This window comes from Mytilus edulis, chromosome 4 (genome assembly GCF_963676685.1).
Source record: "Mytilus edulis chromosome 4, xbMytEdul2.2, whole genome shotgun sequence".
Taxonomy (NCBI): domain Eukaryota; kingdom Metazoa; phylum Mollusca; class Bivalvia; order Mytilida; family Mytilidae; genus Mytilus; species Mytilus edulis.
The window spans coordinates 38,058,998-38,111,230 of NC_092347.1; the positions used below are offsets into that span (position 1 = coordinate 38,058,998).

Sequence of the window (52,233 nt, forward strand, 5' to 3'; positions counted from 1 at the left end):
TTCTACGGGCGCTGCTAGGAGTTTTTGGTTTCACTTCGGCTTCGACTACTGGCTTATCTACACCTGGAAGCCCATACTCTGCTAAGCTCTTATAGTTATGTCCCGCTCCCTCTCTTCTAGGGCGATCGGCCATTGTGTTCAAAAACTATTAATCTAACTCAAAATTACGAATTTTTCTAACTGAACATTTTACGTCTAATTCGAACAATCTAAATCAAATAAATCAGATTTTTTTTACGTCTAATTCGCACAATCTATCCGTTATACATCCGATAAAAGTCCGTTTCATATTCGTTCAATATCCGTTTTATCCGTTAGACGTCCGTTGGAATTAATCTGCCAAACCTCCAACGGATGTATAACGGACACGTAACGGATAGGAATCCGTTCGAGCTATCCGTTTAGCCTCGGTCACACCTTACCGGATAGCTCGAACGGACGCCTAACGGATAACTTTTTTTCCAATCCGTTCATGTCCGTTAGTCTTAGACGTCCGTTCTCATCCGTTAGACGTCCGTCCATATCTGTTGCATGTCCGTTAAGGATGTTTGCTCCTCCATTTTTTTATTTTTTTGTCAGATTTTTGGAATCCTCTGGTTTTATCCATGCATTGTCATTAAAAAATAAATTCCCACGAACCCCTACTTTTCTTTTCATAATTTCATTGCATAAAGTTTAAAAAGCCATATTTCAAAATTTTATAAAATTCTTGTAATTTTTTCATGGGTTTTGAAGCAAATAAGGTGCCGATGTAAAATATATGAAAAATATAGAGAGAATTATTTCCCGCAAAATTTTCAATGGCTTATATCTCGAATACGAGCACACGGACCCACCATTTTTTTCTACTTTTTTAGTTTCTTTATAAATATACTGTCATTTCATAATAGTGTTTTAAAAAGCTTGTTATTTTTTAACAGAGTAGCGAACATCCTTAAGCGTACGTTTTATCCGTCGACGTCCGTTCTGTCCGATGGAAAATTTTGAGCATGTTCAAAACTTTGAACGGATGTCCAACGGATAAAATGTCCGTCGAACGTCCGTTAGGCGTCCGTTTTGTACGGTACTCGTCCGTTTCGTTTCCGTTTTGTATCCGTTACTTGTCCGTTATACATCCGTTGGAGTTCTGGAAGATAAATTCACCAACGGACTTCTACCGGACGTTTAACGGATAAAACGGATGTTGAACGGATGAAAAACGGACTTCTACCAGACGTATAACGGATAAAACGGATGATGAACGGAACTGAAAAGGACAAATGCCAATTAAAAATTTCGCGTCAGAAATGCCAATTATTGGTATGTCAGATTTCTTAAGGTTCATGAATTCTTATTATTCACAATCGATCTTTGAGTATAGGCACGTCTTCACAATCAAGCAGTTCTTATTCGGACCAGACACTGCCCTTCGGCGGAATCTTGAAGAACAAACCAAAAACCAGTTACACAGAAACATTTTGAATATTTATGCGATTAACATGTATTATTATTGTCGCCTTTGATTTTTCCGTATATCTTGTTCATCCGTTTTATCCAGTACGCTTCCGTTAGGTGTCCGTTTTATGCGTTACTCGTCCGTTGGATGTACGTTCGACAACCGTTCTGTCTGGTACGTGTCCGTTTCTCGTACGTTGCATATCCGGTGTGTGTCCGTTATGCATCCGTTACACGTCCGTTTTATTCGGTCAGTACATCAACGGACTCCCAACGGATAACAATTTTGTCAAGGACAACTTTTATTTTCATCCGTTAGGCGTCTGTTCATACTATCCGGTAAGGTGTGACCGAGACTTTAAGGTGTGACCGAGGCTTTAGCAAAAACACATTTTAAAAACGCACATTTCAAAACATACAATGCAAAACGCTTGCTGTGTACACATAAAAACAGTCATGTGTTTAAACAAAAACATGTTTCATTTATAAACACTTTAAAGTGTGTCTGCTTCATAAACACTTAAAAGTCTTTAATATTAAACACTGAAGTGTCTTAGGTAAAACATCATAGTGTTATTAACAAAACATGTGTGTTTTGAAGAAAAACATTAGTGATCAGTTTAAAGGGGGTACCCAACACTATACCCCAAAAAATTCCTGTCGTTTAATTTTTCTTAATTTTTTTTCATTGATAAACTAGGCCAACCTAAACATCTTGTAAAAATTTTAAAAGATTTGAACCATAGGTTTAAAATATTTGATAACTCAAATATAGCATCTTTTACATACTAGAATCGGCCAAAATTGGAAGTTTCTGAAATATGGGTATGGGGTTAAATATGTTATAGTTTTTAAAACTTAATCCTATATTGACAATAGCATAGCTAATAATGATAGCTGAGGTAAATATTAGGTAACTGATACCCTTTTCTTGTAAGTTTTTTATTCTAGATTAAAGATTTTGTCCGAAATTTAATAGGGGGTGTCAGAATCAGCCCCGAAAAGTGTGAATGCTGTGCTTCTAGTATTTGAAGAAGAATTTTGTTTTGGAAAAAAAATGTGTCGTTTAATTTTTTTTAAAAACTAAACATTTGGAGTGCTATACTTGCAAATTTTTTTTTTAATTTAACCGTTAGATTTTTTGGTATTTATGTTTAAAGTACCCCCTACTCTCAAATTGGTTCATTAAATAAGGGCAAAATCTATTCAAAAAGTACATAATGGCCATATTTTTTTTCGTCTTTTGAACTAGGCCTTAGATATTTGGCATGTGGATGTATCATCACGGGGTTAAGTGTCTTGCATCATGATGACCTTATTGTGACCTTCAAATGTGACCTCAAGGTCAACTTTATGCTGGTTTTTTTCATGATACTTTTAAATAGATCTTTAAGGATAATGTACCCTTATGTTGGTCCCATGCTTAAACATAACAAAAATCTCTGTACAAAGGTTATCTCGTCTTCATTCTCTGACATATTCTAGTCGTCCTTTCATAAAATAGTGATTTTTTTAGTGTTATATCGAAAAATACCTAATAACCGTTCAGACCGTTCAAAATTATGTTGAAAAAGTCTTACAGATACAGCAAGTGATTCTTTATAAGATACATTTTTCTTTTCAAATACAACTTTTAAATCTTACGGGAAACTATTCCAAGCTTAAAACTTTCACTGTAACCTCGCTCTAACGTATCCCCCCCACCCCCCCCCCCCCCAAAAAAAACCAAACAAACAAACCCGCAATACTATTGTCATTCTTATAGTCAGCACTAAATTGTTCCCAAACAAATGTGTTTTAAGGTAGATACATGGTTTACCGCCATCTTGGATTGTACAATCACAGTAAAAAATCGGTCTAGTTATTTCCCTAAATCTGCAAATTTGGAAACAGATTTGCAATTTAAAGGTTAGACTGTTTAATAATATAAAGAAAACTTGGTAATTTATTGTATCATTCAAAATGTTTAAACAAATATCATTTTTTTTTTTTTGCTTTTAGAATCATTTTTTTTCAAATGGGCCATTTAAGGGAAGATAACTCTTTTAGTAAAAAAATTATACTGGACTGATAGGGAAATTTTTTCTTTTTACTTGTAGCAAGAAAACAAGTTCGGTGACACCATTTTTTCTTTTTATTTTCTAAAAATATATTACAAAAACTATCTTTTCACAATTTATTTCAAAATTCTATCTCATAGATTTTTTTTTATGCACACAAATGTGTTTTTCCATGAACAATCTAACCAAATTTAGGCAATTGTCAACGACTCATAGCTTGAAAAATAGCACGGTGACCCATACTTTTTATTATATTTTTGAAAAGAGCATAGTAAAATCTTCATTTTGGCTAAGTATAAGAAAATTCTGTCTCAAAAAATATTTACTTATGATCTACCTTAAGCTGATAAAGACATATGATTCAAACGCTCAGAAAGTCCTCTGTTCTATATTTTTGCTCTCCATTTTTATGCGAAACCTTTTACATTTTTATTTTATGGGTTACTGTTGAAGGTCGTACGATGACGTATGATTGTTAACACATACTTCCTTTGGTTTCTTATGGAAATTTGTCCATTGACAACAAACATACCACATCATCTACTTTATATAAGTATTGTATAAATTACAACGTATTTTGGTGATCTTGCAAAATGATCGTAATCCCGAAAATCGTAAACATATTTTCGTATCTTAAAAGGGGGCAAGAAGAGATATTAACAGGCCAATAATTAAGATTACAGTTAATTTAAAAAAAAAATAAAAAAAATAGGGGATTTTTTTCTCTCATAATAACAGTAAACAGATTCACAACAATGTCAATTTCAAGAAAGCAGACAACAGTTAATTAGTCAATAACAGTACAGCATCAGTGATCTTGAATATATGCCACTTTTAACTAAAATATAAAGACACAGAACCAGGACATAGGAGCACAGAACCAGGACCGTTTTTCTTATCACCAGCACAGCGTCTATATATTTTGCAATATAATATTGTTGTAATATACTTTGCATGGTACTTATGACGCATTAGAGAAAAATTAAGCAACAAAACAGTCCTTTTAATACCGTTCTGATACAATGTAAACAAACCCACCAGCACAGAATCAGGACCCACCAGCACCTGACAGGACCAAATCACCAGTACAGAACGTTCTCTCGCATGACAACCATACCCACCGTGTACATGATCTATTAAATATAAAAGATTGTAATTTAATTATTCTTTCAGATATAATAATTACTGGATATAATACATGTGAAAACTACACAGTTTGGTTAGAAAAGTTTTAAATTTGCAGCTGCTACTCAGTGGAACCGGGAGCAGCCTACCTGACCATTTCAGGACTGAAAACAGTTTGTTCTCAATTTAAGAGCCTTATAAAAGTCTTGGAATGGTTCAAAATGCTGTTGTTCTGCAAACTAGAAAACTAATTGATATTGATGAAAAAAAAATTCCTTATTTTCTAGTGTCTTTGCACCTAAAAATCACCAAAAAAATTCCTAACAGAAGTTGGCGTATCTTTTTGATACGGCTTTAGAAAGTAAACTTGTGTTTTTAACTTGAACAGATTTCACAATACTGTATTTAGGCTTCATGGTTCATTAGACAAAATGCCTCACGGCTATGTTTTTGGGCACTATATGATTTGGCGGAATAGTTCTTTTGTTCTAATTTGTGAACACTTTATCATGGAATTCATTTTGAATTACTAGTAACACGAAACAGGCTGTTTACTTAGGATAAATATCACTTTGGTTGGAAAGTCTCTTGCATAAGGTAGATTTTATTCTTTCTTTAATGATAACATGTTAACAAATTAATGGAAAAGTAATAGACGTGTTGCACAAAATGAATTGTCAAGTTTATTTTGGTGGCTGTCGAAAACGAGTTTATAGAAGACAATTCGATCAGATAGAAGATTCAAATTTCATAATTCAGTAATCTGCTTTGAATATGTTACACTACTATATTTTCCCTGGTGGGTCTACTCGACCCGCACGGCCTGCGTGTTTTGTTGTTGTTGTGTAAATCGAGTTGAAATAACATGCCATAGAAATAAAAAGAAATAAAAAAAAACAGGTCTATAAAGTATTATGTAGTATAAACCATATTTAATGCTTTACAGGATTGTAGTTGAGTCTATCATTTTTAGTAGTACTGACAACTATATTAATCATTTCAGGTTGGCAACAGGTAATGACAGTGGCGGATCCAAGGGGGGGGGTTCCGGGGGTTGGAACCCCCCTTTTTTTTGGCCGATCAATGCATTTGAATGGGAGCATATAGTTGAAACCCCCCCTTTACTCTGGGTTGGGACCCCCCTTTTTTTAAATGGCTGGATCCGCCACTGAATGACTATCCCTATTATGAGGGGTACACTTCAAGTGATATAAAATATATTTTTTTTGTAAAAATCACTTAGTACAAATGAGCACATATTTATATTATTTGAAGAAACTTTACCCAAAGAACCAGAGTTGGGTCCAAGGGGGGTGGGGCCTTTCTTTGGAAAAATTTGGTTGATTATATATAGGGATTCACTGAAGCAAGACTGGAGCGGGGCCTCCTTAGGACAGTCAGCAGCAGCCCCTCTTATGATAAGTTCTGGATCCGCCACTGAGAACTTTACATCTATCTGGTATTATATGGTCAAAACATGTCCAAAAATTTTCCCCCTTTTATGTTAAAAGAGTAAAAGAATCAAAGTTTTTCTTTAACAGCTAGTAAAATGTCACCCCATTGACTGATGGACAGTCCCAAATTTAAGGGTTATCTCCACCTGGGGGTGGCAACCTGTATATTAATTTGTGTAGGTCCTGCCAAAAACATGAGTGATACAACAAAATCATATTTCATGGTCCCTATGGAAATGTGCAACATGCACAATATGTGAGGTATAAAGCTAAGCATTATTTTGAATTAATTAACTTGGCATGTTTTTTTTCCCATATGATTTCTCTTTTCTAAAAATGCCAAGCAAGCTATAGTTATGAAATTATAAATTTAACCTAATGAAAAGGAACAATTTTTATTACTAAAATGTCAAGACACAGGTCATCAACAAAAATAACTTTTCAGGAGAACTAGATAAGTTTATTTTACATGACTTCATGACAGAAAGTTTAAATGGAAAATAAAAAAAGAATGAAATTTCTGCATGAAAATTTCAAAGAATTAAGTTTATCAATAAACCAATAAATTAAAAGTCCTTGCCTTATGAAAACTCAAATTATTTTATGTTTCACAAAAGTAAACACTTTCCCAAAAGAAATTCCTCTTGTCTGATAATATAAACCACCTGAATTTCAATAATAGTCAACATATTTATACAGCTGAAGTTTCTGTTCAGAAAAAAGACTTTTTTTTATAAAAGAAACCTGTGTCTTCAAATTTATAAAACCAAAATTTTAATCAGACTGATAATTTGCAATATGTTTAAAGTGCTTAGTGGAAGACCACAATTTGGCACTATATTAAACACTGACGCCTCTGAATAATTTGGAAGATTTTTCAATGTCTTGATGACAATATAAAATGGATGAAGAGATAATCCCAATGATGGCAGTGCAATGCATTGGAGTGGTACCACAATGATACTATTATAATTTGTTCACTTTTTTTATGCACCACCTACAATAGTGGAGGGCATTATGTTTCCTGGTCTGTGCGTCCGTTTTCGTCGTCCTTCTTTTCGTTCGTCTGTCCGTTCATCTATCCATCTGTCCAGCTTCAGGTTAAAGTTTTTGGTCAAGGTAGTTTTTGATGAAGCTGAATTCCAATCAACTTGAAACTTAGTACACATGTTCCCTTTGATATTATATTTAATGCCAAATTAAAAGTTTTACCCAAATTTCACGGTCCACTGAACACGGAAAATGATAGTACAAATGCATGTACTTTGGACACATTCTTGTTTTTGTCAAGCATGCAACTTTTGTTTTGGGGGGGGGGGGGGGGGGGGTAGGATGAAATTTGAAAAAAATAGACAGGACAGGATTTTGAATTAAAAAAAAAAGGCAGGATGAGACACTTGCAAAAAAAAAAGTCAGGATAAACTAAAAAAAAAGAAGGCAGGACCGAATAGAGTGAAAAATAAAAAGGCAGGACAGAGATTACAACTAAAAAAAAAATGCAGGACAAAATTTTTCATCCTAGCCCCCCCATAAAAATCAAATGGTAGCTCCCTAATGTTAAATTATCTCTTATTATAAGTAATAGGATAACTATATTTGGTATGTGAGTACCTTGCAAGATCCTCATGCCCGTCAGACAGTTTTCACTTGACCTTGACCTCATTTCATGGATCAGTGAACAAGGTGAAGTTTTGATGGTTAAGTCCACATTTCAGATACTATAAGCAAAAGGTGTTGCATATTTAATGTATGAAAGGACTGTAAGGTGTACAACTGTACATGTCCAACTCAGGCAGGTAACATCTGACCTTGACCTCATTTTCATGGTTCAGTTTCTTATACTGTTTGCAATAGGTCTACTTCATTTGGTGTATGGAATAATTGTAAGGTGTACATGTTTAGCTGGCAGGTGTCATGACCTTGACCTCATTTTCATGGTTCAGTGGTCAAAGTTAAGTTTTCGAGTTTTGGTCTTTTTTTTCTAATACTATATGCAATTGGTCAACTATTTTTGGTGTATGGAAATATTTTATGATCTTTATGTCAGTCGCACATTTTTTCTTTGACCTTGACCTCATGTTCACAGTCATTGCTCATTGTTAAGTTTTTGTGTTTTTAACTTTTTTTCTTAAACTATAAGCAATAGGTCAATTATATTTGTTGAATGGAAGAATTGTTAGCTGTACATGCCTGCCTGGCATGGTTCATCTGACCTTGACCTCTTTTTCATGGTTTATTGCTCATTGTTTTTAAAGTTTTTGTGTTTTGGTCTGTTTTTCATGAACTTCATGAATGAGCAATAGGTCGATTAACTATATTTGTATGGAAGAATTGTCAGCTGTACATGTCTGTCTGGCATGGTTAATCTGATTTTTTCAAAAAATTAAGTAAAAAGTATTTTACAATGCGCAGCAACATGGACATTGAAAAAATGTTACACTGTAAATTTTTCATTACCATTTTTTCAATTTTACATCCTGGTTTCAAAATGAGTAAAGGAAATGTTCATAAGAAATAAATTCGTTATCTTGGTGTAATCAGGGGTGTACGGAATTTTACACTGTTGTTGAAAATTCATACAGACCCATTCGGCTAGCCTCAGGGTGTATGAATTTTCAACAACGGTGTAAAATTCTGTACACCCCTGATTACACCAAGATAACTAATAGTAGTTCAAAACTCTGTGGATTAAAAACCCTTGCTTAAACGTTATCTCTTTGAGAGGTTAGCAGGTGGCATAAAATGTTTTTCATCATTTCATAGATTTTATTTTTTTGATATTTCAAAAATAATATTGGTCGCTAGTAAAAATTCTTTAGCCTGCCAAGTAATGAAATTTGAAGAAAAAGAAACCAACAAACTTTCGCTCTCTTGCTACCTTTTTTTTTTTTTGATAAGTGTAAGAAGAACTAGAAATTAATTTGTTGTGGCCTTCAGCATATCATGTTTTCTAAAAGTTTGTTACCTGAGTGATATTAAGGTCATCTTTCATTGTAATATCACTTCCTGAAAATTGTGAATTATGGGGCATGCATGAATGCATGCATGAATGTCAAAACTTTTATTTTAGATCATTTGAATTCTGGTTGGACTGTTTACTCGTCTTTATTTTTATGTCTTAGCTGCATGCAGGGTCTGAACACTTTTCATTGGCTTGTGATGATCAGAAGGTTTATTGAAATACCACATCCTCCAGACATATTGTCATTACGCAGGCTGTCTTATAGTTGTTAATTTCTGTGGCATTTGGTTCTCTTGTGGAAAGTTGTCTCATCATACCCCATCTTTTTATTTTTATACGGCCATTTAAGGGACGTAATTTATGGTATACCTTGTCCAACAATAACTCCAAAATGCTTTAACCAATTTGCATTAAAACTTTGATAATTATTTTTAAAATGTTTTGACATAAGCTCCCTTTCAATCTTTATCAATTTTAAATTTTGTGTTTTATAAGTCATGAGATTTTGATTTATAAAAAATTGGGAATTTTCCCGTTTTTCAGACAATAACTCAAGTGCTTTGAGCAGTTTACATGAAAATTGGAGACGGGTTTCTACCTATTAAATTAAACCTCCTTTAATTCTTTTTTTTTTTATAAATTTATAACATTGAGGACTTATGGAACTTTATACTTTAAAAAGCGTCCAGCGTATCATGCGCTCTTGGCATTCAACTCTGAATTATCTAACCATTGACAGTTGGAAATCTTTTCTCTAATTTAGTCTAACAGAACTTTGTCAATTTGGATATCTTCATATTACTTTGATTTAAGTATATTTTTATTTCAATTACTAACTGTTGTCTCATAAATACAAGAATAATTTTATTTTGTATTACAGATGGATGAGCCCAGATGAAAGTTCAGTCCTGACACCTACAGGTAGACGATTTCATTTTAGTTGCCAGATAATGATGATGTAAGTATTTGCTCATTACAATTGTATTTGAAACTATGTTAAAATTTGTTAGATATTAAAAAATAGTTTTCAAATTAGTTGGAGAAACAGCTTGAAAATTAGTTTTCAAATTAGTTGGAGAAACAGCTTGAAAAATCATTACAAATTAGTCCAAAATTTCTTTTTCAAATTTATACTCAAATGAAATGTATTTTATAATTTATATAAAATATATACAGTAATACAATTCTTTATAGTTACTTAATGTCTATGATATATGTTCTAATAACTTGAAATCTCATAGTTCAAAAATATTAACATTTTACAACTCATTTTACCCCCTCCCCCCTTTTGAAAAAGGGGGGAGGTGGGGGTAGGTAATACTGTTTTACCTCTGTCTGTAGATCCAGCCCATCAGTTCATCAGTCCGTCCGTCCCATGAATATTTTTCGTCTCATTTTTCTCAGGAACTACAATACAATGATTTCTGAAATTTGGTTTCGGGGTTTATATATATCAGCTATACCAATTAAGTGATGCGTTTTCAGATTCATCACTAAGCAACTTCTTGTTTACTGAACACATGTATCATTTTACACCTAATAGCCAAGTTGAAAATTTTCGCCACTTTTTTCCCAGGAACTACAATACAAGAATTTCTGAAATTTGGTTTTAGGGTTTATATACATTAGTCAGCCTGCAACATAGGGATAGTGATCAGTGAGGTGGCTGTGGAGGCGGTGAAGATAACTTCTTAAAAGTTTTGTATTTTAGAATGGGGAAGACCTGGATGCTTCATACTTTGTATATGGATGCCTCATGTTACAGAGTTTCCGTCAGTCACATGTCCAATGTCCTTGACCTCATTTTCATGGTTCAGTAACTACTTTTTTGTAATGTTGAATTCTCCCTTATTATAAGTAATGAGAGAACTATATTTGGTTTGTGCGTACCTTGCAAAGTCCTCGTGCCAGTCAGACAGTTTTCACTTGACCTTGACCTCATTTCATGGATCAGTGAACAAGGCTAAGCTTTGGTGGTCAAGTCCATATCTCAGATACTATAAGCAATTAAAGGTCTAGTATATTCAGTGTATGGAAGGACTGTAAGGTGTACATGTCCAACTGGCAGGTGTCATCTGACCTTAACCTCATTTTAATGGTTCAGTGGTTATAGTTAAGTTTTTGTGTTTTAGTCTGTTTTTTTTTTATACTGTATGCAATAGTTCTACTATATTTAGTGTATGGAATTATTGTAAGGTGTACATGTCTAGCTGGCAGGTGTCATCTCACCTTGACCTCAAACTTACATGGTTCATTGGTCACAGTTACGTTTTTGTCGAGCCTGCAACTTTTGTTGCAGAAAGCTCGACATAGGGATAGTGATCCGGCTACGGCGGCGGCAACGGCGGTGGCTACGGCGGCGGCGTTAGCTCACTTCTTAAAAGCTTTATATTTTAGAAGGTGGAAGACCTGGATGCTTCATACTTTGTATATAGATGCTTCATGTTACGAAGTTTCCGTCAGTCACATGTCCAATGTCCTTGACCTCATTTTCATGGTTCAGTGACCACTTGAAAAAAAAGTTCAAATTTTTTGTAATGTTGAATTCTCTCTTATTATAAGTAATAGGATAACTATATTTGATGTGTGCGTACTTTGCAAGGTCCTCATGCCCGTCAGACAGTTTTCACTTGACCTCGACCTCATTTCATGGATCAGTGAACAAGGTTAAGTTTTGGTGGTCAAGTCCATATCTCAGATACTATAAGCAATAGGGCTAGTATATTCGGTGTATGGAAGGACTGTAAGGTGTACATGTCCAACTGGCAGGTGTCATCTGACCTTGACCTCATTTTCATGGTTCAGTGGTTATAGTTAAATTTTTGTGTTTTGGTCTGTTTTTCTCATTCCATATGCAATAGGTCTACTATATTTGTTGTATGGAATGATTGTTAAGTGTACATGTCTAGCGGGCAGATGTCATGTGACCTTGACCTCATTTTCATGGTTCAGTGGTCAAAGTTAAGTTTTTGAGTTTTGGTCTTTTTATCTAATGCTATATGCCATAGGTCAACTATATTTGGTGTATGGAAATATTTTATGATCTTTATGTCAGTCGAGCAGGTTTTATTTAACCGTGACCTCATTTTCACGGTTCATTGCACAGTGTTAAGTTTTTGTGTTTTGGTCTATTTTTCTTAAACTATAAGTAATGTGTCAACTATATATGTTGTATAGAAGCATTGTTAGCTGTACCTGTCTGCCTGGCATGGTTCATCTGACCTGGACCTCTTTTTCAAGGTTCATTGGTCTTTGTTTAGTTATCTTGCAATTGGTTAATGTAAAGTTTATGTGACAGTTGAAATAAAGCTTAGATTTATACTTAAGACTATCAACATAATATCAATGATTAGTATAGAAGGCGAGACATTTCAGCGTGTGCACTCTTGTTGAGTTTGGTCTTTTTTTCTAATACTATATGCAATAGGTCAACTATATTTGGTGTATGGAAATATTGTATGATCTTTATGTCAGTCACACAGGTTTTATTTGACTTTGACCTCATTTTCACAGTTCATTGCTCAGTGTTCAGTTTTTGTGTTTTGGTCTGTTTTTCTTAAACAATAAGTAATAGCTAGGTCAACTATATTTGTTGTATGGAAGAATTGTTAGCTGTACATGCCTGCCTGGCATGGTTCATCTGACCTTGACCTCATTTTCATGGTTCGTTGGTCAATGTTTAGTTTTCTTGGTTAAGTTTATGTGACAGTTGTAATAAAGCTTTATATTCAGGACTATCACCAATGATTAGTAAAGAAGGCGAGACATTTCAGCGTGTGCACTCTTGTCCTGGATAAAGTTAAGTTTATGTGACAGTTGTACTAAAGCTTTATACTTAGGAATGTCAGATTAGTAAAGAAGGCGAGACATTTCAGGGTGTGCACTCTTGTTGAAATTTTAAAAACTTTCTAAAACTATCCTAGATTTCTACCAAACTTTGACAGAAGCTTGTTTGTGATCATGATAGTATCCAGAAATAAATTTTGTTAAAAAAAAATCCTGTTTTTCCCCATTTACCTATAAATTGTCTTAAGTTTTTCTGTCAGGAAACATTACATTCACTCTGTGGTAAAAGTTTTTATATGACTGCAAAAATTTTTGTGGTCGTATATTGGTATCACGTCTTCGTCGTCAGCGGCGTCCAAAGATGGATGGTTTCCTGATAATAACTTTAGTATAAGTAAATGGAAATCAATAAAATGTCATTTTTATAAATTTTCTGTTTACAAAACTTACAATTTTTCGAAAAACTAAGGATTTTCTTACCCCAGGAGTAGATTACCTTAGCCGTATTCGGCACAACTTTTTGGAATTTGGGTCCTCAATGCTCTTCAACTTTGTATTTATTTGGCTTTTTTAACTATTTTGATCTGAGCGTCACTGATGAGTGTTATGTAGACGAAACGCGCGTCTGGCATATAGAATTATAATCCTGGTACTTTTGATAACTATTAACACAATATTTCTAACCACAAAAGGAAGGTTGGGATTGATTTTGGAGGCCCAAAACATACATTTATCTTGTTTCAGGACAATAAGTTGTGTATAAGTATTTCAATTACTCTGAAATTGTATCATAATGTTCATACTATTTAGTAGAAGGTTGGGATTTCTTGTAAGGGTTATGGGGCAAACAGGCAAGGAATTAAGGGCCTAAAAGGGGCCAAAACAAGCATTTTTGAAGTTTCGGGACAATAACTTATGTTTAATTGTATGGATCTCTCTGACATTGTATATAATGAAGGGAATCTTTGTTGTCAGTCTGGGGTTAATATCCCTAAACATTTAGGAATAAGAGGCTAAAAAAGGGCCAAAAAGAAGCATTTTTCTAGTTAATAGACAATAAGTTGTGTTTAAGTGTATGGATCTCTCTGAAATTATACTACAAGGTTTCTAACTACAAAGGAAAGGCTGGAATTGAGTTTTTGGGTTCTTGCTCGAAGGGTTTTAATAAGTTAGGGGCCAAAAAGGGGCCCAAATAAGTATTTTTAGCTCACCTGGCCGAAGGTCAAGTGAGCTTTTCTCATCACTTGGCGTCCAGCGTCGTCCAGCGTCGTTAGCTTTCACAAAAATCTTCTCCTCTTAAACTACTGGGCCAAATTTAACCAAACTTGGCCACAATCATCATTAGGGTATCTAGTTTAAAAAAAGTGTCTGGGGACCCAGCCAACCAATAACTCTGAAAACAAAGCATTTAGTGCAATCTGACATGGATTAAAATTGTTTATCAGGTCAAGATCTATCTGCCCTGTAATTTTCAGTTTAATTGGACAATGGCTTGTTGAGTTTAACTGCCCCTGAATTGGTAATTTTACGAAAATTTTGCCGTCTTTGATTATTATCTTGAATATTATTATAGATAGATATAAACTACAAACAACAATAATGTTCAGAAAAGTAAGATCTACAAATAAGTCAACATGGCTAAAATGGTCAGTTAACCACTTCAGGAGTTATTGCCCTTTATAGTTATTTTTTACCAATTTTTCGTAAATTTTTGTAATCTTTGATAAAAATTCCTCTGAAACTACTGGGCCAATTTTAACCAATCTTAGCCACAATCATAATTAGGGTATCTAGTTTAAAAAATGTGTGCGGTGACCCGGCCAGCTAACCAAGATGGCTGCCATGGCTAAAAATAGAACATAGGGGTAAAATGTAGATTTTGGCTTATAACTCTGAAACCAAAGCATTTAGAGCAAATTTGACAGGGAATTAAATTGTTAAAAAATATCTATGTTTAATAATAATTAATAATATAATAGTGTTCAGCAAAGTAAGATGTAGAAATAAGTCAACATGACCAAAATAGTCAGATGACCCCTTAAGGAGTTATTGCCCTTTATAGTCAATTTTCAACAATTTTCATTAATTTTGTTAATTTTTACAAAATATTTTCCTCTGTTACTAAAGGGCCAATTTTATTATAGATAAAGAAAATTGTAAGTGGCAAGAATATTCAGTAAAGTAAGATCTACAAACACATCACCATCACCAAAACACAATTTTGTCATGAATCCATCTGTGTCCTTTGTTTGATATGCACATAGATCCAAGGTGTCAGCGACACCGGCTCTTAAGAGCCTTTAGTGGTAGTTTTCAGTCAATAACTTGTCTTTTTAAAAGTGTATAAATCTCTCTGAAATGATACCACAAGTTTCCATACTACAAAGGATTGTTATAGGGGGTAATGGAACAAATCATTAAGCAATAAGGGGCAAAAAAGGGGGGACAAAAAGGGGACAATGGTTTTTTCTGGTTAAAAGAAAACTTAAACAATTTAAAAGCTGTGTAAGTAGCATATTAATCTATTGTAATAAAAATTCATAATATCTAATAAAATTTGTAGATTTAGCTAACCAAGTCCTTATATTAAATGTATAAAGTTACATTTGTTTATAGTTGATTGATAGTCTTTTTAAAAAATGATGAATGGTTCTTTATATTGGTATGTTATCATTTTAAACGTTTCAAATTTATGAAATGATATTCGTACACCAATGTTTTTGATACACCAATAACTAAAGCTGAAATATATTGAATTGATACATTCTGTAATTATTCAAAATTATATCAGAAACATATATTATAAAATAAGGAACCTGTTAAAGGGAGACAATACTTGCATAACTTTTTCGAATGGGCACATAATACAACGGAATGTCACTCTTGCATACAAATGGCACATCAATATAATTAATTAACTCTACAATCGTGCTCCACCTTCAATGATGATTCTAAATTAATTATAAATATAACCAAAATTTGTTAATCTATAGATAGTGAAGACTAATGAAAGCTAACCCACTTAAAATATTTCTTTGCAATTTTTTAAAACTTCCTCAGAAAAATGCTCGAGCCACTTGACTTTCATAGCTCATAATTAACATTTTTACACAATATTTAAATACAGTAGCTAAAGTTTATTCACTTCTCAAAGTGTAAGAAGCAATAAAAATTGTATGCTTGCACCATCTTACCCAAATACAGATTTAATTAAGTTCTGAACATTTCGACATTTCTTCGTTTATTTTTATGAAAAACTGGTTTTAAACAAATCACAAGTATGTGTTAAGATCCGACTAAATACCTATATCCCGATATCGTCAGGTAAATTTGCTAGTGTATGGGAGGTAATCCAATTAAAATTTTAAGAATACTATTAAAATTATCCTTACTTGTGGAAAGACCTGTAATTGTTCTCTGAACAATTGGATTTTAAGTTTTTTTTATATTTTTAATAGCCTATATAGAAAATATATAGCATAGGTAACTTCAAAGAATCCAAAGTGATGTATGCTTATCTATACTGAGCTAAAAAAGTTTAGCAACAAAAATATGAAATTTTATTACAAAATGATAATTAAAAAATGGAATTATGACATGTCAGAAGCAACATGAATGTTTAACACTCATATTCATTAGGATATTTTTTGTATAGAGCACGGGAGGGTCAAAATGCGTAAATAAGTATAGTGTTATTCAAAATCAATTTCTCTGCCATGTTCTAAGTGCATCAATGAAGGATTGGCAGGAACACCAGCAGCTACCCTTAGTCAATGCACTACTCTTGTGGCCAGAAAAAACTTACCACATGTTGACGATTGTTGTTTTTGGTCTACAGCATATCGACCTATCCTGTGTTGTTGCAATTTGTTGAATTCTGTTTGCCAGTCCCTAAACTTTTGACTTATGCACTTAAAATCGAGCCACGACGTCAGCAACACTCATGCCGGCATCAACCATTCCAAGTGCCATCTGACCGTCATTTTCCGAGAGGCATGGTTGATGCTTCATGCAATTTTTTCAAACTTTTATGTGTTTTTCTTACCAATGGTGTGTTTCTGAACGTGTGTGCAAAAAAAAAAAAATTTTTGTTTTAGAAGTACAGGTACAGAAAGTGAAACATCAATTACACGTGCAAAGCTGAAATGGCACGAAATCAATTACCTGGCAAAAAGTACAACTGTTTAAAATTTCAGGTAAAACTAAGGATTATATCAATGATGTTTAATAAAAAAAACACCAGAAACAACAAATAACAATGAAAAAAAAAGTGTTGCTAAACTTATTTGGCTCAGTATATTTCATTTTTATACGACCGCAAATTTTGAAAAAATTTTCGTCGTATATTGCTATCACGTTGGCGTCGTCGTCGTCCGGCGTCCGAATACTTTTAGTTTTCGCACTCTAACTTTAGTAAAAGTGAATGGAAATCTATGAAATTTTAACACAAGGTTTATGACCACAAAAGGAAGGTTGGTATTGATTTTGGGAGTTTTGGTCCCAACATTTTAGGAATTAGGGGCCAAAAAGGGCCCAAATAAGCATTTTCTTGGTTTTCGCACTATAACTTTAGTTTAAGTTAATAGAAATCTATGAAATTTTGACACAAGGTTTATGACCACAAAAGAACGGTTGGGATTGATTTTGGGAGTTTTGGTCTCAACAGTTTAGGAATTAGGGGCCACAAAAGGGCCCAAATAAGCATTATTCTTGGTTTTCGCACAATAACATTAGTTTAAGTAAATAGAAATCAATGAAATTTAAACACAATGTTAATGACCATAAAAGAAAGGTTGGGTTTGATTTTGGGAGTTTTGGTCCCAACATAATAAGGGGCCCAAAGGGTCCAAAATTAAACTTTTGTTTGATTTCATCAAAATTGAATAATTGGGGTTCTTTGATATGCTGAATCTAACTGTCATGACTGTGTATGTAGATTCTTAACTTTTGGTCCCGTTTTCAAATTGGTCTACATTAAGGTCCAAAGGGTCCAAAATTAAACTTAGTTTGATTTTGACAAAAAATGAATCAGTTAGGTTCTTTGATATGCTGAATCTAAAAATGTACTTAGATTCTTGATTATTGGCCCAGTTTTCAAGTTGGTCCAAATCGGGGTCCAAAATTAAACTTTGTTTGATTTCATCAAAAATTGAATAAATGGGGTTCTTTGATATACCAAATCTAACTGTGTATGTAGATTCTTCATTTTTGGTCCTGTTTTCAAATTGGTCTACACTAAAGTCCAAAGGGTCCAAAATTAAACTTAGTCTGATTTTAACAAAAATTGAAATCTTGAAGTTCTTTGATATGCTGAATCCAAAAATGTACTTAGATTTTTTTATTATGGGCCCAGTTTTCAAGTTGGTCCAAATCAGGATCTAAAATTATTATATTAAGTATTGTGCAATAGCAAGTCTTTTCAATTGCACAGTATTGCGCAATGGCAAGAAATATCTAATTGCACAATATTGTGAAATATCAAATTTTTTTTTAATTAGAGTTATCTTTCTTTGTCCAGAATAGTAAGCAAGAAATATCTAATTGCAAAATATTGTGCAATAGCAAGATTTTTTTTTAATTGGAGTTATCTTTCTTTGTCCAGAATCAACTTAAATCTTTGTTATATACAATATACAATGTATATTCACTTTTTACTACCAACTGATAAATTAAAATAATCTTTACCATTCAGTGATAACAAGCAGTTTTTTTTACATCTTAATATTTTATGATGTATTTAAATGAGTAGTTATTGTTGCAAACTCCATTAGAAATTTTAATTGAGATTAGTTTTGGAATAAGGGAAAGGGGGATGTGATTAAAAAAATTGGGTTCAATTTTTCTCATTTGAAATTTCATAAATAAAAAAGAAAATTTCTTCAAACATTTTTTTGAGAGGATTAATATTCAACAGCATAGTGACCCTTATGAAATTTAAAATGTTGTTGCAGCATTGCCGCAGCGTTGCGGCTTTAAAGCTGCAACATAATCAGGTTGCCAGAGGATTGTTGCCGGAGTAGTGCCGGATGATGCTGCTAGCGGCATTGTTCTGGCATCATTGCGACACTAATTCCTTTCAAAATTAATGAGCACCACAAAATAGCCAGAAAATTTGATGATGTCATTTCCTGCGTTTTCAGCTATTCCCTGTACTAGTGTGTTAGAAATCTACCATGTTGCTTGTGATTATAATTGATATTGAAGAATTTGGTGTCCTAGCTGGGTTTTTTTGAAGATTTGAAGACTTGTAAGTAAACTCATATCAAGTAATTGCATGTATAGAAAAGATCAATCTTGCATTGTGTATTTCAATAACATGGCCTCATCTGAGTTCACTATACATGTATCGGTGAAGTTTGTGTTGTTTTTTGTTTTTTGTTTTTGCAGCAGTTTAATTGCATATATATATATACTTGTAGTTTGGTAAATAACACAATATTATTTGCTAAACTTATAAGGGCACATTAAAAATTTTCATTTTTTTTTATGCAGATACATTTATTTTTATATGTGCCTGTGCATACAAATTTATAATGCATGAATGCATGTCATATATATGCATTGACAACTTGTTTTTGCCGGCACAATACATTTTATACAAAACACGGCCTATTCGCATGTTTTGTCACTAAAATGATGCAAGAATATAGCCGTATTAGCGCCGCAACAGCGCCACAATTATAATACCAGAAATCTAATTTGCATACGAATTACGCTATAGCCGCATCAGTGCCGCAACATGATGCCAGAGTATTGCCGCAATGGTGCTAGAATATAGCCGCAATTATGGTGCCAGAAAACTAATTTGCATACGAAATATGCTATCGCTGCATCGAAGCCGCAACAGTTTGCAGCAACAAAGCCGCAGCATAGCCATACTGCTGCCGCAACTATGTGCCAGAGGGCTTATATTTCCATAAGGGGAATTGCTCTAAGAGAAACAAAAATTTTAAGTTCATTAGAACACATTCATTCTGTGTCAGAAACCTATGCTGTGTCAACTATTTAATCACAATCCAAATTTAGAGCTGAATCCAGCTTGAATGTTGTGTCCATACTTGCCCTAATCGTTCAGGGTTCAACCTCTGCGGTCGTATAAAGCTACGCCCTGCGGAGCATCTGGTTATGTTTTCATATGTATGGTGTTTTTTTCTTTCTGTTTTCTATAGGTGTATTTCTTTCTTCTTTTTTTTTTTTTTCTTTTTTATCTATTTCCATTTTCTATAGGTCACTTTAAAGAATTATAAGTGAGGTATGGTTATCTATTTCATTTTATGTTTTAGGTGGCGTCCAGGATCAGGCAGCAGGTAAGTTTTGATAGGATTGTGTGCATGTTTGTATGCCTTTTTGTCCAAGTTTCCTCTAGGTGGCGTCAAAGGATTCAAAGGAAAGGTATGTTAAGATAAGATTGTGTGTTTGTATGTCTTTTTGTCCAAGTTTCCTCTAGATGCCGTCAAAGGATCCAACGGAAAGGTATGTTAAGATAAGATTGTGTGTTTGTATGTTTTTTTGTCCAAATTTCTTCTAGGTGCCATCAAAGGATCCAACGGAAAGGTATGTTAAGATAAGATTGTGTGTTTGTATGTATTTTTGTCCAAGTTTCTTCTAGGTGCCGTCAAAGGATCCAACGGAAAGGTATGTTAAGATAAGACTGTATGTTTGTATGCATTTTTGTTCAAATTTCTTTAAGGTGCCGTCAAAGGATCCAACGGAAAGGTATGTTAAGATAAGATTGTGTGTTTGTATGCCTTTTTGTCCAAGTTTCCTTTAGGTGGCGTCAAAGGATCCAAAGGAAAGGTATGTTAAGATAAGATTGTGTGTTTGTATACCTTTTTGTCAAAGTTTCCTCTAGGTGCTGTCAAGGATCCAACGGAAAGGTATGTTAAGATAAGATTGTGTGTTTGTATGCCTTTTTGTCCAAGTTTCCTCTAGGTGCTGTCAAGGATCCAACGGAAAGGTATGTTTAGATAAGATTGTGTGTTTGTATTCATTTTTCTCCAAATTTCCTCTAGGTGCCGTCAAAGAATCCAAAGGAAAGGTATTTTAAGATAAGATTGTGTGTTTGTATGCCTTTTTGTCCAAGTTTCTTCTAGGTGCCGTCAAAGGATCCAACAGAAAGGTATGTTAAGATAAGATTGTGTGTTTGTATGTATTTTTCTCCAAATTTCCTCTAGGTGCCGTCAAAGGATCCAAAGGAAAGGTATGTTAAGATAAGATTGTGTGTTTGTATGCCTTTTTGTCCAAGTTTCCTCTAGGTGGCGTCAAAGGATCCAAAGGCAAGGTATGTTAAGATAAGATTGTGTGTTTGTATGCCTTTTTGTCCAAGTTTCCTCTAGATGCCGTCAAAGGATCCAACGGAAAGGTATGTTAAGATAAGATTGTGTGTTTGTATGCCATTTTGTCCAAGTTTCCTCTAGGTGCTGTCAAGGATCCAATGGAAAGGTATGTTAAGATAAGATTGTGTGTTTGTATGCCTTTTTGTCCAAGTTTCCTCTAGGTGGCGTCAAAGGATCAGACAGCAGGTATGTTAAGATAAGATTGTGTGTTTGTATGCATTTTTGTCCAAGTTTCCTCTAGGTGGCGTCAAAGGATCCAAAGGAAAGGTATGTTAAGATAAGATTGTGTGTTTGTATGCCTTTTTGTCCAAGTTTCCTCTAGATGCTGTCAAGGATCCAAAGGATAGGTATGTTAAGATAAGATTGTGTGTTTGTATGCCTTTTTGTCCAAGTTTCCTCTAGGTGCTGTCAAGGATCCAATGGAAAGGTATGTTAAGATAAGATTGTGTGTTTGTATGCCTTTTTGTCCAAGTTTCCTCTAGGTGGCGTCAAAGGATCAGACAGCAGGTATGTTAAGATAAGATTGTGTGTTTGTATGCCTTTTTGTCCAAGTTTCCTCTAGGTGGCGTCAAAGGATGCAAAGGAAAGGTATGTTAAGATAAGATTGTGTGTGTGTATGCCTTTTTGTCCAAGTTTCCTCTAGATGCTGTCAAGGATCCAAAGGATAGGTATGTTAAGATAAGATTGTGTGTTTGTATGCCTTTTTGGTCCAAGTTTCCTCTAGGTGCTGTCAAGGATCCAACGGAAAGGTATGTTAAGATAAGATTGTGTGTGTGTATGCATTTTTCTACAAATTTCCTCTAGGTGCCGTCAGCCGTCAAAGATTCCAAAGGAAAGGTATGTTAAGATAAGATTGTGTGTTTGTATGCATTTTTGTCCAAGTTTCCTCTAGGTGGCGTCAAAGGATACAAAGGAAAGGTATGTTAAGATAAGATTGTGTGTTTGTATGCCTTTTTGTCCAAGTTTCTTTTAGGTGGCGTCAAAGGATCAGACAGCAGGTATGTTAAGATAAGATTGTGTGTTTGTATGCCTTTTTGTCCAAGTTTCCTCTAGATGCCGTCAAAGGATCCAATGGAAAGGTATGTTAAGATAAGATTGTGTGTTTGTATGCCTTTTTGTACAAGTTTCCTCTAGGTGCTGTCAAGGATCCAAAGGAAAGGTATGTTAAGATAAGATTGTGTGTTTGTATGTCTTTTTGTCCAAGTTTCCTCTAGGTGGCGTCAAAGGATCCAAAGGAAAGGTATGTTAAGATAAGATTGTGTGTTTGTATGCCTTTTTGTCCAAGTTTCCTCTAGGTGGCGTCAAAGGATCCAAAGGAAAGGTATGTTAAGATAAGATTGTGTGTTTGTATGCCTTTTTGTCCAAGTTTCCTCTAGGTGGCGTCAAAGGATCCAAAGGAAAGGTATGTTAAGATAAGATTGTGTGTTTGTATGCCTTTTTGTCCAAGTTTCCTCTAGGTGGCGTCAAAGGTTACAAAGGAAAGGTATGTTAAGATAAGATTGTGTGTTTGTATGCCTTTTTGTCCAAATTTTCTCTAGGTGGCGTCAAAGGATCCAAAGGAAAGGTATGTTAAGATAAGATTGTGTGTTTGTATGCATTTTTGTCCAAATTTCCTCTAGGTGGCATCAAAGGATCCAACGAAAAGGTATGTTAAGATAAGATTGTGTGTTTGTATGCATTTTTGTCCAAATTTCCTCTAGGTGGCGTCAAAGGATCCAACGGAAAGGTATGTTAAGATAAGATTGTGTGTTTGTATGCCTTTTTGTCCAAGTTTCCTCTTGGTGGCGTCAAAGGATCCAAAGGAAAGGTATGTTAAGATAAGATTGTGTGTTTGTATGCCTTTTTGTCCAAGTTTCCTCTAGGTGGCGTCAAAGGATCAGACAGCAGGTATGTTAAGATAAGATTGTGTGTTTGTATGCATTTTTGTCCAAGTTTCCTCTAGGTGGCGTCAAAGGATCCAAAGGAAAGGTATGTTAAGATAAGATTGTGTGTTTGTATGCCTTTTTGTCCAAGTTTCCTCTAGGTGGCGTCAAAGGATCCAAAGGAAAGGTATGTTAAGATAAGATTGTGTGTTTGTATGCCTTTTTGTCCAAGTTTCCTCTAGATGCCGTCAAAGGATCCAACGGAAAGGTATGTTAAGATAAGATTGTGTGTTTGTATGCCTTTTTGTCCAAGTTTCCTCTAGGTGCTGTCAAGGATCCAATGGAAAGGTATGTTAAGATAAGATTGTGTGTTTGTATGCCTTTTTGTCCAAGTTTCCTCTAGGTGGCGTCAAAGGATCAGACAGCTGGTATGTTAAGATAAGATTGTGTGTTTGTATGCATTTTTGTCCAAGTTTCCTCTAGGTGGCGTCAAAGGATCCAAAGGAAAGGTATGTTAAGATAAGATTGTGTGTTTGTATGCCTTTTTGTCCAAGTTTCCTCTAGATGCTGTCAAGGATCCAAAGGATAGGTATGTTAAGATAAGATTGTGTGTTTGTATGCCTTTTTGTCCAAGTTTCCTCTAGGTGCTGTCAAGGATCCAATGGAAAGGTATGTTAAGATAAGATTGTGTGTTTGTATGCCTTTTTGTCCAAGTTTCCTCTAGGTGGCGTCAAAGGATCAGACAGCAGGTATGTTAAGATAAGATTGTGTGTTTGTATGCCTTTTTGTCCAAGTTTCCTCTAGGTGGCGTCAAAGGATCCAAAGGAAAGGTATGTTAAGATAAGATTGTGTGTGTGTATGCCTTTTTGTCCAAGTTTCCTCTAGATGCTGTCAAGGATCCAAAGGATAGGTATGTTAAGATAAGATTGTGTGTTTGTATGCCTTTTTGGTCCAAGTTTCCTCTAGGTGCTGTCAAGGATCCAACGGAAAGGTATGTTAAGATAAGATTGTGTGTGTGTATGCATTTTTCTACAAATTTCCTCTAGGTGCCTTCAGCCGTCAAAGATTCCAAAGGAAAGGTATGTTAAGATAAGATTGTGTGTTTGTATGCATTTTTGTCCAAGTTTCCTCTAGGTGGCGTCAAAGGATACAAAGGAAAGGTATGTTAAGATAAGATTGTGTGTTTGTATGCCTTTTTGTCCAAGTTTCTTTTAGGTGGCGTCAAAGGATCAGACAGCAGGTATGTTAAGATAAGATTGTGTGTTTGTATGCCTTTTTGTCCAAGTTTCCTCTAGATGCCGTCAAAGGATCCAATGGAAAGGTATGTTAAGATAAGATTGTGTGCTTGTATGCCTTTTTGTCCAAGTTTCCTCTAGGTGCTGTCAAGGATCCAAAGGAAAGGTATGTTAAGATAAGATTGTGTATTTGTATGTCTTTTTGTCCAAGTTTCCTCTAGGTGGCGTCAAAGGATCCAAAGGAAAGGTATGTTAAGATAAGATTGTGTGTTTGTATGCCTTTTTGTCCAAGTTTCCTCTAGGTGGCGTCAAAGGATCCAAAGGAAAGGTATGTTAAGATAAGATTGTGTGTTTGTATGCCTTTTTGTCCAAGTTTTCCTCTAGGTGGCGTCAAAGGATCCAAAGGAAAGGTATGTTAAGATAAGATTGTGTGTTTGTATGCCTTTTTGTCCAAGTTTCCTCTAGGTGGCGTCAAAGGATCCAAAGGAAAGGTATGTTAAGATAAGATTGTGTGTTTGTATGCCTTTTTGTCCAAGTTTCCTCTAGGTGGCGTCAAAGGTTACAAAGGAAAGGTATGTTAAGATAAGATTGTGTGTTTGTATGCCTTTTTGTCCAAATTTTCTCTAGGTGGCGTCAAAGGATCCAAAGGAAAGGTATGTTAAGATAAGATTGTGTGTTTGTATGCATTTTTGTCCAAATTTCCTCTAGGTGGCATCAAAGGATCCAACAAAAAGGTATGTTAAGATAAGATTGTGTGTTTGTATGCATTTTTGTCCAAGTTTCCTCTAGGTGCCGTCAAAGGATCCAACGGAAAGGTACGTTAAGATAAGATTGTGTGTTTGTATGCATTTTTGTCCAAGTTTCCTCTAGGTGGCGTCAAAGGATACAAAGGAAAGGTATGTTAAGATAAGAATGTGTGTTTGTATGCCTTTTTGTCCAAGTTTCTTTTAGGTGGCGTCAAAGGATCAGACAGCAGGTATGTTAAGATAAGATTGTGTGTTTGTATGCATTTTTGTCCAAGTTTCCTCTAGGTGGCGTCAAAGGATCCAAAGGAAAGGTATGTTAAGATAAGATTGTGTGTTTGTATGCCTTTTTGTCCAAGTTTCCTCTAGGTGGCGTCAAAGGATCAAACAACAGGTATGTTAAGATAAGATTGTGTGTTTGTATGCCTTTTTGTCCAAGTTTCCTCTAGATGCCGTCAAAGGATCCAACGGAAAGGTATGTTAAGATAAGATTGTGTGTTTGTATGCCTTTTTGTCCAAGTTTGCTCTAGGTGCTGTCAAGGATCCAACGGAAAGGTATGTTAAGATAAGATTGTGTGTTTGTATGCATTTTTGTCCAAGTTTCCTCTAGGTTGCGTCAAAGGATCAAAAGGAAAGGTATGTTAAGATAAGATTGTGTGTTTGTATGCCTTTTTGTCCAAGTTTCCTCTAGGTGGCATCAAAGGATCCAACGGAAAGGTATGTTAAGATAAGATTGTGTGTTTGTATGCCTTTTTGTCCAAGTTTCCTCTAGGTGCCGTCAAAGGATCCAAGGGAAAGGTATGTTAAGATAAAATTGTGTGTTTGTATGCCTTTTTGTCCAAGTTTCTTCTAGGTGGCGTCAAAGGATCCAACGGAAAGGTATGTTAAGATAAGATTTTGTGTTTGTATGTATTTTTGTCCAAATTTCTTCTAGGTGGCGTCAAAGGATCCAACGGAAAGGTATGTTAAGATAAGATTGTGTTTTTGTATGTATTTTTGTCCAAGTTTCCTCTAGGTGCCGTCAAAGTATCCAAGGGAAAGGTATGTTAAGATAAGATTGTGTGTTTGTATGCCTTTTTGTCCAAGTTTCCTCTAGGTGCCGTCAAAGGATCCAACGGAAAGGTATGTTAAGATAAGATTGTGTGTTTGTATGCCTTTTTGTCCAAGTTTCCTCTAGGTGCCGTCAAAGGATCCAAGGGAAAGGTATGTTAAGATAAGATTGTGTGTTTGTATGTATTTTTGTCCAAGTTTCTTCTAGGTGCCATCAAAGGATCCAACGGAAAGGTATGTTAAGATAAGATTGTGTGTTTGTATGTATTTTTGTCCAAGTTTCCTCTAGGTGCCATCAAAGGATTGGACGGAAAGGTATGTAAAGATAAGATTGTGTGTTTGTATGTATTTTTGTCCAAGTTTCCTCTAGGTGCCGTCAAAGGATCCAACGAAAAGGTATGTTAAGATAAGATTGTGTGTTTGTATGCATTTTTGTCCAAATTTCCTCTAGGTGCCGTCAAAGGATCCAACGGAAAGGTATGTTAAGATAAGATTGTGTGTTTGTATGCCTTTTTCTCTAAATTTCCTCTAGGTGACGTCAAAGGATCAGACAGCAGGTATGTTAAGATAAGATTGTGTGTTTGTATGCCTTTTTCTCCAAATTTCCTTTAGGTGGCGTCAAAGGATCAGACAACAGGTATGTTAAGATAAGATTGTGTGTGTGTTTGTATGCCTTTTTGTCCAAGTTTCTTCTAGGTGGCGTCAAAGGATCCAACGGACAGGCATGTTAAGATGGATGAGCACAGATGAAAGTTCAGTCCTACACCTGGAGAAAGATGGTTTCATTTTAGTTACCAGATAATGATGTAAGTATTTTGTCATAACAATTGTATTTAAACTGTTTTAAAAAAAAATTTAGGTAATAAAAATCAGTTTTTCAAGTCTACTTGAAATTTTATTACAAAATTGTCATTAATTTCTTGTTCAAATTTATTCTCTAATGAAATATAATTCTAAAAGAATTATTGTATTTGTAAATAGACTGATCCCCCCAATTTAGGATTTGAAATAAAACAGGCATCACATTAATTTCTAATTTAATTATTACAACAAATAGACTTAATATTGACAATTTGGATATTTATTTACATATTTATTTACATTTTAATTGGGAAAATATGACTTTGTTTAGATTGTTTGTTCAAAATGTATTCATCAGATTGTTTTGGTTAGCCACCACATTCTGATAATTATCTGCATACATGTGATCATAATATTTCAGAATTAATGATGTGATCATAATATTTCAGAATTAATGATGTGATCATAATAAACAGTCTTCATAATACTGATTAAAAGATAAAATGAAAATGGTTAATGAATTACAGGCAAAAAGAGCAAAGACACAGAAAATTGCGCCATTGACACAGATCTGGATAAGAAGCTTAAAGGAATGTCCAAGTTTCAGTCGAGATGGCAGATGAGTAGCAACTCCATGGAAGATGTTTACTTAGATCTTCAACCAAGTCCGAGGCTTTGCCATGTAAGCAATCAAGCAGCAAGGATAGCAGCTGGAATGAAGATTAATTATTACATTGATCTTCAAACAAGTCTGAGGCTTTGTCATGAAAGAAATAATGCAAGTATATTCAAGCCAATTAATTCTGTACATTATCAGGGAAAATGTGATAAAATCTATATTAGGATTACATATAAGGCAACACACATTTTTGTTAATTTGCACATTTAAAACAAACAAAAATAGATGTTTATTAGTTTGATAAATGTTTTTCCGGTAGACGAATAAAATTTTATATCATTAAAAGTAAATCCTGATAGAACTTTTCACTTCAAGGGAGACTAGTACAATAAACAGCAAGAATGTTTCTTTCAGTGGGAGATAACTCACTATTACGCAATCAGAATACAGAATAGATTAATAAAAATTTAGGCTGGCATTTTAACAAATTTGTAAAATATATAATTTGTGTCAATTTTAATTCCTTTTTAGGTTATAAAACAGTGCCAATGTTTTCATGAAGGGGAGTAAGACTTGTGGTATAAGATATCTTAAATACAAGTAAGTATATAATTCCTCTATTTAAACAAATTTTATCATCATAAAACAAGTTTAAAGGATAAAAACGTGCACTAGGCTTAAAGTTGAAAGAGGTCAAATGGTTTTTGGTTGTTGACTAAAGGTTCTAAAATTTAAAATTGATCACACTGAATTCATTGTAAAGATTTGTATGCAGGCTTTGGCTAAACCACAAAATGAAGTACCAACAAAATAACAATTGTTCACCAAATGAGACGCTGAAAATGGCTCCGTTGATGTAGGTCAAGATATGAAGCTTGAAGGATCATTTATATTAACCAACAGAAGTCTTATAAATATAATTTAATTGATAATTTTAGTTTTTGCTCAAGAAGCCGGCCAGTCCAAGTTTCAGTCCAGATGGCAGATTAGTAGCAACTCCATGGAAGATGTTTACTTAAATCTTCAACCAAGTCGGAGGCTTTGCCATGTAAGCAATCAAGCAGCAAGGATAGCAGCTGGAATGAAGATTAATAAATACATTAATCTTCAAACAAGTCTGAGGCTTTGTCATGAAAGAAATAATGCAAGTATATTTAAGCCAATTAATTCTGTACATTATCAGGAAAAATGTGATAAAGTCTATAAGGATTATCTGTAAGGCAGCACATATTTTTGTTATTTTGCACGTTTACAACACACAAAAATAGATATTTATCAGTTTGATAAATGTTTTTCTGGTACAGGAATAAAATTTTATACCATGAAAAGTAAATCCTAATAGAATTTTTACTTCAAGGGAGACTAGTACAATAAACAGCAAGAATGTTTCTTTCATGTGGAGATAACTCACCTCACTATTACACAATCAGAATACAGAATAGATTAATAAAAATTTAGGCTGGTAATTTAACAAATTTGTAAAATATATAATTTGTGTCAATTTTAATTCCTTTTTAGGTTATAAAACAGTGCCAATGTTTTCATGAAGGGGAGTAAGACTTGTGGTATAAGATATCTTAAATACAAGTACGTATATAATTCCTCTATTTAAACAAATTTTATCATCATAAAACAAGTTTACAGGATAAAAACGTGCACTAGGCTTAAAGTTGAAAGAGGTCATATGGTTTTTTGTTGTTGACTAAAGGTTCTAAAATTTTAAATTGATCACACTGATGTTATCAAATTGTTAAGACTTGTATGCAGGCTTTAACTAAACCACGGAATGAAGTACCAACAAAATTACAATTGTTCACCAAATAAGACGCTGAAAATGGCCCCGTTGATGTAAGTCAGGATATAAAGCTTGAAGGAATATATGTCTTTTTCATTTATATTAACCAACAGAAGTCTTATAAATATAATTTAATTGATAATTTTAGTTTTTGTTCAAGAAGCCGGCCTGTCCAAGTTTCAGTCCAGATGGCAGATGAGTAGCAACTCCATGGAAGATGTTTACTTAAATCTTCAACCAAGTCTGAGGCTTTGCCATGTAAGCAATCAAGCAGCAAGGATAGCAGCTGGAATGAAGATTAATAATTACATTGATCTTCAAACAAGTCTGAGGCTTTGTCATGAAAGAAATGATGCAAGTATATTTAAACCAATTAATTCTGTACATTATCAGGAAAAATGTGATAAAGTCTATAAGGAATATCTGTAAGGCAACACACAATTTTGTTATTTTGCACATTTACAACACACAAAAATAGATATTTATCAGTTTGATAAATGTTTTTCTGGTACAGGAATAAAATTTTATACCATGAAAAGTAAATCCAAATAGAATTTTTACTTCAAGGGAGACTAGTACAATAAACAGCAAGAATGTTTCTTTCATGTGGAGATAACTCACCTCACTATTACACAATCAGAATACAGAATAGATTAATAAAAATTTAGGCTGGCAGTTTAACAAATTTGTAAAATATATAATTTGTGTCAATTTTAATTCCTTTTTAGGTTATAAAACAGTGCCAATGTTTTCATGAAGGGGAGTAAGACTTGTGGTATAAGATATCTTAAATACAAGTACGTATATAATTCCTCTATTTAAACAAATTTTATCATCATAAAACAAGTTTACAGGATAAAAACGTGCACTAGGCTTAAAGTTGAAAGAGGTCATATGGTTTTTTGTTGTTGACTAAAGGTTCTAAAATTTTAAATTGATCACACTGATGTTATTGTAAAGACTTGTATGCAGGCTTAAACTAAACCACGGAATGAAGTTCCAACAAAATTACAATTGTTCACCAAATAAGACGCTGAAAATGGCCCCGTTGATGTAGGTCAAGAATTTATGAAGCTTGAAGGAATATATGTCTATTTCATTTATATTAACCAACAGAAGTCTTATAAATATAATTTAATTGATAATTTTAGTTTTTGTTCAAGAAGCCGGCCAGTCCAAGTTTCAGTCCAGATGGCAGATGAGTAGCAACTCCATGGAAGATGTTTACTTAAATCTTCAACCAAGTCTGAGGCTTTGCCATGTAAGCAATCAAGCAGCAAGGATAGCAGCTGGAATGAAGATTAATAATTACATTGATCTTCAAACAAGTCTGAGGCTTTGTCATGAAAGAAATAATGCAAGTATATTTAAGCCAATTAATTCTGTACATTATCAGGGAAAATGTGAAAAGTCTATAAGGAATATCTGTAAGGCAACACATATTTTTGTTATTTTGCACATTTACAACACACAAAAATAGATATTTATCAGTTTGATAAATGTTTTTCTGGTACAGGAATAAAATTTTATACCATGAAAAGTAAATCCAAACAGAATTTTTACTTCAAGGAGACTAGTACAATAAACAGCAAGAATGTTTCTTTCATCGGGAGATAACTCATTATTACACAATCAGAATACAGAATAGATTAATAAAAATTTAGGCTGGCAATTTAACAAGTTTGTAAAATATATAATTTGTGTTAATTTTAATTCCTTTTTAGGTTATAAAACAGTGCCAATGTTTTCATGAAGGGTAGTAAGACTTGTGGTATAAGATATCTTAAATACAAGTAAGTATATAATTCCTCTATTTAAACAAATTTTATCATACTGTCAATAAAAAGAAACCGTCAGCTATCACTGGGCTTGAAAACTTTTGGTCAGTAGCTTTAATGTTTAATTTATTAGTACCAGTAATTGCAAATCATTTTTGCTATGTCAACTCCAACTAGATAGAGATCTTTGTCTGGTTTTATTGGTATTTTCATAGGCGGATCCAAAGGGAATCACTGAAGCTTGACTGGAACGCCCCCCCTTTAGGTCAGTCAGCGGGGCCCCCTTCCCCCTTTATGAAAAGTTCTGGATCCGCCACTGGTTTTGTAGATAAGTTAGTGTACAGGTCAGATATTTAACTTCAAAATGTCATTCACGCAAAATCTCCCCCTAAGGTGTCAAGGCTGACAGGGATTCTCACTCTTTGAGGTTTCAGATGTTGGAAAGTATTTCATATTTGTTGGTGTTGTTGGGATGTTGTCACATTGTGTTCTTTGCATCTTCTTTTACCTTAAGGAAGCTTGCTTGTCATTTTTTGGAATTTTGGTCAGATTTTCAGAATCCTCTAGTTTTATCCATTTGAGGATGCATTAACAAATTAAGCCTGGTGACCCCCATTTTTCTTTTTATAATTCATTTACATGTATGATAAGCTGTCTGTTAAAATCTTATAAAATTTTAATTACTTTTAAATAGTTTTTGAGGACTTGTAAATGATAAAAAGTCAAGAGAGAACATTTTCCCGCCAAAATTTCAATGGCTAATATCTCGAAAACAAGCAAGATGACCTATATATTTTTTTGCTCTTTTGATTCCTTTATTAATCCCCTATCAATATATATGCTAGTGTTTTGAAAAGTTAATTATTTTGAAACTGAGAAGCCAACTCCCTTAAAATGTTGTATATCTATTTTTATATATAATGTACATATAAATTAGTATACCAACAGTGATTCATTTTTTACTATTTTCAATGACTAAGCATTTTATTTTTCAGTTTAGCATTCCATCTTGTACTAACAGATTGATGTTGGAAATGGCTATTAGAGTTGACTTTAAAAAGTAAGAAAGAACTATTTTATAGATTTATAAAATTTTCTATTTAAGATCTTGTAAATTCCCATGTGATTTGTATAATCTTTTTACAATTTAATATTTTCTGGAATGACCTGTCAAGTTTTAGGAAGGGAAAAATTATTATTATGAAAAAGTCTCTGCTTTAATTGTTATTCCCAGTTTGCTATTTTTTGCCTATTTCAGTTTCTTAAAATACAGAAAATTGAAAAGTGTATTTCTTTTTCAGATAACTATTACTGTGGCTGAAGGATATAATTGTGTGATTAATTCTCCATACTCCTTAGAGATGTTGTGAAGGTTCTTAACATGTTGACAGCTGAGGACTCTCTTCACAAGACATCAGTTTTAACATCCCCATTCTGACACTGGACATGGCTTCCAATTTGTACTACCAAACAGATGCCTTACTTTTGCAAGGATTTTACTGCCAGTCTGAAGAAGACCAAGAGTGACCATATTTCCCTTAAGGGTCTTTCTAACTCTACTGAACAGTTTCCAATATGAACGGTTCATATAAATCTTGCATAAACAAGAGAAAGAATGTAGTTGATAAATTCTAAAATAATAAATGTAAAGATTCTCCATTTTCAACAACGGTGGAAGTTTTAATTAAGGTTAATGTATTGTGTTTTGAATTTTCACTCAACTTTCTTTTTCTCTCTACCATTAAATGCAATCGATTTTTATTATTGTGGCTCAACAGATAAAATGTTTCTTAAGTTAATATTTACATTGGTTAAGAATGGAGAATCTAAAAATAACAAAAATATTGAAAATAATTTAAGTATGGCAATGGTTTTATATGGAAATCAAAAATATTATTGTCAAAATTGGTTTAATGATACCATATAAGAGATTACATGTATCAATATGTAAGTTATCCTTATTTACTACCAGTCAGACATTTCTTGACTAAATATCAAGCCTATTGCTACAGGTACTCGACTCTATTGTAATTGATCATAAGTTTAACATTTTCAAGGGGAGGTAATGCACCTGTTTAATGCCTCATACTAGAAGTTTCTTTAGTGCACAGTTTACCAATATAACTAAGACATTCTCTTCTGTGATTTGAGCAGTACCAGAGTACTGGAACTGTTTTACAAAGCAACGGCCATTAAACTTTTCATGCATTGAGTTATGCTAAGCATCTTTGGCCGAATTTTTGACAAATCAAAAAAACAGGAGAATATTGATGAAACACCTTACTTTCAGGGAATGTAAAATAATATAGTTTCTGTAAAACAATAATTTGTGTACTATATGTACTTAAAGCTAGGTTCACACTGCTGATCAGATCAACTCGATCAAGCCCGATCAAGACAAATTACGTGATCGAGAGACTGGTCTGACTCCATCGACAAGAATGTTCGGGATAGTCTACCCTACTCGTCATTTATCTGACCATCTACCCGAGAGTTTTTGACATGTCAAAAACACTCAAGTAAGGAACGAGAAGCAAGTCCCTCGAGAAGAGATCGAGAATTCGTCGAGTAGTGGTCCAATTGAAAGGATCGTGTAGAGATAGAGATTGGTCGGAATACAACAAGATTTCTGATCAGTACTCGATTAGTCAAGCAAAGGTCGAAAAGGTCGAGTACTGATCGGAAATTTTGTTGTATTCCGACCAATCTCGATCTCTAAACAATCCTTTCCCAATCAATTCGACCACTACTCGACGAATTCTCAATCTCTTCTCGAGTGACTTGCTTCTCGGTCCTTACTCGATTGTTTTTGACATGTCAAAAACTCTCGGGTAGATGGTCAGATCGATGATGAGTAGGGTAGACTATCCCAAACATCCTTGTAGATGGAGTCAGACCAGTCTCCTGATCACGTAATTTGTCTTGATCGGGCTTGATTGAGTTGATCTGGTAGGCAGTGTGAACCTAGCTAAATGTAATGTAAAATTTTGTATATTATTGAATTACAAACCACCTTAACTTATTATTGTCCATATTTTGAGTTAGAGCCGATAGACTTTTCTATAATTTTGATATAATTTGTCCCATAAGTAGTGCACTACACCTTAAAAAATATCAAAACAAGTGTTATTTTTTTTTTATTTGTGTTTATTGTCTAAAAGAAATGCACTTTGAAATAACTGTTGGGCTTAAGAGAAGAGTTCAGTAAATGTAGATTCTACAATTTCCCTGATTAAGAGCTATGTACATAAAAGTTGAATTGGTTGAATTCCATTTTAAAGAGTTCACTTAGTCTGTAAAATATTCACTTTTATATGTAAATATGTGTTAGTCTAAATTGACCCCAACTTATTTTTAGTCTTTCATGCCCTAGGACCATGTTATAACTGTGTGGTGTGCTATTTGTAACTTTTCATTCCAGTTAAAGCGCATTAAATATTTAAGAAAGAATTATTTAGGCAAAATTGCTTCACAAATTTTAATTCGGTTGAAGAAAATCACAATTTTTTTATAAGCAACCCACCCCCCATCCCCAATTTTCATAAGTAATTTAGTTGCTGTTTTCCAGATTCCCTACAACATTATATATTTCACTTTCTATTCTTTGACTAATATTATATCATAACACATTATTGTCATATTCTCTGACTCTCCTCCCTTTCTTGAAGACAAAACTGAACAGAGTATTTGATTTCTATTTTGTTGACCATCAGAACTTTTCTTTTTATTATCCTTGCAAAAATACGATGCTTTTCAATTAAAGATGACGTAAATTTGCACTTTTATTGACGATTATCCAGTGACTGGAATTCACATGAACTAATTTTAGCAAATGCAAACACTGATTTATGATTTTTTGCATCTTGTTTACATGTTTGTACTAGAATTATAGTATGCAGCTTAGATATATCTGTAAACTTTTTAATTGAGAACAATTTTCACAAAACAAAAGCGAATTGTTTTACACCATGTACACTTTTTATTTGCTCATTGTTAAAGGCTGAACATTGACCTATAGTTGTTAATTTCTGTGTCATTTGGTCTCTTGTGGAGTGATGTCTCAAAATCATAGATCATCATAGCACATCGTCTTTTATTATATATTAAGTGAAAATACTTCTGGATCTTGAAGGTGCCTATAGCATAAAATCCACTAAAAAATATCCGCAAAAAGATAAGATTGATCTTTTAAAAGCACAATTATGCCATGTGAATAAATTTATCAGTTTTCACGAGCAAACTTGACAACATGTCATCCTTATATGTTAAAAGCAAGTAATTTAGAATGACTGGTGCCACATATTTTTAAATCCAAGATAATAGGTAGAAATAAATTTATTTTCTGCTGCCCTGTAAGTCAGAAATAGCGAGAACACTGGAAGAAACTCTCGGTGATGAGCAAAATTATTCTGTGTTCTAAATGTGTTTTGCAGTTTTATTTACACCCACAAGTTTTAAAAATTAAGAATTTGACAGATATTTCAAGAAATTTTTTATAGTGAAAACGCAGAACCCAAAAAGGCTATCATTGTTGCCTATGTAAATAATTACTTCATTTAAACCTAAAGCGAAATAACATCACTATATTTTTCGAGATATATTAGAATTAGGATAGGTAAATTAAAAAGCTACTAGGTAGTAAGCTGCATCAGAAGAAAATTGCTGATCATCATGAACAAATACCGGTGGTCTATATCAAATTTTTACTGTTTTTTGTCGAGCCTTTTAATTGAGAACGGCAGCGGCGGCAGCGTCCACAAATATTCACTCTGTGGTTAAAGTTTTTGAAATTTTAATAACTTTCTTAAACTATACTGAATTTCTACCAAACTTAGACAGAAGCTTGTTTATGATCATAAGAAAGTATCCAGAAGTAAATTTTGTAAAAATAAAATGCCATTTTTTCCGTATTTTACTTATAAATGGACTTAGTTTTTCTGCGAGGAAACATTACATTCACTCTGTGGTTAAATTTTTAAAAATTTTAATAACTTTCATAAACTATCCTTTATTTGTACCAAACTTGAACAGAAGCTTGTTTATGATCATAAGATAGTATCAAGAAGAAAATTTTGTAAAAATAAATTTCCACTTTTCCGTATTTTACTTATAAATGGACTTAGTTTTTTTGCCAGAAACAAAACATTCACTCTGTGGTTTAAGTTTTTAAAATTTTTATAATGTTCTTAAACTACCCTGGATTTCTACCAAACTAAGACAAAAGCTTGTTTCTGATCATAAGATATTATTCAGAAGTAAATTTTGTAAAAAAAAATCACTTTTTCTGTATTTTACTTATAAATGGACTTAGTTTTTCTTCCAGTTAACATTACATACAGTCTGCAGTTAAAGTTTATAAAACATTTATTAGATTCATAAACTATCCTGGATTTTTTACCAAACTTGGAAGCTTCTGTCAATCAAAAAACAGTATCGAGAGGGCAAATTTTATTGATGTTTTTCCTCATTTTTGTTGAGTCTGCGATTAACAACAAAAGTAGGCGAGACACTGGGTTCCGTGGAACCCTTACAAATTTTTTATTCTTATTTTCAAGGGGTAGGATTCTCTGTAAGAATCAGTATTCTGTCAAGGACCTTGTCTTTAGGCATTTCTCTTTGCATGCATTAAGGCATAAAAAAGGGGGGATTATTTCTAATTAAGTGACATTTGTGTATTTCTTATTGCATTATGTTGGCAAAATCTCCATAAAATTTTTAAATTAGGTAAAAATTAAGAGGCTATAAATTTTCTTAGTAACGTCAAATTAAATTTTCTGTACACTGTTCACATAAAACACATAACAGCTATGATAAAATCTTAATTTCAGCTTTTTCATATTTCATATAATTTTTATTTCCTCATACATCGGTGACAAACATATATAAATGAGACTTATCAAATCATCAGCTTCAGTCTTTAAATAGACCTAAATCAAACTTGATTTATCAAACACCTTGTTTTAAACTAAGCAGAACAGTTGAAATATGCTGGTCAATGCCCCATGTCCTCTGCAAATGGGATAACTGTTAAGAAAGTAATTAAATGATGAAGAATTATTCTTTGATCCAAAGAATTGAATATAAAAAGTAGGGGTATACAGTAATCAACTAATGCAAAGGTTATCTGATTTTATTTCAGAAAAAGTTTTTCATTTTATGATTGAAAAAATAAGGGGGTATAAAGGGGAGATAATTTTGACATAGAAGAAATTAGAATCCTGACTGTAAAAGTAGTTTGATATGAAAATTTCCATATTATTTTCCAAAACAGCATATGCTAGGGTTCTTTTGAATGGAAAATTTACAAAATAGGGTAAATTTCGAAAGTTATTGTTAATTGAAGAATAAATGAGAGGTTTCCTGATGTTGATGTTAACTTGATCTTTTGAGGAATATTTTTTATGCATTTGGTTCTTGCATAACCTCAATAAGTAAATTCATAGTTTCAAATTTCTGTTGAAATTGATAGCATATAAGATGGACAAGTTTTGGTTCCTACGGCACCCTCATCAGTATTAAAACTACAGAAGAGTACACAATTCCCAAATGGTAATGTGCACTTCACAATTTGTCACCATAAGAAGAAATTATAAATAGAGAGTGAAAGTAGGTATGAAAGTAAACTGGATCAAGAATGTTAAATAAAATATGTTTTTGCAAATTTGGACGACAATTAATTGCAATTATGTACCATTTCAACAATAGAAGTAGTATAGACTTGCAAATCCGTACCATTACATCACAGGAAGTAGTATGTTTGTCTGAGCGAAGCCAATTGGAAGTATGTACCTCTTAGTGAAGCTAATTGGGAGCATACCCTCTGTCTTGTTGCGAAGCCGATTGGAAGCAGTACATATATACCTCTGTCTGCAAAAGCTAATTAGAAGCAGTACCCCTGGCAGAGCGGTCCCAATTAGAGGCATGTAACTCTGAGGGAAGCCAATTGGAAGCATGTACCTCTGCAAAATTTGATTAAGCATTATTCAACAAATTTTATTTAACATTCTTTTTAAAGTTTGATTTCATACCAACTCTCATTTTCTATTTATAATTACTCCACTTGTTGACATTGTGACGTGCAAATTATCACTTCACCATTTTGTACTCGCCTGTGGTTTTTTATCCTGATGAAGATGCACTAGAAACAGAAACACGTAGATCTTTTTAAATTGCTACCGCACACCCGCAAGTATTGTTATAATTAAGGGCCAAATTTTTTAAAGTCAAAGGTGCATAATTTTAGTTTATGCACCTTTAAATGATAACTTAACTTACTGTAACTTTTTGACAGCCAAGGTTCCTCAAGATCTATAGGGAGGCTGATGTCAAGGGCATATGATACAGTAACAGGGGAGGTAATGACGTCGCTAATGTCAAATGTTACTTTTAACCATGTCAAATAGTTATACATTCAGACTGATTTAACTTGAAAATGAGTTCATGCACCCCTCTTTTTTAAAATGACATTAGGCTTGAAAATGTATCAAAATGATTTGTGCCAATTTGAAGAAATCACCAATGAAATTTTTTTAAATAAGATAAATATACAGCCAAAAATGATGTGGTTTATTTTTGTTTTTTTTTTACTAAAATCCGGTATAAAGATCATTTGTGCCAATTTGAAGAAATCACCAATGATATATTTAAATTAGATAATATAAACATCCAAAAATGACGTTTTTATTTTACTAAAATAATGAAATAGCTTGTAAGCACAGTAATATAAAACTTGGTTTTTTTTATTATCATTTTTTTTTTATTTAAATGTAAAATACAATAAATTAATTTAAAACCCCCACCTACGTAGTAGAGGGGCATTATGTTTTCTGGTCTGTGCGTCCGTTAACCTGTTTGTATGTTTTTTCGTTCGTCTGTTCGTCTGTCTGTCCCGCTTTAGGTTTAAGTTTTTGGTCAAGGTAGTTTTTGATGAAGTTGAAGTCCAATAAACTTAAAACTTAGTATCCCTAGTCCCAAATGATATGATCTTTCTAATTTTAATGCCAAATTAAAGTTTTGACCCCAATTTCACCCCCTACTGAACATAGAAAATGAAAGTGTAAAGTTCAGGTTAAAGTTTTTGGTCAAGGTAGTTTTTGATGAAGTTAAAGTCCATTCAACTTGAAACTTAGTACACATGCTCCCCATGATATGATCTTTCTAATTTTAATGCCAAATTAAACTTTTGATCCTAATTTCACGGTCCACTGAACATGGAAAATTATATTGTGAGTATTGATCCGTGTACTATGGACACATTCTTGTTTTAGTTAAATTGTCAGAGGATGGGGTAGAATCATTGGTTCTTAAGTTAATGAATTCATAAGAACTGACTTTGTAATCATATCAGTTTGTTAATTAATATTTGTGGTCTTGAAAAATAATGATATCTTTGAAATAAAATAATTACTTGTGGCACCAAATAGATTTTACTAGAAATTATTTTGTTATGAAGTAGTTTAAGTGAAAAAGGAAACCCTTTTTATTTCTTTGAACAGTTTTGAATTATGAACCTCATATATACTTTAAACATTTGATTTTAATAAATGAAGAAAAAAGTTGTGATAATTTTCAGTTTAAATTCAAATTGTAGATTTGAGATGATCAATTACGAAATTTGTTATTTTTCTCCCTAGTAAGCTTTAGATTAGAAAATCTTGAAAAAGAAAAAGAAAATAAAGTGTACTGGCAGTGAAAGGATTAATCATTTTAGAATGAATTCAAAAGTTTTCCAATGTTTATAGCTGCATACTAGGAATTGGTATTTGTTTACTTGACAAAAAGAGGATTTTTATTTTCAGTCTTCGGGTCATGTATTAAAAAATCGATTTCCAGAAAGTTGGCTTTTGAGGCTTGAACTTCTTTTCTTCACACTATTGAACACCAACCAAAAAGATAAACTAGTTTTCTCTGCCAATTAAAAGTGGTATGTTTACAAACAACTCGAAAAGATTTGCTATTTCAGTTATTGTTTGGAAATAGAATACTCTTTTACTTTGATAGAAACAGAAATCATCACTAATTCAATATCTCAAAACGGACATCATAAGGACTCCCCTGTGAGAATGTGGGAGCCTTATAGCTACAGTTTTCACTTTGTTGGCCGATCTACAATTTTTGTAAATGCAAAATCTCCAAAAATATCAATAGGTATATTTTTCACAGTTATTTTAATGTACATCATATGTCAATGTGCATATTATTTTTTGGTGGGAAAAAAAATCACACATTTTGAGAAACATTTTTTTTAAAATAAATTGCCAGTGTGAAAGGATTAGGTTCCATAAGTGCCCTTAATGACCCTAAAGATGAAAAGTGTTTCTAGTTGATGCTTATGTGCCAGAAAGTAAAATATTATCAAAACTTGGCCAGTAGCATCCTAATTATGTTGAAATTGTTTTTGTTTCTGTGAAAGTTAATTTCAACCACAATGAGGCCAAGGAAATAAAGAGATTAGGGTTCCACAAACTATATTCAAGTCTATAATTCATTTGTTAAAACAAACACAATGTATAGAAGTATGTTTTGTTGATGCATTGAAACCCTTTTAAATGTATAGCTATGTTTGTATTGTATCAGAATTATTTATTTGCTTATGTGACATGTGCCACACAAATGTGCTTGCCCAGTCTGAAATTGTCATTTTCTAGCTTTAATCCAAAAACCAGACTGATCGAGTGCTGGTATGCAGCAAATAAGAATGAATCAACAATACTGCAATGTATTTTGTACAACTAGTATATTCCTAATGATACCTTAGTGACCTTATCCTTCATGTAATTAAATCCTTTTCTTCCTTTTAATTGTAAGACGATATACTACAGTGACAAAAAAAAAAAACTACAGTGGCAAAAAATGTAGTTGCAATTTGATATTTTTTGATATAGTGAAAGCAGATAAGTTGTTATTTAGGCATTTTGTAGCATGATTTTGAAAAACTTCACTTTCTACCCAGAGTGTAAAGTTTCTTTTTATATACGCTAAATTATATATTTTAACATGATCGTGTATTTTGTTTTGATTAGTTTTCCTTTTTTTTATACTGTCCAAAGTATACCTCCTGACACAGTTCTTCCAAGCAATTAGTTTCAAAGCAGGTTTCCAACATTTTTTCACTACATATTCATTTTTTTTCAGCCTTTCGCAGTATAGCGAAAAAATACTGTCTTAAAGTTTCTCTCATATTTTATATGTGTCAATGATGTATGATTTGATCGGTCAGGTGACCTAATGTTTTGTTATGCTAATTTGTTTTTCGTGGGTTCGTGAAAAAATTGTCTAGGTGGTCATTCTAGCCGTAGACATCATACAGTTAAAACTTCCTTTTATGTATAAAAATTTGTCTTTTTATATAATTATAATCATGATGGAGTACGGCATCATTACCCAGAAACAGTTCTTGCATTGCTCCGTGACGCAGGTTTCCAAACTATTTGGTTTTTCCTGGGCGGCGAGTGTCTGTTTATGACGGGTATTCAAAATATGATATTTAACATTTGGAATGTTCTTGGATGTTAATAGATTTATTACTATTGTTGCCTGATGTATATTTTTTTTGTTCACCAAGTTGTGTGTATTAAAACTACTAAAATTAGTATATATATACTATTACTGTGTTATATGATGTTTGCATATATGTATATAAGATTATTGTATTGTATTGTATTGCATTACAAATTAAATGCTGGCTCTAGTCTGTCTGCACGTCAAAATGCATTTTTGAGTTGAGTCTAATTTAGTTGCCCAAAATTATTGTGTAGTTAGGACCATTAATTATCATTATAATGATTTTCTTTATGTGTATATATTTATGCTTATGAGTTGTTTTCATGTATATTGTATGTATAATAATTCCCTAGGCATAAAAGTATAACAGGAATTGATTGTCTTCTTGCGTATGTTTAATACATGTACATGTTGGCGTAGGAATTTTAACACCAAAAAATTTGGATTGTAAAGTGACATCTTAATGTATTTAGTTCTAGCCTGAACTTTCAACATTGTATTCTTTTAGGAATGTTTAAAGAACAAAGATTTTAATTTTGCATTTGGATATTAAATTAATTTTTATGTAGGAAAATAATGTCTATACAAACGATATTGTATTTTGACTTTTGTACCAAATATTTTATAGCCATAGTCCTAATCAAGGATTTGTATAGTAGCATCATACTATACAAATCCTTGTCCTAATGATAAGATTTCTTTTTTACTTACACATTTACAAATAAAATTATGTTTTCTTTTTCTCATTTCCCTAGTGAGGTCCAACACTAGAGTTTCGCTCGCATTAACAAATATAGTTTGTATAGTTATTCAAATGCATAAGGTTCACATGAGAGATTATTTTTCTAGTACCGGGACAAGTTGTTGAATTCATATTGTATAGTGTATGTTTATATTGATAATTTGTCATAAGTTTGTGTTGTGTTTTTCTTTGAGGAGTTAAAGGTTAAATGTATTTAGTGGTAAAGATCCTATGTTCTTCAAGCTGTCTGAGTTGTTGATAAAAATAAGATGTGGTATGATTGCCATTTAGACTCAACTCTCAACAAGAGACCAAATGACACTGAAATTAGCAACTATAGGTCACAGTATAGCCTTCAATAATAAGCAAAACCTATACCGCATAGTCAGCTATAAAAGGCCTTGAAATGACAAATGTAAAACAATTCAAACATTTATTTTGTTAATATGAAAGATGTGTTATGATTGCCAATGAGACAAATCTCCATAAGAGACCAAAATGACAGAAATTAACAACTATAGGTCACCATACAGCCTTCAACAATGAACAAAGCCCATACCACATAGTCAGCCTATATATTTGAGGGAAAGAAGTTAAGGTTATATGTATATTTATCAAAGGTACCAGGGTTATAATTTAATACGCCAGATGTGAGTTTATGTATACCATCTTTTCCGCAAGTTTATTGTTTTCTGTTTTCTGTTTGATTAAATTGATAATTTACATCCATTTTATTACATCTAGTGAGCTGTTTATTTGGCAATTGCAAATGGCAGTCAGCAGGGTTTAAGAACATGCCTTGTTCAACCTGCTAGTCAAATGCATTATGTTAAAATATATTTTTTCACTTTTTTGGTCTTTTAAAAATCCTGTTTGTGCTGTTTTTGGACCCCTCTGCCGACCCCAGTACCAGCTAGGATGCCCCATCCACACTTTCTTTTTCTATGTTCAGTTGAATGTAAAAATAAGATAAAATCTCTAATTTTGCATTAAAATTAGAAAGATCATATCATAGGGAACATGTTTACTAAGTTTCAAGTTGATTGGACTTCAACTCAATCAAAAACAACCTGGACCAAAAACTTTAACCTGAACGGACAGACGAACGGACACAAAGACCAGAAAACATAATGCTCATAAGTGGGGCATAAAAATAATTCATGAAAGTGTTAACGGAGGTTTACAGAATAGAGAATAATAAGCCAAAAAAAAGTATAAAGAATTGATGAAAAAGGCCTAAAAATTGAAAGACTACAGAATCGATTGACTCCCCATACAGACTCATTCATGTCGTATGAAAAAATATTTTTCAATTGAATATTTGTGTTTTTGTTCAATTTTCATTTTGTATCATAGAAGATAACTGGAGCTATACATATCTTGTATGTAGACACACATTGACTGACTGGAAAACTGAGAGAGAAACTGGAACATTATCAATCATTCAAGGAAAACAACCTAAAATATTAATAACAAGAATGTGTCCTCAGTACACGAATGCCCCACTCGCACTATCATTTTCCATGTTCAGTGGACCGTGAAATTGGGGTAAAAACTCTAATTTGGCATTAAAATTAAAAAGATCATATCATAGAGAACATGTGTACAAAGTTTGAAGTCGATTGGACTTCAACTTCACCAAAAACTACCTTGACCAAAAACTTTAACCTGGAGCGGGACAGACGGACGGACGGACGGACGAACGGACGCACAGACCAGAAAACATAATGCCCCTCTACTATCGTAGGTGGGGCATAAAAATGTGGAGCAGGATCTGCCATTACCAATCGGGCGCACCGGAGATCACCCCGGCATTTGGTGGGGTTGATGTTGCTCAGTCTCTGTTTTTTTCTGTTGTTCAGTCTTTTGATTGTTTTTAGTTTTTAGCCATGGCATTGTCATTTCAACTACTGGTTCAATATGAGTACCAACAAAACAAATTTAGTCCATGCTCTCCTTTGAGGGGGAATAGGACCTTTATCGGGATTCTGGGATCGGGTGTTTTTAAGCTCGAGCTTTCGGGATCCGGGAATTCTTTTGTCGAATCTCAGGATGTAGGGATTTACATTTATTTAAAATCGGAACTTGGGATTTCGTGTTTTTAAGCCTGGGATTTCGGGATCAGGACCCCTCTCCTTTGATAAGTACCCTAATCGAATACAATCTACCAAAGCTTATCCATCAATTAAGGTTTTGTACTTTTGAAATGACATCTTTAAATTGGGGTGGACTATAACGACCTTGACTATCCAGGAGGGTCTTGCACGGTCGGTAGCTAAAAGTGAAGTATAATACTGACTCATATCACATAAAGGAACATATTCTGCAGCATGATAAAACTTTATTTCAAAATGGCCCCATCATTTATTAAATAAAATTGAGAAAGGAAAAGGGGGAATGTGTCAAAGGGACAACAACCCGACCATAGAGCAGACAACAGCCGAAGGCCACCAATCACGGCTGGTAATCTACACACGCAGAACATTTGGTTCTGCAATGAAAACCGTGAGAGGATTTTCCGGTTGTGCTTGAATGGAGCAATTGTCACCGCTTCGAAAGGTATATACATTTCTAAATCGCAATTTTCTTATTCGACTGATCAAAATATTGAAAATCGGAGAATGCTATGCTGTGGTGAATAGTTAAACAAAAAGATACATGTATCATTTACTGTTGTACGTGGAGTTGAACTCCTACAAAATCAGTTGCCACACGAGAACTTGCCTAAAAAAGTGACATTAAAATTTTAAAATGGTTCTAATTACAGACCCTCAAGTTCAAATTTACTTTTTATGCGGTCAATGGGTATGAATGTCGTTTTGGGCGGCGTGTACGCTGTCCGGTGTTGATCGACATCTTAATAAATCTAAAAACTTCATAATTTCATTATGACATGCGTGAGGGGATCGGTTCTGATTGAGGACATCGTGAATGCGTGAGGGGACGTGAAATCAAAATATTATATCCAAACTATGAGTATTTGAAAGTTGCCTAAATGTGGTCAGGTTGTTCATGAAAAAACACATTTGTGTGCATAAACAAAATTAATGAGATAGAATTTTGAAAATACATTGTGGGAAGATAGGTTTTACGAACAATAAAAGGAAAAATTTTGTCAACGATTTGTTTCTAGCTACAAATAAAAGTTGAAAAATTTCATATCAGCCCAGTATATATTTTTTACGAAAACAGTTAACTCCCCTTGTATTGCGTATTTTAAAAAAAATGAATCGCGAAAACACAAATTTTGATATTTAGTTGAATATTTTGATTTATACAATACATCATAAAGTTTTCTGTATTTGAATAAACAGTCTTACCAATCAATTACAAATGTCTCCAATAAAGGCAACAGTAGTAAACCGTTGTCGAAATTCATAATAATAAATTGATTGAGAAAAAACAAATTCGGACTACAAACTAAAACTGAGGGAAACACATTAAATATAAGAGGAAAACTACGACACAACAGCAACACAAAATTAAACTTTAACACACACAGAAACGAATTACAATTTAACAATGGCCATTTTCCGGACTTGGCACAGGAAATTTTAAGAAAAAATGGTGGGATGAACCCGGTTTTGTGGCATGCCAAACCCCCCGCTTCTACGGCAATGGTAAATATATCAGTTAAAGACAACATTACATGACATGACTACAATACAAATAAATGATAGAACATATAGGAGAGAGAAACACTCCAGTTATAGCTAACAAAAGGTACCAGGTTTAAAAAACACTTATACGTCAGACGCGTCTTTCGTCAACATACAAGGCTTACCAGTGAAGCTCAGATGAAAACAGTTCGAAAGCCAAGACAAGTACATTGAAGACCAAAAGTTCCAAAAAGTTGTGTCTAATACGGCTAGGGTTTCTGCCTGGAATAAGAACATCCTTGTTATTTCGAATAATTCATAATTTTACAACCAGTGATGTTTTATAAAATGACTATATAATAGATATACATGATAAAATCGAATTGGTGACTAACTACACAATAAAAACGGATACATAAAATTACCTAAACCAGCACATAAAAATCCACAGCCGAGTTAGCCAAAACCATAAACGCACAAAGTGACGTAATATATGAATTTCTTAAACAATATCCCAAAAATAGGATAGACAGAATTCAGGATTAGATTTGCAATACTGATATAACATTTATCAATAACAATGAAAATTGCAATATTAATTAATATCAAATTGTGGTAGTAAACTATACCGATTATTTGCCCAAATCCACGAATTTGGACACATATTTGAAATTTATTGGTTAGACTTTTATTCATAAAAAGAAAACATGGTCATTTATTGTTATTTCAAAATTCTATCTCATAATTTTTATTTATGCACACAAATTTGTTTTTTCATAAACAATCTAACAATATTAAGGCAACTTTCAACGACTGATAGCTTGTATATAAAGATATGATTTCATGTCCCCTCACGCATTCACGATGTCCTCAATCAGAACCGATCCCCTCACGCATGACACAATGAAAATATGAGGTTTTTAGATTTATTAAGATGTTGATCAACACCGGACAGCGTACACTCCGCCCAAAACGACATTCATACCCATTGACCGAATAAAAAGTAAATTTGAACTTGTAGGTCCGTTACTAGAACCATTTCAAAATCGAAATGTCACTTTTTTAGGCAAATTCTCGTGGGGCAACTGATTTTGTAGGAGTTCAACTCCACGTACAACAGTAAATGATACATGTATCTCTTCGTTAAAGTATTCACCACAGCATAGCATTCTCCGATTTTCAATATTTTGATCAGTCGAATAAGAAAATTGCGATTTAGAAATGTACATACCTTTTGAAGCGGTGACAATTACTCCACTCAAGCACAACCAGAAAATCCTCTCACGGTTTTCATTGCAGAACCAAATGTTCTGCGTGTGTAGATTACCAGCCGTGCCAATGGGTAATACTTTATTAAAAATATTTTCTAGCAAACAGACCCGGTATGGATGAATCACAGGCACTTATCTCAGAAATTTGTTTTCCTATATATAATATATATAGGTATATAGGAATTTTTTTTCTGAGACAAGTGCCTGTGGTATGAAGGTGCGTCTTAGAAAAGTACATCTTTCCACATCTGTGTATATTTTGATTAGACTGCATGCAAGGAACCAATTAAAATGATTTTTACTCTTCTTCTTTTTTTGGACAATAAAAGAATTGAGCTACATAAATGGTCAATGCATAGTCTGTTCACAAGCCAACACCTAAAGTTAACTTGGTTGTTCACCTTTTTTTCAAAATCCAGGATCCGCAACTGAACAAATTTTTTGGATCTACATTTTGTATTTCAACTTATTTGTTAAATGCTGTTATTAGAATTTCATTGGAAAAAATCTGTTTCTCTATTTGCAGCAATTAATAGATAGATATAGGAAGATGCGGTATGAGTGCCAATGAGACAACTCTTCATCCAAGTCACAATTTATAAAAGTAAACCATAATACTGTGGATTCATTATTTTTCATTGGATACCAATGTTCGTGGGTTTCATGGGGACAGTTGAACCACGAATTGAAATGTTCAACGAATAACATATTTTCAGTAGACATTGCATACAGAGATTGGCAAAACCAGGAAATCAAATATCCACGAATATGCAAGTTTTCGGCAATCTACGAAAATTGATACCCATGAAAATAAATGAATCCACAGTAGGTCAAGATACGGTCTTCAACAAGGAGCCTAGGCTCCCACCGAACAGAAAGCTATAAAGGGCCCAAAAAATTACTAGTGTAAAACCATTCAAACGGGAAAACCAACAATATAATCTATATTAAAAACAAGAAACACTTATGAACCACTATTTGCAGCAATGCATGGAACTAGACAGTAATCTGGGTGACAGTTGGAATAGAAAAAGGAAAAATATAGTAATTTCTTGTTCATTTTAACATTGGCCACGAATTACCCTGGTAATTTTTTTTGTCTTTCAGGGGAAAGATCGGCAATTAAAAACAACTCCCTTATGACGTCATTTTCCAGATAGAAGGCACACCTGTATTCTGGCCTTATAAAAGTTTCAGGCATCTTCAGAAGAGTCTAGAAATTATTTATATTCTGTAGGTTGGTATTCTCAATACCAGTTTCATTCCATTTATAAGATATTTCAACTGATTTAATTTTTATTTCCCAAAATATTTGAAATATTTCTTGCAGCATAGCATAAACCCATTCACCAACCAACTGTTGTAAGTGACAATGCCTAAATTATAGTCACTAAGTGATTAAAGTGACTGGTCAGATATAACTGACATCCCTTTCAGTATTTCGGAACTGGTGTATTAATTAATAATTGTAGCTAAAAAAATATCTAGGGGCATAAAGCAACAAAAAAGTTGAAAATCTAGAAATTTATTTTCTAACTAATATATATCAAAATAAACATTTATATATATATATCAGTACAGTACAGTATACATATACATATATATATGATATATGGTATGTAGTTAAAAATAGAATCTTAAAAAAAAACATGATTATAATGAGTATAGACAATGAGGTGGACAATACCTTTGAAAGGTTAATGAAAAAATATTTCCAATAAATGTAATGAAGAAATATCTTATAAATGTAATGTAAAATATTTGACAAATGTAATGAAAAGATATCAAGTAAATGTAATGAAAAAAATCTAATAAATGTAATGAAAAATATCTAATAAAAGTAATGAAAAAATATCAAAATGTGATGAAAAATATCTAATAAATGTAATGAAAAATTATCTAATAAATTTATATAAAGGTTTCAAAAAGATATTTAGTGTAATATCAATTCTGGTAATTTATATTTATCCTGATTTAGAGTAATTTCTCGCAATTTGATTGGCTGATATTGTCCTAATAAATTTCAGTACAATTTTTTATCACGTCAATTGGAATTATCTCCCTTATTTATTACGTCAATTGGAATCATCTCCCTTATTTATTACGTCAATTGGAATTATCTCCCTTATACCATTGACCCAATAAAAAAAAACAAAAAACAATTGAGTTGCTTTGTAGTCGTAATATTTTTGATTTTTCACATTTTTTTATTTAATATCTAAAATATATTTATTGATATTGTCCTAACATTGAATTTGAATATAATAATATGTAATATAACAAAATCAGGATAAATTAATGACACAGTGTTCAATTGTCCTAATACGGAATTTATCGGGTCAATAAAATTCATATCGGGTTTGGCTTCGCCTCACCCGATATGAATTTTATTGACCCGATAAATTCTCGTATTAGGACAATTGTACACTGTGTAACTTATAGTGTTCAGTAATTAAATATGAAATAAAAACTATGGAGAATATAAACAGATATTTTTTCAGCCAAATTACCCAAATTCATAAAATAAAGGAGTATAATAGTATCACAATAGTCTTCGAAATAATGCCTTTAATGAAGGTTCCATTTATTTGAAACCAGTTTAATGTTAAAAAATAATTACAAAAATTTTGTTTATGAAGAAAGTATTTTTCTGTATAACAGAAATAAAATTACATAATTACAAATTTAGTCTCATTGTGTCATTTATTAAATAAAAAGTATGGTGGTCAAAACTACTGTGAATGCAACTCTTAACTATATATAACAGTTTACAAAAACTTTATTAATATACTACAAATAAAGTCATTGGTTTATAGCTTAATGATTGATTGATTGATAGATGCTTAACATCCAGTGGCAAATATTTCATATATCTTGAGGACAATTACAGCCTTTCAATCATGATTAATAGAATAGACCATACTCGTCTTGAACATGTATGAAATATTTCTGACTTGACATTAAGACTACTGGTAATAGGAATAAAACTTAACTATTAAGAAATGGGAAATTCTAAATTTTACAATCTTTGTTACAAACTTTAACAAACATCAACAAAGCATGAAAAGAGGTTTACAACTAATCATTCAGTCTGGATACTAACTTCCTCAAGACACATGTAAGTTTACATGATTCAATGTCAGTTTATACTGCAAATAGTTATGTTTATTTCCTAAATATAGTAACATAAGGTCTTTGCATCGTAACTAAACACATTTATTCTAAAAACAGTTGTTGGCATGACACCGTGGTTATGTTCTTCTCATATATGATATGATGGTATGATACTAAACCCCTAACGGGAAGGATTGTGCCTGATGTACATATGATGAAATCATAATCTTTCAGTCAGTTTAATTGAAGTCTGGAGCTGGCATGTCAGTTAACTGCTAGTAGTCTGTTGTTATTTATGTATTACTAGTATTGTCATTTTGTTTATTTTCTTTGGTTACATCTTCTGACATCAGACTCGGACTTCTCTTGGACTGAATTTTAATGTGCGTATTGTTATGCGTTTACTTTTCTACATTGGTTAGAGGTATAGGGGGAGGGTTGAGATCTCACAAACATGTTTAACCCCGCCGCATTTTTGCGCCTGTCCCAAGTCAGGAGCCTCTGGCCTTTGTTAGTCTTGTATTATTTTAATTTTAGTTTCTTGTGTACAATTTGGAAATTAGTATGGCGTTCATTATCACTGGACTAGTATATATTTGTTTAGGGGCCAGCTGAAGGACGCCTCCGGGTGCGGGAATTTCTCGCTTCATTGAAGACCTGTTGGTGACCCTCTGCTGTTGTTTTTTATTTGGTCGGGTTGTTGTCTCTTTGACACATTCCCCATTTCCATTCTCAATTTTATTTTTTACAGAGTTTGTCTTTAGTGCCGCGTGGAGGCAGTAGAGTGCCTCCCGTGCTTCAGGTTTATGCTCTTATAATATACTATAGATTATGGAGTGTGTGTCCGAGCGAGAACTGCTCTAGTTCATTACTTTAGGAATATTTATCAAAAAGTAGTATTTCAATATTCAGCCCCATTAGTCAGCCATCAGTCCTACCCTGATATACCCCATCTTTTTCGGGTAATTAATACTGATAGCGTTTGACATTTTAGCCGAACAAAATTATCCATTTTATATAACTTAAATTATTGTATGCTGGTTCATATTCTGGACGCCAATCTTTGTTCCTTTATTATATAATTCAATAACAAAACAATTATGAAGCTTGTAACATGAATCTTCTTTTTTCCTTTGATCTTTTTATGGAATAACACAGAGACGACAAGCATGTACCAAAATGTATGCTCTAAATTGAAGCAACCAAATAATATTGCATGAAAGGTCACATGGGCCTATATAGCTCAATGGGAAAACTGCCATGAAATAACCAACAACACTTTAACCAATATTGCATGAGTAAGCTCCGCCTCCTTATGAAAAGATTACGCCTACAAAAAAAGCACACACACAAATTGAATTCTTATAATAAAATACAAATCTTTAAATATGTGTAGGTTTTCTCCGCCAGACAGACCACCCAAAAAATGTAACGTCTACGCATCAATTTCAAGATAGAACCGAAAAAAAATACAAATTTTCCTTGTACTTTTGAACAAAAAAAATTGAACATAACATATTGAAATGAAATTTGTTCAAATGCAGAGCTTAAAGTAAATCTCCTATGTCAAATGTTTCCAAGTGGTAATAATCCACAGCTTGAGAAACACTCATGTTATAAAATGGTTCCATATTTGGATGAATTTGCGACAGTCTAATATTCTCCTCTATTGTTGACGACGCATTGGCTAACGACATGTCTTCCTCGACTTCTTAAAGAACCTGCAAAACAGTAAAAAATCGTTTTAAGAGAATAAAATAATTATATTTCCAAAAATAAAGGTCCAATATAATAGGCATATAAATGACATCACATCACAGTAAAAATTTAGATTCCCGATTAATGCATTTTGAACATGGACCCCCCTTTTTGAAGCCCAAGGTAAAAACAAATATTTTCGCTTGGGGATCGTGTAGATAGTAGAAAAGGTATTGTTATCGACTGGTTATGATTTTTTAAGACTT

General features: G+C 33.2%; 4 long non-coding RNA genes across 4 annotated transcripts; all 4 read left to right on the top strand.

Moving 5' to 3' along the window:
- Window positions 1-4,987: 4,987 nt before the first annotated feature.
- Window positions 4,988-20,469, top strand: LOC139521842 (uncharacterized). The gene is made up of 3 exons (XR_011664075.1): window positions 4,988-5,216; window positions 9,916-9,993; window positions 20,105-20,469. It is a non-coding gene; the product is annotated as an uncharacterized lncRNA (long non-coding RNA).
- A 5,434-nt stretch (window positions 20,470-25,903) lies between these two features.
- LOC139521843 (uncharacterized) lies at window positions 25,904-28,606 on the top strand. Its single transcript, XR_011664076.1, has 4 exons — window positions 25,904-26,853; window positions 27,376-27,626; window positions 27,999-28,067; window positions 28,406-28,606. It is a non-coding gene; the product is annotated as an uncharacterized lncRNA (long non-coding RNA).
- Window positions 28,607-28,966: 360 nt separating this feature from the next.
- On the top strand, window positions 28,967-30,637 carry LOC139521844 (uncharacterized). The gene is made up of 4 exons (XR_011664077.1): window positions 28,967-29,054; window positions 29,411-29,616; window positions 29,991-30,059; window positions 30,414-30,637. It is a non-coding gene; the product is annotated as an uncharacterized lncRNA (long non-coding RNA).
- Window positions 30,638-30,986: 349 nt separating this feature from the next.
- LOC139519644 (uncharacterized) lies at window positions 30,987-33,349 on the top strand. Its single transcript, XR_011663638.1, has 3 exons — window positions 30,987-31,055; window positions 32,036-32,100; window positions 32,342-33,349. It is a non-coding gene; the product is annotated as an uncharacterized lncRNA (long non-coding RNA).
- The last annotated feature ends 18,884 nt before the right edge of the window (window positions 33,350-52,233 follow it).